We start from the raw sequence: 72,089 nt of genomic DNA, 5'->3' as shown, positions 1-72,089 counted from the left end.
TAGTTATCTAATATACCCTTGAAAACGTTTATTTCCTCCATGTTACGTGAGCTGACCTCATTGAAAACCTGTGGAAATCACGGAGCCGATTTTGTAAGGTAGATCATGGACTCGAAAAAGTGTATTTATAACAAAATATGGAGGAGCCCATAATAAAAGGTTACCTGACAGAAGACGAATGAATTGAAAATAATTGTGTTCAAGGTCAAGTCGGAATCAGGGCCGTCAAGACTAAACATTGCTCTTCCTTTCACCTGAAGGTACCATATAATCATAAACTGATAAAAGGATTGCCCTAAGATATTCCTCCACATCACATTACTGATAAATTTTCCTTTCTTTCCAACCGGTGAACGCTTCATTAGTTCATCAGTTGGAGGCTCGGTTGCAAGTGCAAGTGCTCCCAGAGTATCCATAATCATATTGACCCACAATAGCTGAACGGCTGTGAGAGGAGCGCTCCCTGCAAAATGGTTAGGTGCAAAAAGCATAAGCAAATACGACAACATTATACTCATTTGCAACGAAAGCTAGAATATAAGTTCAAAATAGATGTAGACAAAACATATCCCTCTTACCAGTCAAACATGCTGAGGAGAAGTTAACAATCAGTGCAACAATGTTGACTGTCAGTTGAAACTGTACAAATTTTTGAATATTTATGTATACTGAACGACCCCATTTGGCTACTGTCACAATTGTTGAGAAATTGTCATCCAGAATTATGACATCAGCACTCTCCTTGGCCACCTGAAATTGAGAATTGAGATTAGTTGAATTTCGGTACTGCTAGTATCAGACATTTCTTCATATATTTAAGCAAAATATTTTACTAGCATGTGTTGTTACAACACTCTAGTATCAGGTGCATGAAAGGTGGTGGTAATCAAAAGTAAGCAGCGTATATTGAATCAAAATTAATCATAATGGATTCCCTCCTATACTTATGGGGCCTTATCTAGATCCCTTCTTCTCAAAACTACTCAAGTCTATGTCCCTTGTTTTATATACCATGCTACATCTAGCACTCCATCGAGAACATGCATCACTATCTGACTAAATCTCATAGTAGTGAATCAGTACTTATTTGAGCATAATACTACTTTTTCATAAAAAAAATCATTTGATTGCTACAAGATGCATGCAGAGTATGAAAATATTAATGCATTGAATACCTCAGTTCCAGCAATGCCCATTGCTAGCCCAATATCTGCTTCATGCAGAGCTGGAGCATCATTTGTTCCATCACCAGTCACAGCAACAACTTCATCAAATGTACTTCGCAATTGTCTTACAAGAGTATGTTTGTCCATAGGAGAGGATCGAGCCATCACCTGCAATAGAAAGGAAAATCGAGGTGTGACTACATAATTCATCCTTGTTAAAAGTACCTAACTGGGTAAGATTTTGAAGCAAAGAATAAAAATGCGGAGGGTACCTGAATCTTTGGAATTAAAGTAAGCATTTCCTCTTGGCTCTTCTCTCTGAAATCTGGGCCTTCAATGGCTATACCATCATCTGTAAGAATTCCACATTCCCTGGCTATAGCCTTTGCAGTGTTTATATTGTCTCCTGTGACCATTCGTACAGTAATCCCAGCAGAACGGCAAATAGCAACAGATTCTTTGACACCAGGGCGAACTGGATCTTTAATACCCACAATTCCTATACAAGTATACCCAGAAAGTGGAATGGCATTTTCAGGGGAGAAACCATTTTCCAGTTCCATATATGCAAGACACAGGGTTCGAAGAGCTTCATTAGCGAACTGGTTAATTGTAGCATTGAGGTGATTGATGGATTCTTCATCCAGAGGAACAACTTTCCCATTTGAATTAATAACCTTGTCACATCCAGCCAGAACTATCTCTGAAGCACCTTTAGTGTGCGCTCGTAGCCCTCCTTCAGGAAGCTCCAGGATTACTCCCATTCGTTTCTTTGTAGAGTTGAATGGCTCAACTTTCACAAGTTTTGATGCCAGTCGTTCTGCTTGGGAATCTCCACCCAGAGACAAGCCAAACTCTAACAAAGCAGTCTCCGTGGGTGTTCCCAATATCTCACGTTTTCCATCTTTGTTAATAACAATTTCACCCCCAGTGTTGGTAAAAATAGATTGTAGCAGGAGTTTCACAGCAGACTCTGGAATCTCAGAGTAGAGAGAAGCTTTATTGTTGTTACCTACTTCCCTGACACCCGTGCAAATGCATGATTTCACCACCGTCATGTGATTAGTGGTTAGTGTCCCAGTTTTATCGCTACAAATACTTGTTGCTGACCCCATAGTCTCGCAAGCTGCAAGGTGCCGAACTAGTGCTTTATCATTCATCATCTTCTTCATGGCAAAAGCAAGGCTTAGCGTCACAGCCAACGGTAGACCCTCAGGAACTGCAACAACAACAATTGTAACTGCAACAGAAAAGAACTCCAGCATTTTCAATGCCTCATTGCCAGACCAACTCCAAATTGTCCCTTCTTGCAGTTTATTCATGAACAGTCCTTGCACCAATACAGAAAAAGTTATGACCGCAAAAAACAGGCCTACCTTCCCAATAATGGTTGCTACTCCATTCAATTTCACTTGCAGTGGGGTCTCATCATCTCCCCCTTCGCTAATGGTTGCCATCAATTTACCCCATTGTGTTCTCATCCCAACAGAAGTAACCATCATCTTGCATGATCCATCTTGAAGCTTAGTACCAGAAAGCATAAAAGGGTTGTCAGCATTCACCATAACAGGCTCGCTCTCCCCTGTTAAACTTGATTCATCAATTAGCACAGAGAATCCCGAGACAAAAAGGCCGTCAGCAGGGACTTGGTCACCAATATTGAGGTGTACAATATCACCAGGAAGCAAATCGTATATAGACATTTTCTGCCTACATGCATTTCTTGTTACCTGAATTGTGATTTTCTTTTTCTCCTTGTCCAAATCCTTGAACTGTAAAGATTGGCGATAATCACTTGTAGCTGTGACAAACACAACCAATAAGATACTTGTAACAATCCCAAGTCCATCATGAGCTCCCTTTGGCCATCCTTCCATTGCTATCCCGACTATCAATGACACAAAAGCACACACCCCAAGGATCATAAGGGTCATGTCCTGAAGAGCTTCCCAAACAAATACCAAGAACCCCTTAGCTTCAGCCTCAGCGAACTTATTGATTCCATAGATCTGTTGTCTTTTATTCAACAGATCGGCATCAGAAGGTAGCCCATTGGTGGTTGACGTGGAGAGTTTCTCAGCGATGGTATCCACTCCACCATGAATCTTTAGTTTCTTCAAATCATGGCCTTCCACAATGGATCCTAACTCATCAGCACAAAGTTGAAAACCAGCGGCTTTGACTTCTTTAGGAACAACATAATCACTTTCACTTGTTTCTACACCTGAAAAAAGAATATTCAGTTAAGTTGAAAGGCAGCTTTCCTTCAAAATAAAATGTAATAAACTTGATTTTGCTACAAAAATCTCACCTGAGATAAATTGGAAGGCAGCTTTCGAAACCAGTACAGCGATTCTCAGTTTTTCCTGCAATTTTACAGATACAAAATAAATAAGCTAAAAAATGCTAAATTTCAAATTTACAATCATATTATTAAAAGGAGCTTAGCATACAGGGGACAATTTTTTTCTTTTCAATTTTCAACCGCGGAAAAAGAAACAAACAATTAACTTTGAGAAAATAGATTTGTATTTCAACGCTTGAAAAGCTTTAGCATCCTTAAACTCTCCGAAAAATTTCAGCTAATTTATAGACAAGTAAACATAATCTCGTAAGTCTAGAAAAATAGAAAGTATCACTTTGCTGCATTTTATTAAAAGAATAGAAAAAAAATTAGGCCAAGACATTTTTAGCAGTTTAATCTTAAATCAGAAACTAGATTTAAAAATTCAACGCACCTGATTGGATCGTCGCATAGCAGCAGCTTCGTGGCGTTTGGAGAGGTTGGCAGTGAATCGAAACCGGCGTTTCGGATTCTTGACGAATCCACAAACTTTCCTCCATCTTTCCAACGCTTCCTCCGACGAGTGCTTCGGCTTCAAATCGAAGCTCTCATTCAAAAAATTCTCCATTCCCTTTCTGTTTTCAAAACGTTTCAAATCGCTTTCGTTCCTAAAGTTGACCCCTCTGCTTCATTCAAATATATAGAAAGCAGAGAGAAACTACGAGGAAAAGAGAAAAGTTGAACCGAGTAAAAAACAAGTCTTCGTCAAATAAAGTCTCCGGAAATGCTTTCACCAATAACGGGGAAGTTTCCGACACTGTTTCTATAAAGAGTAAACTACTCCATGGTACTCAACTTTTTAACAATCATTTCAATTAGCCACTGAACTCTTTTAGACCTGATATTTAGGCCATCAAAGGTGTAAAATTACTCATATTTATATCACATCTATTTCAGCTGTAATTTATTTTTCTCAAATCATTTAGTATTTCTTGAGTGACCAAATAAAAATAAATTACAGTTGGAATGGATATGGCTTGCACCGTCTGTCTCCGTTAGTGAATTGATGCTTGGATGGTCAAAATATTAGTGCCCAAAACATGAGTGACTAAATTGGAAGGGTTTAGGGTTACGAGGAGCAAATAGTTGATATAGATGGAGCTTTGAATTATTTTGGTTCTAATATTTTGGAAATAAATAGTCAAAGGAATTTCAATTGATTATGTTTTGTTTTTTCATTACAGGTTACGCGCCTCAAACATATAATTTCTGCCAAATGTGGGGTTGAACTTTCTTCTTTTTTATATAACTGAATTAAGATCAAATTGATTATGTAGCTTTTGTTTAAATGCTGGAAAATAGGACCCCCCCACTGGCCACTCCTTTATTTTGATATTCTTACGCGGTGGTCATAAATATTCGTAAGAATTACTTTACGTGGAAGATAACACCCGCATCATATTTGGCAAAGCCAGTATTCTTTTTATTACTCTGCATTTATTACATGTGACGGTGGACGATTGCATTCAAAAAGTTTTTAAAAATAAATATATAGTTTTATAATTTTTAAAAGAGGTTTTCGAACATCTAATTTAATAAGTTAACAAAGAGATCAAAGAGAATCTTTAAGATGAAATTTAAGATTCGTTGATCAGTATATGTGAAGACAATCAGATTCATCCATTAACAAATGTAAAATGTGACGTCACTTGATCCTAAAATTTAAAGACTCCATACTTTGAAAAAAAAATACTTACTTAGAACAAATTAGTATATGTCCCAAAATTTAGAGCCCTGTACTTAAGAAAAATGTTAACTTGGAAAAAAATTTAGGGGCCTCATATTTTAGGAGCCTCATTCTAATAAAATAGCACATGACCCACATATTTTATGAGACGAGCATGGCGACAATCGGCACAATAACACGTAATATGGTTGTTACGATTAATTACTTGAATATAGTTATCTGAAATCTAATGTTTTTCAATAAATAAAATATCCCTCGTAAGAAGAAGTCGTATGATAATTAACAATATAGTGACATATTTCTTACAATTGATTAATTAAATGATTCATTTGTGATTTTCTGAAATTGAATGATTCATTTATAATCTTACTTATAATTGATGTGTAGTGTAATTGAGCCTATTAAGTATATATTATATCCATAATCCAGCTTCAAACTTGATCAATCGAATTCAGCTAAAGCCGCCCTTTGAGACGTTTCCTTTGTATGGATCATTCAAAGATGCCAGCCATAAAATAAAATTGAAGCAACAGCTTTGTTTGATCAATTCTCGACTTGTTCTGTTAGCAGGTAAAATGAGAAGGGAGGGTTCTCCACACCATTTTTTAGGCCATTTTGCCCACATAATGCTTTGTAATGATAGGCCTCAGTTTTTGTAGTTGAATTGCCCCATCTGCTGTGCATGCTACACAGTGGCGGCCAAGTGAGAATCGGCATTAAAATTTGAATTTTCTTTTATATAATTAACTATTTTATTTATTATATTTGTTTAAAATTTATTTTTGCTCACTCTATATAATTTTTTTTTAGATCTACCACCAAGTTGAATGAATCTTTATAATTTTTAGAGGTCATGGACACCAACAACTATAAGGGTGATTGAGTGAAACAAATCATACTTTGTAATTTGAAAATACTTAAAACATACCCTACTTTGTAATCAATTTTAGCTTAATAAAAAAAATAATCAATAAAATTTGGAAATAACCATCCCTAATCACTGGTTTGGTAAAATTATTATTCTTATCCCCTCATAATTATAAAATCTCAGTAAATAACATGATGAAATTCTTCTTTGGCCCCTTTAGTTTTAAAAAAGGGTAAAGTACACAAATAGTCCCCCGACTATAGGGTGTTATTTTATTGAGTTCTTTGAATATTAAAAGTTACAAAATAATCCACTGACTATAGGATGCAGCTTTATTGAGTCCATTGACTATTAAAAGTTATAAAATGATCACACGACTATTCATATTATCTAAACTCATCCTTTTCTATTAAAAAAAAATAGGCGGTCATCTGAGCTAGACAATAATATGCTGACTGAGATATGATAAAATATAATTTTAGAACTGTCGTAACCAGTTTTCGTCCGGGCACGAAATATTATACTTGGCTGGAAAATTTATGTGAATAAATGGTTTTAAAAATAAATAATTTGGGAGTCGCCATCGGCCTTTTGGGTCAGGTAGGTCGAATACCTAAAAAAAAATCTTTTAAAAGAGTTTTAAGAAAACATCAGTTAAAAGATGAACTGATATGCGTTTTAACCAAAAAAAATTTCTTTTTAATAATAAAAAGGGATCCGTGGTCGGTTACGTTTAGGGAAGGATTAGCACCCCTACAACGCCCAAAATTGGTACTTTTTAATTATAAATTGTCTCTATTATTAAAAATTTGAAAATTCAAAATATATTTAATTTATAATCCTATTATTTCAAAATTATAAAAAATATTTAAAAATATCGGAAAAGGACTTCTAGGTGCCTTAAGACAGCTCTTTTCTTTGATATTGATAAATATTAATTTAAATTAAATAATATTTTTTTAATTTTTAATTTTAAAATACCATAATAGGACATCCAGTTGTATTAAGACTGTCCTTTTCTTCGATATTGAAAAATAAATATTAGAATAATTTATTTATTTTATTATATATATATTTATGAATACATAATAATAAAAATATTTAAAAATATAAACAAGTAAAATTAAAACAATAAAAATACAACTAGAACGATATATTTAAAAGCAGTAAAATAAATGAAAACATTTAAAATAAATGACTAAATTATAGTAAAAGTAAAATTAAAAACCTAATTCATAATTAATCAAAATTATAGGGATTAAACATGTTATTTCTTTATTTTATTTATTTAGTGACTAAAATAAAATTATCTAAAATTCGGATATTAGAATAAAATAAATTAAAAATATAAACTAGGGATTAAAATATTATTTATTAAAATTAAGGGATTAAATCTGTTATTTATCCTAAATATATTATTTTAATATAAAGGACTAAAATAAATAAAATTAAAATTAAAGATCTGAATTAAAAAAATTATAAACTTGATTTAGTGACTAAAATGTAAAGTTTACAAATCTTGATGGCTGCGGACGGAATTTAACAATTTAAATTTGCACAAATAATCCTTCCCGAAACGACGTCGTTCGGGAAGGCCTATTTAAGGTCCAAAACGGCTGGCCCGAAGGGCCAGTCTTCATTTCTCAGCTTCTCCTCTCTCTCTCTTCTCTGAGAAAAATTTTTTTTCTCTCGCTTCTCTCTAAACAGAGAGAAGCCATCCGGCCGGCAGCCGTCAGTCGACGTTCTTCCGCCGCCGCCCACCGTCGCCGGCCACCGCCTTCGGTGGTCGAAAATTTTTTTTATACTAAAACATAGATCGGATCGTCCTAATGACGGTTCCGAGGACTTTTTCTTTTAAACGGCTCCCGATCGGAGCAAATCTAAGAAATATACCTTCGGTTTTTCGAAGGTTTTGGTGAGATCCGGTGGTCGGGGCTTCCTCGGTAAGTTTCTCTTCTTTCTTTTTCTTTTCTTTCTTTTCTATTTCTTTGCTGCGTTGTTGTTGAGATCGTTGGTATTTTTTAGTATCTTGTTTCTTTGTATCTCTCTCGGTCTCTATTGTTCTCCGTATCTCTCTGTTCTTCTTTTTTTGCTCGCAGATGGGGTGATGGCTTTATAGCCATCACCGGTGTGGCCATCGGACCGGTCCGAAGAGCGGATTTCGGTGAGTCACCGGACTCCCAGTGGTGACTCACCCCATAGCCATGGCGTGGACGGCTGGCGTTAGAGCTTCTGGAGCCTTCGGTTGGGACGTGGCAGCGGTGGAGATGGCGAGAGCAGCTGCGGCGGCCGCGTGGCCCTAGGGTATCATACCCTAGGGTTTGCATCTGGAGGTTCTTGGACCGTTGGATCATGCCAGATCCAACGGTGGATGGATGATGGCGGCTAGGGTTTAGGGTTACACATTTAGGTTAAATGGTTGAGCCATTGTAATTGGGCCGGTCGATTGGGCTTGTATATATTTTTTATTATTATTTATATATGTATTTAATATATTTAATAATAATAATAATAATAATGACAATAATAATAATTATAATTATAATAATTATAATAATAATAATAATAATAATAATAATAATAATTATAATAATAATAATAATAATAAATCAATATGGGTAAAAAATGTGTATCTTCAGCTGCCCCTCTTTGCTCATTCTTGTATTAACAGGAATAGGGCAAAGATGAAAAGATAATAAAATTTTTTATCCATTTGGCTTCACTTGATCATAATGGAGATGTTGAATAAATTCTTCTCTTTCTTCAGATGAGTTCTTCTTATTATGAACTTTCCACTGTGATGTTATCCAAAAGGTTGATCCATTAAGTGATGAATTTGAACAAAAAGGTTAAACAAGTTCTTCAGATGAGTTCTTCTCATTATGAACTCTCTTCTTCCTTATTAAGATAAATTATTCTCATTATGAACTTTCTCTGGAAAAGTTAATCCATCAAGTGATGGATTTAAGCAAAAGGTTGAACAAATTCTTCTCGTTATGAACTTCTTCATCCTTCTTCAGATGAGTTCTTCTCAATATGAACTCGAACTGGAAAAGCTAGTCCATCAAGTGATAGATTTGAGCAAAAGGTTGAACAAATTCTTCTCATTATGAACTTCTTCATCCTTCTTCAGATGAGTTCTTCTCATTATGAACTCTACCTGGAAAAGCTAATCCATCAAGTTATGGATTTAAGCAAAATTTTGAACAAATTCTTCTCATTATGAACTTCTTCTTCCTTCTTCAGATGAGTTATTCTCATTATGAACTCGAACTGGAAAAGCTAATCCATCAAGTGATGGATTTAAACATAAGGTTGAATAAATTCTTCTCATTATGAATTTCTTCTTCCTTCTTCAGATGAGCTCTTCTCATTATGAACTCGAACTGGAAAAGTCTAATCCATTAAGTAATGGATTTAAGCAAAAGGTTGAACAAATTCTTCTCATTATGAACTTCTTCTTCCTTCTTCAAATGAGTTCTTCTCATTATGAACTTTCTCTGGAAAAGCTAATCCATCAAGTGATGGATTTAAACATAAGGTTGAATAAATTCTTCTCATTATGAATTTCTTCTTCCTTCTTCAGATGAGTTCTTCTCATTATGAACTCGAACTGGAAAAGCTAATCCATCAAGTGATGGATTTAAACATAAGGTTGAATAAATTCTTCTCATTATGAATTTCTTCTTCCTTCTTCAGATGAGTTCTTCTCATTATGAACTCGAACTGGAAAAGTCTAATCCATTAAGTAATGGATTTAAGCAAAAGGTTGAACAAATTCTTCTCATTATGAACTTCTTCTTCCTTCTTCAAATGAGTTCTTATCATTATGAACTTTCTCTGGAAAAGCTAATCCATCAAGTGATGGATTTAAACATAAGGTTGAATAAATTCTTCTCATTATGAATTTCTTCTTCCTCCTTCAGATGAGTTCTTCTTATTATGAACTTTTTTGGAAAAGCCGATCCATTGAATGATGGATTTAAATCTTTGCTAAAATCTTTGAAATTCCTGTTAAAAATTCAGTATGGATGAAAATGAATGAAAATGCACATATTTTTGCAAATGCCTAAATATGATGCATGAATGTTAAGTTATTTGATTTCAGATTGGTGAACTGAGTATTTCTTCAGTTGTAGAAACCTAATAAATCTTTCTTCTTCAAATCAGAGAATCTATCATCTTTGACAAATGTAGATGTAGATATAATGTCACAAAACCTATTGAGAATAAAACTCAATAGTATAGGCTCTTGAAAAGCTTGCCTTATGTGATATGTTGATTTTGATAACAACTCATCTGATTATGAAATGTCCTTTCAAGATGATTTCACATATATCGATAGTTCTTTTAATACCAAGAAATCTTGAATTCTGATTCTGATGAGGAGAATAAACTGTTATACTTGACAAAAATGGGATTCTCAGAGGCTGAAGCTTCAATAGCCATGGAGATATATGGTCCAGATTCATTAATTGCAAATTTTATATGTGCTGCTCAAATGGCTAAGGCTGCCGACACATTTCTTCCAGTAAAAGATGGGAAGCCATTATGCAATGATCCCAATTACAAGCAAAGGCGAAACTTGGGCTATGATTTGTGGAAAAGGAAGAAACAGAGGAAGCTTGAAAAGAAGCTTATTAATGAAGATGATCATGCAGTTCATCTTTCAATTCCAACGATCGGTTCTGGGGTTCCTACTGAATCAGATCAGATAACTCAAAGAACACTTCCAGAAGATGCTATTGGGTCTCCTTATTTCTACTATGAGCAAATTCATCTTTTAAATCCAAATGATTGGTTTTGGGGTTCATACCAAACCAGATCAGATATCTCAAAGAACACTTCCAGAAGATGCTATTGGGCACATTCATCTTTCAAATTCAATAACTGGTTCTGCCAAACCATATCAGATAACTCAAAGAACACTTCCAGAAGATGCTATGAGCACATTCATCTTTCAAATTCAATAACTGGTTCTGCCAAACCAGATCAGATAACTCAAAGAACACTTCCAGAAGATGCTATGAGCACATTCATCTTTCAAATTCAATAACTGGTTCTGCCAAACCAGATCAGATAACTCAAAGAACACTTCCAGAAGATGCTATGAGCACATTCATCTTTCAAATTCAATAACTGGTTCTGCCAAACCAGATCAGATAACTCAAAGAACACTTCCAGAAGATGCTATGAGCACATTCATCTTTCAAATTCAATAACTGGTTCTGCCAAACCAGATCAGATAACTCAAAGAACACTTCCAGAAGATGCTATGAGCACATTCATCTTTCAAATTCAATAACTGGTTCTGCCAAACCAGATCAGATAACTCAAAGAACACTTCCAGAAGATGCTATGAGCACATTCATTTGTTCCAGTTAATGTTTGGACTGAGATATCACAGTACTTATTAGATGTAGAGCCAGATTTTGTAGATTCGAAGCATTTTCATGCTACTACACTAAAAAAGGCTATATTCATAATTCTGCCAATTAAGAACAGATCTTCTCTTATTCTGCTTCCTCCATGTGCTGATACTTTTCCATTGACAAAGAAATGATGGCTTTCCTGAGATCCAAGAACAAAGTTGAACTGTTTATAAACATGTACAGGAAGTGCCAAATTGACAGAAAGGATCTGTAAGGCTCTTGAAGCTTATGACAAAGAGCCACATTCGAGTGTTCAGAAGTATGTTCTTGATGAGTGCTGAAAATGGAATCTAGTATGGGTTGGAAGGGATAAAGTTGCTCCACTTGAACCTGATGGGGTGGAAATGCTTTTAGGTTTCCTTAAAAACCATATACGAGGATCTGTATAGAGACATGTTTCCCAGTGATATCAATGTCTTGTTTCTTTTTACTGGAATCAGTACTGCAAAGGTCATCTTCTACTGTCTTAGTATATCTTTGAAAACAGATGTGCAAGAACTGAATGGTGATCTGTTGGAGCAATTGATGAGTAGATTTGGCGGATTCAACCTTGTTGTCGGTAGCATCCCGTGTAACAATCTTGATGTTCATGGCTTTAAGATGGTGATGATTTGCTTACTTTATTCCATGCTTTTAAAAGGTATTAACATAAAGTGATATTCAGAAATCTTTAACTTATTTCAAAATTATGTTAATTCAATAAAAGAGTAAATTAAATTTTCGAAAATAAATTGAATCTCAAATAAATTGAACTTGAAATAGATAGAATTGTATTCAAAGTTATGGCAAGCATAAGAATGATAAAAATTCAAATGTCTCAACAAATTATTAGCATAAGTATTTCTAAATTAATCAAGTTGACACAATTTAGAGAAATGATGTAAGCTTTTGTCTGGAAGATCTCAAACGTTGTCAAAATGCTTGTAGATGTGAAGTTTCTCCCAAACTGTCAAAATCTTGAAAGGATTCAATTGCCAGATGCCTAATATCAACATGCATTTGAGCCGCCTTTTCAGGTTTTCAACTCAAATCCTTCCTTTGGTTACAAGATGCCCTTTGCGGGTTTTCACCTTGACCCCTCCCTTTTTCTTCTTTTTTCTCTTCTTTTTTTTCTTTTCTTTCTTTTTCTCTTTTTTTTTTCTTCAAGCATAATATTTCTTGACAGAATCCGAGTTTATTGGGTTTCTCAGAATTTTTCCATCCATTTCTGCCAAGATCAATGCTCCTCCGGAAAAGGCCTTTTTTACAACGTATGGCCCTTCCCAATTAGGCATCCATTTCCCACGGAAATCTTTATGTATAGGCAAGATCTTTTTTAGTACTAGATCACCCTCTTGGAATTCTCTTGGATGTACTTTTTTATCATGAGACTTCATCATCCGTTTTTGATACATCTGTCCATGGCAAATAGCTTTCAATCTTTTCTCCTCAACAAGGTTCAATTGATCAACTCTAGCTTGGATCCATTCAGATTCATCCAATTTTGTTTCTCTCAATATTCGAAGCGATGGAATCTCAACTTCAATTGGTAAGACTGCTTCCATCCCGTAGACTAAAGAAAACGGTGTTGCCCCAGTAGATGTTCGAACAGTAGTTCGGTATGCATATAGAGCAAAAGGTAACTTCTCGTGCCAATCTTTATAAGTTTCAGTGGTCTTTGTAATGATTCTCTTGATGTTCTTGTTTGCTGCTTCAACTGCCCCATTCATCTTTGGACGATACGCCACTGAGTTTGCATGTTTGATTTTAAACTGTGCACAAAGTTCGGTCATCATTTTGTTGTTCAGGTTCAGAGCATTATCTGTAATGATCCTTTCTGGTAGACCATATCGGCAAACTATCTCTTTCTTTATGAATTTACAGACTGTGGACCTCTTAATATTGGCATATGAAGCAGCTTCAACCCATTTGGTAAAATAATCAATTGCCACAAGAATGAAACAATGTCCATTCGATGCTTTTGGTGTGATTGCACCAATGACATCTATTCCCCACATAGAAAATGGCCAGGGTGCTGTCATTACATGTAAAGGAGATGGGGGTACATGAATCTTGTCTGCATATATCTGGCATTTATGATATTTCCTTGCATAATCAATGCAATATGTGTGCATGGTAGCCCAATAATATCCATATCTCATTATTTTTCTGGCCATGGAAAGACCATTTGCATGTGTTCCACATATTCCACTGTGTACTTCTTCTATGATGCTTTTAGCTTCGCTGGTATTTAAACATCTCAATAGCATTTGATCATTGCTTCTTCTATACATAATCTCTCCATCAAGAAAATATCCAGTGGTTCTTTTATCAATTTCTGATGCATTTGGTGGATAACTTTGATTTTTGATATATTGCAGAATATCATGATACCATAGTTTACCATCTACTTCTTCTTCTACACTATAACAATGTGCAGGAATTTCATATACTTGCATTTTGATTGGCATCATATCAACTTTCTTAGTTGCTTGAAACATAGCAGCTAATGTAGCCAAAGCATCTGCCATTTGATTTTCTTCTCGAGGGAGATAATTGAAGGTAACTCTTTCAAATTCTTTCACTAATTCGAGGGTAAAATTTCGGTATTCCAACAATTTGGGGTCTTTTGTTTCCCATTTTCCTCGCAATTGATATACCACTAAAGATGAATCTCCATATATTTTGAGACATTTGATTTTTCTTTCTATAGCTGCTTTCAATCCCATGACACAAGCTTCATATTCTGCCATGTTATTGGTGCAAAAGAACTCCAGTCTACTTGTAAAGGGATAATAAATATTTTCTGGAGAAATTAACACTGCCCCGATTCCTCGTCCCAAAGCATTAGATGCTCCGTCAAAGTAAAGCTTCCAAGTTGCAAATGCATCATTTATTCTGACTTCTTCATTCATGGATATGCACAACAAATCTTCATCGGGAAAATTGAAATTCAAAGGCTGATAATCATTTGATACACGACTGGCCAGAAAATCAGCTATGACACTTCCTTTTATCGCTTTTTGGTTGACATATACAATATCAAACTCAGATAATAACATCTGCCATCTAGCCATTCTGCCTGTCAAAGCTGGTGATTCCATTAAGAATTTCAAAGGATCAAGTTTGGATATCAACCAAGTAGTATGGTATAACATATATTGTCTGAGTCTTCGAGTAGCCCACACCAAAGCACAACATAATTTTTGTATTGGTGGATATCGAATTTCACAATCAGTAAATTTCTTACTCAGATAATAAATAGCTTTTTCTTTTCTTCCAGATTCATCATGCTGTCCTAGTACACATCCCATCGAATTTTCGAAGACCGTCAAGTAGAGAATTAATGGTCTATCAGGCATTGGTGATACTAAAATTGGGGCATTGGATAAATATTTCTTAATAATATCGAAAGTTTCTTGACATTCTTCATTCCAGACTTCAGGATTGTTCTTTCGAAGTAATTTGAACACTGGATCACATTTGTCAGTTAATTGAGAAATGAACCGAGATATATAATTTAATCTTCCCAAAAAGCCTCGAACCTCTTTTTTTGTATTGGGTGGTGGAAGATCTTGAATTGCTTTTACTTTATCTGGATCAATCTCGATTCCTTTTTTGCTGACCACAAATCCCAAAAGTTTCCCGGAAGTTACCCCAAAAGTACATTTTGCGGGGTTGAGCTTTAATTGATACTTCCTCAATCTCTGGAAAAGCTTTCTCAGATTTTGAATATGTTCTTCTTCAGTTCGGGATTTGGCAATCATGTCATCTACATATACTTCAATCTCTTGGTGCATCATGTCATGAAACAAAGTTACCATGGCTCTTTGATATGTTGCCCCTGCATTTTTCAATCCAAATGGCATCACTTTATAACAGAATGTGCCCCACATGGTTACAAATGTTGTTTTTTTCCATATCTTCAGGATTCATTTTTATCTGATTATATCCTGAAAAACCATCCATGAATGAAAACCATGCGTGTCCTGCAGTATTGTCTACCAATGTGTCTATGTGGGGTAATGGAAAGCTATCTTTTGGACTAGCTTTGTTGAGATCTCTGTAATCCACACACATTCGAACTTTCCCATTTTTCTTTGGTACGGGAACAATGTTGGCTACCCATTCTGGGTATTTAGATGCCTGTAGGAAACCTGCATTGATCTGTTTCATCACTTCTTCTTTGATCTGCAACAACATTTCTGGTCTCATTCGTCTGAGCTTTTGTTGGACCGGTTTATATTCTGGATTGATTGGAAGCTTGTGTATCACTATATCTGTGCTTAAACCAGGCATATCTTGATAAGACCAGGCAAAGATATCTTTGAACTCTTGAAGGGGATTTATCAATTCTTGTTTTATCTGGATTGTCAGAGTAGTACCAATTTTCACCTCTTTTATTTCTTCATCTGTTCCCAAATTCACAGTCTCCATCTCTTCTTTGTGGGTTAGAATTTGTTTGTCTTCTTTTTCTACCAATCTTAATAGTTCGGTAGGAACATCACATTCCGGTTCATCCTCACACCCATTGATTTCTTCCAGACATATAGGCTGCTCTAAATTTATCACTTGATTAAATTTAGGAATAAACATGCTATTAACATGGTGACACCTGTAAATTTAAGTCGGACATATTTCCGAAAGAATATAGTAAATTTATGAAATAAATAAATGTAAAAATGTAAGAAAATGTAAAGAATGATTGCCATCTGAAAATTTTAAAGAAAATTTCTTATATTTAACACAATTTCTACAAGATAACAAAAAGTTTTCATATTTTTGAGCTAAACATAAAGATTAGTTCTGAATATTACTCTGCGTTAATATTAAAAACTATAGGAAGATCTTCAGTGGTCCAATTGTTAAGTGTTTCTCCAGGAAAACATGGGCGAATCCTATCCAAGTACTTGCCAGTCTTGTTGTCATTCATGATCATGTTGATAAATAATCCATTCATAGCTTCTTCAACTATGTCTTGATCTTTCGTCAACTTTTCTTCTTTAAAGGCTTCAACAAGCTGCTGTTCTACATTAATTGTTCCCCCTGATCTGAATATGGTCTTCAACTGTGGGAAAGACATGTGTTTCCAAAGGATTTCTCCCCCTTTCAATTTTGCCTTTCTGTCTTCACATCTTCTTTTCATCTCTTTGTTCTTTTGCTGAAAATTGGGCTTAAATCCAAGCCCAAAACGATCTTTCTTCATCTTTATACTGACATGTACTGAAATCCCTTGAAGATTCTTTCCTAAACCTTTCCCAGCTTTAGCTTCGATGCCTAAGGTTTGTTGTACCGTTATCTTGGTGCAATCAGATAATCTGGGATATGGAATTTTGCTTCCTTCTGCAATAAAGGTTGCATTGATAAATTCAAGAGCTCGGAAAGAGCATTCAAGAGCATCATCATTGGTTTCGATATATGGAACATCGCTTGTTACAGACGCAATGATTTCTTCTTCAGCTCCGACGCATATTAGTTGTCCATCAACAACAAATTTCAATTTCTGATGTAATGAAGAAGGAACGGCTCCTGCTGAATGAATCCATGGCCTCCCTAATAAACAATTATATGTAGGGTGGATGTCCATCACCACAAAGTCAATATTGTACACGACTGGGCCGATTAACAACGGTATTTCCATTTTCCCAAGCACCTCTTTTTGAGTACCATCAAAGGCTCGTACCACATTCTGATAGCTCTTCATGTGTGATTGATCCATAGGCATTCTTTGAAGTGTGACTAGAGGCATCAAATTGAGAGCGGATCCATTGTCAATCAATACTCCTGGCAACACATGACCATGACAATGTGTCGTGATGTTCAAAGCTTTTACTGACCCCATTCCGCCTTCTGGTATTTCATCATCCGTGAACGTTATGTAATTGTCAGCGGCTATATGTCCCACAATTCTGTCAAGTTTATTGAGGGATATATCTTCAGGGATAAATGTTTGATTAAGAATTTTCATCAAAGCATTTCTATGTGCTTCCGAATTCATCAATAGATCAAGAATAGAAATTCTCGCTTGTTGTTTGTGTAGTTGTTCAACTACACTATACTCACTATGTTTCAAGAATTTCAAAAATTCTTGAGCTTGTTTTTCTGTCACAGGCTCATTGAATGCTGGAGGGGATTCATCATCAAATACCTTCTGAGGTATTGCCATGGCTTTTCCTTTTGCTTTCACTTGTTCTGAAGCATTGGATGCTTCGGGAGAGTAACATCTCCCACTTCTTGTAAAGAAACCGACTTCGCTCACTGCTTCAGACTTCGATGTTGTACCCAAACTCTGTATTTTCTCTTCTGTTTTTTCTAGAGAAACAGATCCTCCTACCATTGAAACATTGGTAGTATAATTCCAAGGTACCCTGCGGGTATCTTTGTATGGAAATGGTAGAGGAGTGGTGATAACTACTTTTGGCTTTATTGGTGCAGGAATCGCCGTAGATGATTTCACATTAATGATCACAGGATCATTTATTCTTTGATTAGGTTTAGAATCCTCTGATGAGCAAACATCATCATCTTTTTTCCTTGGTTCTTCTTCAAAGAATTCTATTTCTCTGTTGTTCATCAATTTTTGCACCAAATCCCTAAACTCAGGACATAGTTGAATTTTATGCCCTTTCTCCTGATGATATTCACAATAATTCTTGCCTTCATTCTGCTTTGGCCTGAATTGTTGTGGAATTATACCGGCTAAAGAGAGTTGTTGGAATACCCAAACAAAAGGAGATTTAATTTCAGAAATATCAGTTTTTGCTTTCTTTCTGTTCTCTTCCTGAATTGCATTCACGTTTTTATCTCCATGATTTGGCAATGGATGATTTGATGCAGATGGTGTATTGAATTCCAACTTTCTAGTGTTGATCAAATTTTGAACCAACCTTTTGAATGCCAAACAGTTTTCAATAGAATGACCCGTAATTCCTTCATGGTAAACACAGTGTGCCTTTGTATCATACCAAGGAGGGAATGGTGGTTGCATGGGAACCAAAGGATAGGGCCGTATGACATCTGCTTTTAACAACGAATCATAGATCTCCGCATATGGTAATGGTAAAGGTGTAAAAGACAACCTTTCATTTTCCTTTCGAGATCCTCTGGACTCTGTTCGATTAGTGTTTGTTTCCTCTTTCTTAACCCTTGGCTGGGTTATTGTAACACTTTTCGATGAATCCTTGTTGTAAGAATTTGCATTGTTGACTTCGTTCTCTTTTTTCCGGTACATAGGTCTTTTGGAATTAGACCCTTCATTTGATTCAATTTTGCCACTTTTCAAGACATTTTCTATGAGTTCTCCAGAAATGACCAAATCTGCAAAATTTCTGGTTGCATTCCCCATTAGATGATTTAAATAAGGAGCCTTCAATGTATGGACAAATATTACTGTGGCCTCTTTTTCTGACAAAGGTGGTTGAACTTGGGCTGCTGTATCACGCCATCTCTGGGCATACTGTCTGAATGTTTCATTATTCTTTTTCTCCAAATTTTGGAGAGTCCATCTATCAGGAACCATGTCTGTTACGTGGCGGTACTGCTCTAAGAATGCTTTAGCCAGATCTTTCCAAGATCTAATGTTGGCTTTGGTCAATTGAGTATACCATTTTAAAGCCGGTCCTGTCAAACTATCCTGAAAGCAGTGAATTAACAATTTCTCGTCCTTCACATATCCTGCCATTCTTCGACAAAACATAGTAATGTGGGATGAAGGGCATGTAGTACCGTCATATTTATCAAATTCAGGAGCTTTGAACTTGATGGGGAGGATTAAGTCTGGAACCAAACTCAACTCACTAGCGTCAAATCCATAGAATGATTCAGTTATTTCCACGGATTTCATTCGTTCTTCTAAGCTCTTGATCTGTCTGGTCAATTCTTCATTTACTTTTTGTTTCTCATTCAGCTCATTCAAATCTGGGATTAAATGCTCAGTATTAAAATCCCCTATTTTCACATCTGATATAAGCGGATTTTTGCTTGAAGATGCAGGATCCACTTGTTGATTTTCATGTGGTTTGGCTTCTTGTAATGCAGATGTACGAGCATTGATTTGTATAGGTGTAGTACCAGAATGATAAATTGGTTCTGGTGGAAAACCTAGAGGATACATAGATTCTTGGTCGAAAGATACAGGATTTTCATGCATTTTTCCAATGATAGCCTGTCTTTTAAACATGTCCTCTATTTTCTGCATCATGTTGTCTTGTAAATTTGCAATATTGGCTTCAATTTTCTCCAGTTTCATTCTCATTTCTGCTTGTTCTTTATTATGTTGTTCCTCAATACGTTGTATTTTATCCTCCATAATTCTCTTAGTAGCTTGTCTAGTACCGTAGTGATGTTGTATTTCTCTTTTGGCCAGAATAACTTCGATTGAAAAATCTTTTAATATTATTTTTTCCAAATTTTAATTAATGAATTTTATCCTAATAAATAAAATAATAAAATTATTCATAAAGAAAATTATGAAATGAATGATGAATGTATGCAAAATGTATGTATGCAAAAAGGTATTGATCCCAAAAAGTTAACTGTCATAGAACAACTTTCATCGGCATACAAAAGTTTCTTTATAATAGTTCATAACTACAGATAAGGCATAGCTTTCCTATTAAGCTCTATAATTTCTTTCATTAACCATGACACCTTCTTTCCGCACTTAGAAACTGGATCAACGTGATGCTCAATTATTTTGGCCTCAACAGCTAGTTCCCCAACATATCTAGCAACTTCGCTCATTTGTACCATGGCCTCGAACACCATATTACTTCTTTCTTCACTTCTTTCAACATAGAAATCAGTTGACTTTTGCCATTGTTCATTCGTTCCTTCAAGAATTTGCTCTAACTCAGTGATTCTGACTTGACAATTGTGCAGAATTTTTTCAAGATCTCTAATGCGTCTTCGCAGTGAAGCACTTTCCTCATTACTTTCTTTGAGATCATTAGGTCCTAGACGAACCTTTTCTTGAAACAACGATTCTTCAAGTTGTAAAATGTAAGCATTAAACTCTGAGTTTTTATTTCTAGATTGATCCAGATCTTCTTCAAGTTTTGTTCGTGCTTCTTACGTTCTTTGATTAAGCTTCTGGATTTGAACATCCTTGTTTCTGCATCTTTGCATCCAATTACTAGCCACTTCTTGCTCCACCTCAAGTTTGGTGTTGAAATTCTTTCTTTCCAGCTCCCATTTTTCTTTTTCAACATTGAATTCTTCAATCTTTTGGCCTCTGACTTCAAGTTCAACAATCAGCTGGTTCATTTCAGATTCAAATCCCTGGAACATGATATTTTTCTCACCTTCAAATTTATCAAAGATGTCATTCTTCATTTCTTCTAAATCTTTGGCCCGATCCCTTTCTCTTTGCATTTCATTCATGATCTCGCGATGTTCAGCCTTGTGTTTTATAATTCGCTCTCTTCTGTCGACCTCAAAATCTTCCATTTTTTGCTTTCCTTTCTCAAGGCTTTTGAGTAGATGGCTATTCTTTCCTTTCAGATGTTCAACTCGACTTTTCTCGATGTTCAATTCTCTGGTCATTTGTATCGTCGATTGGCTTGGTCCTGATGCTTTCCGGGATTTATATAACTCCTGGTAATTTTTCTGTAATGCTCTGAATTCATCATCAATTTTTTCTTTATCTTTTCTCAACGTTGCACATTGTGATGAATGAAAGTCAATGTCAACACCCAACATAGCTTTATCTTGTCTCATTTGCTCTAATTCTTTCGACCAGCCTTCTCTTTCTGCTTCAAACTCAGCTCTCAGGATTTCAATCTCTGATGGAACCACCTTAATGCGATCTTCCATAGAGATATCCTCATTTTGATCTGGTAGAGGAATATTTTCATTTTTCCTGGCTGATCTCCATTCTTCATAATCAGGAGTTAGCATTTCTTTTGCTGCTTTAGCTCGTATACAAAAAGTTGTTTTCCAAGCTATAACGGCTTCCATGATATTTCTTTTATAATTTTTGCTTTGGAATGCGAACTCAGATGACTGTAATCCAGCAGTGACAGGTACAAATTGACGACCTTCATACTCTTATGACCAGAAGTGGTGCATATCCAATTCCTCCCCATAATCCGAGCAGCATTATCTAGTTGTAATCTCCACATTTGTAAAAGAATTCCCTTTGTATTTGCCACGGGGCTCGCCAAACAATGTCATTGCTTTGCAGATTTCGAAAAGCATTAATCCACATATCTTTCTTAATTTATTTCGGCCATTCCTGCTCCAGAAATTCTTTTAATGGTGAATAATCCGTATTAAAGCGTCGGTATGAAACATTTTCTGTCCTCCAGAAATGACTACGGATCCAAACATATAACAACTGGGTACACCCTGAGAATCGTCCACCTCCTATCTTTCTACAAGCATTTAACGATCTGAAGGTTTCTGCTAGGATTGCAGAAGCAGGATTAATCTTTTTCGGTAGCTGTTCAAACAAATCTACCACTGCAGCTTCAACATATCCCAATACTTTTGGGAAGATGACCATACCATACATACCCAGAGCAAATAAATCGAATCGTACTTTAATATCTGGATGGCTCTGAATAAGTTCTTTAATGTTGGTCCAAGCAATGCCTTCGCTTTCGCCTTTTTGTTTTGTACGGGATGCCACCCATTCTTCTCGTACCCCGGCAATCTTTGCTAATTTAACTCGAAAGGGTTGAGTTTTAATTGACTTTGAATAGATTCGATTCTCCAAAGCCCCTTCGATATGTAGCAAAGTTGTGTACTCTTCAATAGTAGGGACCAAATCCTCTTTATTGAGAGTGAAGCAATTGTACCCTGGATTCCAGAATTGAACTAGGGCTCTGAGTAATTCATCATCAACGTCGACATAGAGCAAATATGGGATGTCTCCGTAAGTCTGATAAAATTGCAATTTTTTGTTTGAATCCCAACTTTCCCAAATACTTCGCAAATCCTGCATATCATTTCTTTTTAGCGAAACTGGAGCATAACTGGCCAAGTCAGATACATAATCATCCCGCAGACTGTCTCCTTCTTGTCTTTGTAAGTTCTCAGCCCACTGTCTTACTTCTGAGTTTAGAATTACTTGATTTGAACACTTTTTATCCATGGATGAAGGCTTTCCAATGAGACAATTAACACAAGGATCAATGCCTTTTATCCTGTATGATGCTATGCAAACAGAAAAATAAAGAACACACAAAAAGAAAATAAATTAGTTTACATAATAAAGAAATTTAATAATAACATTTACATAAATATTTTTATTTAAACATGCTTTTTCTAAATTTAAATAATTTAAATATACATGTAATTTAATCAGTAAAGAAAATAAATAAATTAACAGGAAAGTTAAAATTCATTTCTCCTGTGTGTATACCTACTTTGGACAAAATTTCGGCATGACTTCGGATCGGAAGAGTTTCTAGGGTTTATTATATGCAGGGTTTCAGATCTAAGAATAAAGGTACCCGAATTGTCCTTGTTAGTACCCCCTTGGGTTGCTAACCCTCAATCCTAGTCCATCACAGACTAAAGTGGATCGAGTTCAATTCGAGGGGATACATTTCTCTATGTCTGACACGGAGAATAAATTCTCACGAAGACATAGAGCATATGAACCCCGAAAGTTACTTGCTAGGTCTGACACGGAGAATAAATTCTCACGAAGACGTCGCTTTCACTCCCACTTAAAAAGGACAACTCAATTATAGAGCTTTATGTTATGCAATGCAAGTGTAGTGTGTGAGGAGAAATATTCAAACCTTTGACAGAAAAATAAATAATGAAATAAAATACTTGCAAATAAAATAAAACATATAAATATTATGAAAATAATAAGTAAATATAAAAATTTTGAAAAGAAAGAATTAAAAATTAAATATATGAACTTTTAATTTTTAATTAATAGAGACAATTTATAATTAATTTTAAAGTTTGACCAGTCCCCAGCGGAGTCGCCAAGCTGTCGTAACCAGTTTTCGTCTGGGCACGAAATATTATACTTGGCTGGAAAATTTATGTGAATAAATGGTTTTAAAAATAAATAATTTGGGAGTCGCCATCAGCCTTTTGGGTCAGGTAGGTCGAATACCTAAAAAAATCTTTTAAAAGAGTTTTAAGAAAACATCAGTTAAAAGATGAACTGATCTGCGTTTTAACCAAAAAAAATTTCTTTTTAATAATAAAAAGGGATCCGTGGTCGGTTACGTTTAGGGAAGGATTAGCACCCCTACAACGCCCAAAATTGGTACTTTTTAATTATAAATTGTCTCTATTATTAAAAATTTGAAAATTCAAAATATATTTAATTTATAATCCTATTATTTCAAAATTATAAAAAATATTTAAAAATATCGGAAAAGGACTTCTAGGTGCCTTAAGACAGCTCTTTTCTTTGATATTGATAAATATTAATTTAAATTAAATAATATTTTTTTAATTTTTAATTTTAAAATACCAGAATAGGACATCCAGTTGTATTAAGACTGTCCTTTTCTTCGATATTGAAAAATAAATATTAGAATAATTTATTATAAATTATTATTTATTATATATATATTTATGAATACATAATAATAAAAATATTTAAAAATATAAACAAGTAAAATTAAAACAATAAAAATACAACTAGAACGATATATTTAAAAGCAGTAAAATAAATGAAAACATTTAAAATAAATGACTAAATTATAGTAAAAGTAAAATTAAAAACCTAATTCATAATTAATCAAAATTATAGGGATTAAACATGTTATTTCTTTATTTTATTTATTTAGTGACTAAAATAAAATTATCTAAAATTCGGATATTAGAATAAAATAAATTAAAAATATAAACTAGGGATTAAAATATTATTTATTAAAATTAAGGGATTAAATCTGTTATTTATCCTAAATATATTATTTTAATATAAAGGACTAAAATAAATAAAATTAAAATTAAAGATCTGAATTAAAAAAATTATAAACTTGATTTAGTGACTAAAATGTAAAGTTTACAAATTTTGATGGCTGCGGACGGAATTTAACAATTTAAATTTGCACAAATAGTCCTTCCCGAAACGACGTCGTTCGGGAAGGCCTATTTAAGGTCCAAAACGGCTGGCCCGAAGGGCCAGCCTTCATTTCTCAGCTTCTCCTCTCTCTCTCTTCTCTGAGAAAAAAAATTTTTCTCTCGCTTCTCTCTAAACAGAGAGAAGCCATCCGGCCGGCAGCCGTCAGTCGGCGTTCTTCCGCCGCCGCCCACCGTCGCCGGCCACCGCATTCGGTGGCCGAAAAATTTTTTTTTATACCAAAACATAGATCGGCCACCGCCCACGGTTCCGAGGACTTTTTCTTTTAAACGGCTCCCGATCGGAGCAAATCTAAGAAATATACCTTCGGTTTTTCGAAGGTTTTGGTGAGATCCGGTGGTCGGGGCTTCCTCGGTAAGTTTCTCTTCTTTCTTTTTCTTTTCTTTCTTTTCTATTTCTTTGCTGCGTTGTTGTTGAGATCGTTGGTATTTTTTAGTATCTTGTTTCTCTGTATCTCTCTCGGTCTCTATTGTTCTCCGTATCTCTCCGTTCTTCTTTTTTTGCTCGCAGATGGGGTGATGGCTTTATAGCCATCACCGGTGTGGCCATCGGACCGGTCCGAAGAGCGGATTTCGGTGAGTCACCGGACTCCCAGTGGTGACTCACCCCATAGCCATGGCGTGGACGGCTGGCGTTAGAGCTTCTGGAGCCTTCGGTTGGGACGTGGTAGCGGTGGAGATGGCGAGAGCAGCTGCGGCGGCCGCGTGGCCCTAGGGTATCATACCTTAGGGTTTGCATATGGAGGTTCTTGGACCGTTGGATCATGCCAGATCCAACGGTGGATGGATGATGGCGGCTAGGGTTTAGGGTTACACATTTGGGTTAAATGGTTGGGCCATTGTAATTGGGCTGGTCGATTGGGCTTGTATATATTTTTTATTATTATTTATATATGTATTTAATATATTTAATAATAATAATAATAATAATAATAATGATAATAATAATAATTATAATAATTATAATAATAATAATAATAATAATAATAATAATTAATAATAATAATAATAATAAATCTATATGGGTAAAAAATGTGTATCTTCAAGAACCTTCAGTTATATTTTGTGGATCAATTCTATGTTTATATTATGTCGTTGAGTCAAATGCTTGAAACATTATATTGTCGAGTCAGTGCTTGAAAACAACGATAGTGCCAATATACATCATTAAAATATGATTTAATCATATCTCAATCAACATGATAACATCCAATTCAAATAATCGTCAATATTTTAATGAAAAAGGACGAGATCGAAACATATAAATACTAAGATGATCACTTTGTAACTTTTGATAATTAGGGGACTCAGCAAAACAATACCATATAGTCAAGAGATCATTTTGTAATTTTTAATAGTTAGAGCACTAAACAAAACAAAACCCTATAACCAATGGAACATTTTTATACTTTACCCTTAAAAGGATTCACTCAGCTCCAAAAATGTAAATGTTTTCGGTTAATAAAATGATTTAGGGGTGAAAAACAATGGAACCAATATAATTTTACTTCTAATTCTATTTTCCCAAAAAAGAATATAATTAAAATTTATTAACTATTAGCAAAAGGTTAACCTTTCGATTAAATTCATAATCATAATCGTTTACCATTATTTTTAATAGTTTGATTAAACAAAATCATTTAGTCTTAACGGTTCAACTAATTAACTTGTAAAATATAACGATTACACCGATTAATGATTACGATTAACTGTTATAGGTTAATATAAACACCCCTAGTGTAACACCATGAATTTTGATGCTCAAATTTGGTTAATCAATTTTTATGAAATTCGATTTTCAAATATGATATCAGATGTTTTATGAAACTATAACCTTTTTCAATAATCGGAAAACAAAAGAACCAAATTAAAGTTTACCCCGAAATATTTATCATGGTCATGATTTTTTATGTTTAAGAGTTCATTCTGCTATTTGTTTTGCACTTGGAGATTCAGTATTTCCTTGACCATGCAACATTTACAACCACAATTGGTTTGAACAAGACACCGAGGGTTGGTATCAGAGTAACCATTGGCACAACACAACCGATATTGCTTTTGGGGCAGAGGCTGGCAAATTTACAAAGTACACCACTGATAATAGTGTGACAAAACCAGATTCATGTGCTTCCATAATTCTGTAAGCTCTACTACACTACCATATTTACTTCGTTGAATTCAGCAAGAACTTTATCATCTGTGTGTGCTAATTATGTATTTTCATTTGTAAATAACCAAATGATAATCTTAATGAGTCATAGTTTCTGAATTAAGTGATCAGTAAATAACCCACAAGAACAAAGGCAACATAGCAAGAATTGCAACATATAGCACTAAGTCTAAAAAAATACCAGATTCATCATCTCATTCCAGATTGATAACATGGCAGAAATAGAGGCATAAAACTAAAGTTCGAAAGCTGCAAATTTCCTAAATAATAACATAACAAAACATGAAAAAGAAAAAGAAGAAAGGATAACCTTAATCGACACTCTGCATGATATCCTCAGCAGAAAACTTTTCACCCTTATCCTAATCAGCAGCGGCACGTCCCTTAGCCTTACGATCCAGCAACGACTTCCTATCCTTGCCCAGTCTCAGCTTGGTGATAACACACTTCGATGGGTTGATCCCAACGTTGACGGTGTAACCGTTCACTTTCTCACGCGTTATACGCTTGATGTGAATAGGGATGTAAAATCAGGTAATCGTTCAGGTTTCAGTCGGATCCTGTCAGGTCGGGTAAAATCGGATACAGGTCAAGTCAGGTAAATTTGATGCTTCGACTCGAATCAGGTTGGGTCCAAGTCAAATCAGGTCGGGTTATTTTCAGATTGATTTGACACATGGTACAGTTCGGGTTTAGGTCGGGTTACTTTTAGTTCGGATCGATGGCAGTTTAGGTCCTGAGCAGTTAAAAAGCAGGTTAATTCATGTTCGGATGGACTTCAGGCGGATCTCGTTCAGATCGGGTCACATCATTGGCAGATAAAATTTAGGTCGGATCTCTATCAGATACGAATTGAGTTCAAATAGGGTTAATTTTTATTTTTGGATTAATTATTTTTGTATTTCGTGAACGTTGAATTGCAATTTGTAATTGTATATGATTTAGAGTAAATTACTAAGAATATAAATAATTATGGTTCAATTTTATGAAAAATATAAATTTAAGAACTAAATTGAATAAATATGAAATTACAAATTTAAATTTAAATAAATTAAACAACACACATTGATGAGGGATCAAATCGAAATAATTTTAAATTGTGAGGTTGAAATTAATACAAAAAAGTACTAAATTATACCCATTTAAAAAGTTATGGGCCAATTAAAAAATATAAATAAGTAATAAGTATGAGCCAATTTCAGATGTAAATATAATTTTAAGGACTAAATTGAACAAATATGAAATTATAAATAAAAATTTAAATAAATTAAACAACACACATTGATGAGGGATTAAATCGAAATAATTTTAAATTGTAAGATTTAAATTAATACAAAAAAAAGTACTAACTTATATCCATTTAAAAAGTTATGGACCAATTAAAAAATATAAATAAGTAATAAGTATGGGCCAATTTCAGATGAAAATATAATTTTAAGGACTAAATTGAATAAATATGAAATTACAAACAAAAATTTAAATAAATTAAACAACACACAATAATTTTAAATTGTGAGGTTTGAATTAATACAAAAAAGTAATGAGTTATACCCATTTAAAAAGTTACGGGCCAATTAAAAAATATAAATAAGTAATAAGTATGGGCCAATTTCAGATGCAAAAATAATTTTAAGGACTAAATTGAACAAATATGAAATTACAAATAAAAATTTAAATAAATTAAACAACACAAATGAATCAAGTCGAAATGATTGTAAAATGTGAAAAAAAATCTGTAAAATGGACTAAATTGCATTCATTTCAAAAGTTTAGAAAAAAAAATTGAAACAACTATAATATATATATAATATAAACTATATAGTTTATATATATATATATATATATATTATATACTATATATAAACTATATATTATATATATTATGAATAAACTATATATACCATGTATAAAATATAATACTATATAGTTTATATATGAACTATTGAACTATATATGAACTACATAGTTTATTAATATAAATTATAAAGTTTATATATAAATTATATATGAATTATATATAAACTATATAATTTATATTTATATATTATGTATAATTATAAATAATATTTATTGTATAAATTATATAGTTTATTAATATAAACTATATAGTTTATATATATATAGTATATATGGTTTAAGGTTTAGGGTTTATGATTTAGGGTTAATTTATGGAATTATATATAAATTATATAGTTTATAAATAGTAGTATTTAAATTATATATAAAGAATATATACTAACTTATATTATATGTAAACTATATATACTATATAATTTACATATGAACTATATGTATAAACTGTATAAACTATATATATAAATTATATAAACTATATAGTTTACATATAACCTATATATACAGTTTATTAGTGAACTACATAAACTATTTATATAGTAAATACTATATATATAAACTATAGTTTATATTTATATACTACATACTATAGTTGATATTTATATACTCTATATTATATATATAAACTATATGGTATATATAGTATAATTTACATATGAACTATATATAAAAACTATATAAACTATATACTATAGTTGAATTTATATATAAACTATATAAATTATATAGTTGATATATGAACTATAGTATACATATGATATGAACTATACATAAACTATAGTTGATATTTACATATGAACTATATATATAGTTTATTAGTGAACTATATAAACTATTTATATAGTATATACTATATATATATAAACTATAGTTTATATTTATATATTACATACTAGTTTATATTTATATACTATATATTATATATATAGACTATATAGTATAATTTACTTATGAACTATATATAAAAACCATATAAACTATATACTATAGTTGATATTTATATACTATATAATATAATTTATACTATATAAATTCAAAGTATATATTATATGTATGAATACTATATAGTTGAATACATTAATTAATAAACGATTTATATAGTATATACTACATATATAGTTTATATATACTATATAGTTTACATATGAACTATATATATAAAGTATATGGTATATACAAACTATATATTATATAGTTATTAGTATATATAAACTATATATTATATAATTCATTAGTATATATAACCTATATATTAATTTATTAATATAAACATATATATTAATTGAAAGAATTGGAAAATTTATAAGGATCAAATTGAACAAATTTTAAATATGAAGCTTAAATTAATAAATTGTAACATTCAATTTGGACTAAATTGAAGAAATTTGAAATATGAAGCTTAAATTAATATATTGCATCATTAAATTTGGACTAAATTGAACAAATTTAAAATTAGGAGACAACGCTACAATGTCAAATAAAGATAAAAAAACACGCGGGTCAAAACCCAAACACAAAACCCAAACGAACTCGTATAAAAGGCAAATTTTTTCATTTTTCGGCCATTTTCCTTTCTTTTTCTTAGTTTGTTATTTTGCTCTCTTTTTCTCTAAGTCTCTGATTATCTCAAAATCCTCTGTCTTCTCTCCAGAAATTCATCCGTGTCCATAACTTGTTTATCCCAAAAACCCTCTTTTGATCTTCAGAAACACCCAAACGCAACAATCTCACGTTTATTCGTGTTGCGATTTTCGGTTTGCGATTTCGAGTTTCGAATTTGACTTTCGTATCAATCACAACAAAAAATACAACATGAATTTGACTTCGCATTGCGAATTCAAGGAAAACACCTTCAAAAAGATAACAGACAACAATCTGATAAGTGATAACAACTGAACATATCATAGCAATATTCAAACTCAAGTTACTAATGAATGTCTAACTGAAAATGTATGTATTCACACATAAAATACACATAATACAACGTTTGCATTTAAAAATCACCTAAGTTAATAAGTCCCAAAAGGTGAAGCCGGTTGTGATTGAGATTTTGATTTTGATTTTGATTTTGATTGCGATTTTGATTTTCTTTTGCTTTACACCATATGAGCTTTGGATTTTGATGAGGATCCATATTTTGGTAGAGGAAAAGATGATTGTGATGGCACTGGTGATCCACTAGTCAACCTTGTATGATCATTTTCCTTGCACCGACTACATGTCGATTTCCTCTTCTCTTCACCCTTAGACGGTATACGATCGTGATTTTTTGGTCGGCCAGGTAGCCTGCTGTCAATGACTGGTGGCAAAACTGTTTGTAAGTCATATGGTATGCCCCACTTAGAAGGATGTGGAATAGGGTAGACAATCTCGGCATAAGTCTGTCGATATACTTCTGTAGTGTAGCAATCCATAGCGTATGCGCTTGAATCATCTTGGTTTAAATGAAGAGCAACTTTTATAACATGGCCACACGGATAACCAGATGTTTTTCATTTCATACAACTACACGTCTTTGCATTTAGATCGACAAGCCCATTTAAGTTATTATCCAATACTTCAAACAAAGTGTTTGAACATGGTTCAACTCTCCATGACGTTGACTTCACAACACGTTTCGTTATCTTTTTTTCAGTCCATGGTGTAACACGACGTTCCAATGTTCCTGTAAATTTAAATAAATAATACTTAGTAAAATATATGATAAGTTACGAATTTAAAGAAATAATACCTGCATGGTTTCTTTTCTTGTAGTACCACTGTTGAATATAGACTCGAAAAAACTTCATTAACATAGTAATGAGTAATTTCCGGGAATGACGACTTAGAGCGTTGATTGATTCTGCACTATTACACGTCATGAAACCATATCTTGCTCCAAGTTGATGTACTCTTGACCATATTTTAAACCCGACATCTTCTAGTGTTTGAGCACATTGAGGCAAAACACGTCTTAAACAATTTATATGCTTATTAAAATCCACTTCTCGATAAGCTTTTACAGCCTTCCAGTATGTCCATTTGTGATTTTTTATACCAGCATACCTTGATTTTAGATTTCTGTACAAATAAACACCACAAAGTCCATGAAAAGCATCTGGGAAACACCTTCTAACAGCATTGTCAATTGAGTTTGCCCTATCGGATATGATTGTCAGATTGCTAATAGGACCTATGTGATCCCTAAGATGCCCCATAAACCATATCCATGAATCAGAGGTTTCAGATTTGACAACCCCGTAAGCTATTGACAGTATCCCATTGTTAGCATCCATGGCTACTGCTAATAAGTTTACTCCAAGGTATCGACCTTTCAAATGTGCTCCGTCAACTATAATAACTGGACGCATGCAAGTAATAAACGAACGAATCTACAAAATAATATACACAAGACATATAATCATTTAAATGTGAAATGCATGTAACTAACAAAAATGAGTCAACAAAATTATATTAATTTACTAACCGCAACACCAATGGCGATAAACAGCAACTCAAAGCGTCCATCTCTATATGTTTTGATATGAGTTACCGACCCAAGATTTTTCAGCTTTAAATTGTGACAATAAGCCGTCAGTTGGGCAAACGATTCTTCTGGAGACCCCCTCAACAATTCCAAGGCATAACATTTGGCTCTCCAAGCTTGAGAATATGAGATACTAATTTTGAACCGAGTATTCATGTCAGTCATAATTTCATGTCCCCGATATACTCTGCCATTCAAAAACATTAACTCAGCCAGAAAACCACCCAACACCTTTTTGTTTGCCTGTCCATGGTGAGGAAAAACTTGGGTTCTTGAACATGTATGTTTATCAATAAAAGTCCTAACTTGAAACATTTCGCAATCTTTTATCCTTTTTGTAATCATACGCCACGTACAGTTTTTGTCAATCATACACTTTGTTTCGAAACGATATTTGCTTGATTTGTTAACTTTTAGTTGATAGCCATCTTCCACACATTTCATATACAAAGCTATCTTCAAGTCTTCCTTTGTATCAAAACAATCATATTTCTTGATATGAATAACTTTTGTGTAACAATCAACTGCTATCTTTATCAACTCTTCTTCCGGTATCTGAAGTAATTCTGGCATATTACAGTTATACTCCCGTGGCATTTTCTTCTTTTTATTTTCTTCGGGGACTTCTTCTTCTTCTTTTTTTTCTTCAGGGTTATATGAATTACATAATGGATGTTCATCATGTTCATTCACAGTCGTAACTTCCTCCTCATTATCATCAACAATATCTTCCTCGGCAACGGCTATTTCATCATCAAAATTTGGGTATTGACTAATATCAAAATCATTACACGCATGGTCTGTTTCTTCTTCTGAAACATCATCAAAATTCGAGTATTGACCAAGATTAAAGTCTGAGTATTGACCAAGATCAAATTTTGAATACTGACTAGTACTCACAATTTTTTCTGTTGGCTCATAATCGTCTAACTGGTCAATACGAAAACCAGAATTTGGTGCTTAAAGTTGATTGAGATTTGGATTAGAAAAAGGTTGTGGGTTTTGATATTGTGTTTGGTATTGGAAATATGGTGAAACAAAATTTTCTTGGTGATGAAATTGTGGTGGAACCATTAAATTTTGAGGTTGATAACAACATTGTACATTGTGAGCACCATAAACTGGGGTTGAAGAACTTAGTTGATTACTACCAGCTACTGACTCAACTTCACTACTTTTATGTTCAAAAATATACAATGTAACATCATCTTCTTGCGAAACACTAATGTAAGCAATGAATCGTTCAACATCTTCATTGTGGGTTAACAAATAAACTTTACCTTTTCTCTGATAAGATAGCCTAAATCCATTTAGAGGCTCTAAATTCAATTTCTTTGCAACACATAACATTAGAGTTTCATAAGTTAACTTTTTAATGACAGTTTTAGTTGAAGATTCATGGGTAAAGGCACATATTGTAAAACACCATGAACATTCTCCTATGACCCTCCAAAACACAAATTTATCCAAACATAATCAACATTAGATGATTTCATTCTACAAATTGTAAATTAATTTACTAAACAAACGAGCTATAAACTACATATCATCACTAACTTAGAGAAAAATATACCTTTATTAAGTTGATAGTTGATAATTTGGGAGAGAAATCATTGAAAAATTATAAAGAAATAAAATTATGTAAAAAAAATTAGAGATGGGGAAGGATGTCGTTGGATATAAGAACGAATGTCGCCGGAGAGAGTGATAGATGGAGATGGAATGAGTTGCGATTTAGGGATTTATGTTATGAGTTGATGCTGTTGCGTAGTTATATACCCAAAAGATTTATGTTGCGAAACTAAAACCTGTTGCGAAATTAAATTCGTGTTGCGAATTCGAAAATCGAGTTGCGAATTTGAAATTCAGTTACGAATTTGAAATTCAGTTGCGAATTTGAAATTCAGTTGCGAATTTGAAATTCAGTGTTGCGAATTTGGCAAACGCGTTGCGAATTTGACTTCTTTGTTGCGATTCACATATTCGCTTTGCAAATTTGGAAACTGGGTTGTGAAATTGGAGTTCGCGTTGCGAATTTGTTGGTCATTTTCGCAAATCCAAAAATAGTTGGTTAAAATCGTATATTATAAGGCATTTTCGGTCACTGAGGTTATTTTCTTCATGGATAATTTATCTTACGAGTTGAATTATACAGGTATTTCTCATTCTCTTTTTTTCATTTTTATTTTAATATTCGAATTAATATGTTCTTTATTTGTTTTATAGGAGAAAACCCAACAGATCATAATGAAGAAAATTCTGAAAGAGGTAAACTGCCTATTCCTTTTTTTGTATATTCTTTATATATATATATATATACACACACACACTGGTATAAAGTTGTTGATGTAAATGATATATTGTCATAAGTAGTTAATATAAACTAACCCTGATTTTCTTGCAAGGTGATGTAAATGATATACTGTCAGAAGTAGTTGATATCAATAAATCATCTAAGAGGAAGGCTAAATGTTCAGCCGAGTTCGAGAGAATAACTTCTCCTGTTTGGGAGCATTACACCTTCATCAAATCTGTCGATGGTTCTATTTATGCCGAGTGTAAGTATTGCAAAAAAAAGGTATAAAACTTATTCTTATATTGATACATCTCTAGAAGACATATTGAGAAATGCCAATCTTATAAGGAATATCTTGCCGAAAGTCCTACTTTGGTAAGTTCTTTTGATCAAAACAAGTACTGTGAATTGTTTGATGAGGTTATTTTGTTTCATAGTTATGCATATAGTATTGTTGAGCATGAAAAACTTAGGGATTTGCATCATTACCTTAATTCCTCTATTAAGGATATATCTAGGTATATTGTTACTAAGTATTGTATGTTTGAGCATGAAAAGCATAAGAAATTGCTACTTGATTCAATGCATATTGTTTCAAGTCATGTTTGTTTTACATGTGATGGTTGGTGTGCCTGCACTTCACGTTCTTATTTTGCTCTTACTACTCATTATGTTGATAATAACTAGAAACTTCAGTCTAAAATACTTAATTTTCGTCGATTTCCTCCTCCTTATGATGGTGAGTCAATATTTAAGTTTGTTAAAAAGATGATATGTGAGTGGGATCTTGAAAAAAACATTTACCATTACACTTTATAATGCTTCTGCAAATGATAAAATGGTCAGGAGATTGAAAGGTGATTTGAATGCCATTTCTCTTCTTCCCTGCAATGGTAAGTACTTCTATTTAAGGTGTGATGCCTACATTTTGAACTTGATAGTTCAAAAAGGTTTGAAGGTAATTGATTCTTCTGTTATTAAACTGTGTGAGATTATTAAGTTTATTGATTCTTCTGATTCTCGACTTTGTGCATTTGAATTAGCTGTTAAAGATTGTGATTCTTCTTTCTTTGGTAAGTTAGTATTGGATGTTCCTACTAGATGGAATTCTACTTACTTGATAGTTCTTAGGGCACTTGAGGCTAGATTAACAATTAACTTGTTTGTTAATAGGGAAAATGAGTTGGATTTCATTATTGATCATAAGTGGGAAATTGTTCAAACAATCTGTGATTTTCTTGAGCCTTTTTATGAAATTACTTCTTTGTTCTCTGGTTCTAAGTATGCCACTTCTAGCTTGTATTGTACCCCCAACTCGTATCCGACCCAGATCCGAGTCCAAGGTGTCACATTGACTTTTCAAAACTTATATTTGTATACCAATATGAAAATTTCCACTTTTATTCAATAAAAATTCATATCATTAAAATAAAAGTATCTTCAAAACTAATCAGAGCGTATATAATTCAAAACAATAATTACATGCCAACTATTTCCAATAACCAAATACATATAATTACAAACTCTTTTCTGATCTAATCATATGAAAGGGGAGGCTAACCTGTCTTGCCTTGACTATCGCTACTTCGCTTCTCTATTTGCTTCCAGAAACCTACGTGTGAAACACTCACACGCTAAGTCGATGACTTAGTGAGGCATATAAAATGTATAAGGTAACTATAACTCTTAACAATTAATGCATACTTTATACTATCAAATCATAAAACCTCATATACACATTCATGTAACAAATATATATACATACACCTATATCATCATATCATATAGTATTGTGTATTGTTTCATGTTCATATAATCATTTATTTTACCTTACTCATCTTATATCACATTCTCTTGTTATCCTTTGACTCATTCTTTTTTTCATATTTCTTAATCATATAATATCTATACCATAGTCATCTATATTATCTCTTATTTCCATATACTTCTATTTATCATATAACCCATAGACTCTTGTTACATATTCTATATCATATCCTTGTGTACTAATTCTTTATATTCTATTAGTTCATTTTTCACATAATTTACCAAATAAATATATTATCATAACTTATCATAACTTAATTCATTTGATATTCTCATATGACTTCATTTCCTAGATCTTTATACTGTGTTTTATATCACCTAAGACTTTAACAAGTTTTAGATCACCATTTCATTGAAACTTGTAGAATTTCCTATACAACTTATTTATGTACATATTTCCTATTTGATGTACTATTTATTTATCTCAAATATTTTATTTAAATTCTCATTTTCTAATATAATTCCATTATACTAGTTCACCTACAAAGTATATTCTAACCATACAATCATAATTATTCTATTCACATAATCCTATAGTTCACCACTATATTCCATATACATATACTTATGAAGTTCACATCATTTCTCATGTAATTACTTGTAACATATCATATAAGTTCATTTTATTCTCTTATATTCAAATATATCATACAAACATATTTCACATAGAAACTATAACATATACAACATATGCAATCATATTCAACTACTAAGTCATACACAACAATCATATCAACACATGCCTCTGTTCATGAATTCATGCATCATAATATAGAAAATAGACTCATCTAAAGTCTTATTTCCCTTAAAATCATATATAAACTAATATGCACTCACCTGGCCTCACTAGTAAATACCAATTCCCTATCTCTTCTTGATGGCTATTAATTGACACATTGTCCGGACATTGCTCTCGTTTGATATCTACACAATCATACGTATAATATACATATCACCATTCCACTTGGCATACTCTAATTTTCATTTCTTAAACTAAAAGAAAGATCTATTTTCATTCCCCCTATTAAGTGTATCGGTACACACTATAGGGTATCGATATATCCCTTCACGGTGTATCGGTACACTGCCTATGTATCGGTACACAAATTACATTCGAAATTCTTCATTTCAAGGGGGTATCGATACATTCCTTAATGTATCGATACACCATGAAGATGTTCTTCAAAATTGGTCTTAGTGTATTGGTACTTGTTCATAGTGTACCGATACACCCTGCCCAGAACATACTGTTTTCACCCGAAAATTCACTCAAACTTACTTAATTCTTCTTACTTAACTTTCTTTTAACCCTTGAAACTTAACTATACTTAAAAAAATCAACTTATTTCACTTTAACTAATCATAACATCCCATATCCCACAAACATGCTTAGATTCAATAATTAAACCAATAAATCAATATGTTCCAAATTCATTTCTATCATTCCGAATTTCTTATTTTGACTGATGAAAAGTCAAATTCAACTTTAAAATCTATTAACTCCTTCTATTTCAATAATTCACTTAAAAACTCATTTTTCTTAATTTCTCATAACTTGTTCATCTTTGAGTTTTAAGTCACTTAAAGCTTCCTTTAAGCTTTCTTAATACGCCAAGAATCAAAACTAAGCTTAGAACTCAAGAAATAATCATTTAACCAAAACTCACCTTAGAAAATGGAGCTCACGGTAGAGAGGAGGAAGAAGAAGCTCATCTCCATATTTTTTCCTCTTTTCTCTCTCATTCCCACGTGTATTACCCCTTTAAAGAGAAAAATAAAAATATTCTCTTAGAAAAGACCATAATACCCTTATTACTCTCAAACTTTACAATTAAATTCAACATCAAAATTCTCCAATAAGGTCCCTAAACTTTTAACTTGTTTCAAAATTGAGCACCAAGTTTTCAGAATTTGCATTTTAGTCACTGACTCGGCTTTTGGGATGTTACATGTATTTGGCTAACGTTGTTGCAAATGAAAAATTATTGTGTTATGCACATAATGATCCATATGAAGGTATTTCTGCAATGGCTAAACCCATGCTTGAACTATATGAGAAATATTGGTCTGATCACTCAATGATTCTGTCTTTTGCTGTTTTACTTGATCCTTGATATAAATTACAATTTTTGAAAGAGTTGTACAATGTTTTTTATGTTGAGGATGATGTTCAAAGGAGGGTAAGTCTCATTTATAATGAGTTTCTTGAGTTATATGTATTTTATTCAAAAAATGCACCTTGTGGTTCTTCCTCTTCTTCTTCTATCCAAAGTAATACATCCTTAGGCAGAAGTGACTCAAGTTCCAATCGACCTCAAAAATTTAGAAAATCAAATATATTTCAGGTTATTTATTACAATTTTAAGTTGAATTTTATCTTATTTATTTCCTGTTTGCATTTACTAATTTTTGTCTTTTATTTTTTCAGAATTTTGATGTCAATTTAGCTGCTTCAAGGAGTGGACGATATGATGTTGATTCTTACATCAGTTTGCCTCTTGTCCCTCATACTGGAGAAACTGACTTTGATATTTTGGATTATTGGAAAAATCAAAGTATTTCATATCCGATACTTTCTCGCATGACTAGAGATATATTGGCTATTCCAATTACTTCTGTTGCATCTGAATCATCCTTTAGTATGGGGGGTCGAATTTTGAACAAATTAAGAGCTAAACTCTTATCTAAAAATATTGAGATTTTTGTAACAACCTGTAATTGGTTGTATGGTTTTGAGTTGGAGGATAAGGATGAAGAATATCTTATTGTGGTTAACGAGTCTTCTATGTAAAGGTAATCCAAATTTTTTTATGTTAATGTCATTAATATTTTAAATTGTTTATTAATTATTTTAATTTATCTTTTAAATATTTAGGGTGTTTTATGGTCTTTGAAACCATTGGAATTGGAGATTCTGTCTTCTTTATTCCCTTCAAAGGTAACTTAATATTTTATATTTATTATGTTTATTTAATAAAAGTTTCAAATAGTTAATTAATAATTCTTTTTTTTTTGTAGGGTGCCTTACAAGAAGCAATACTTGGTGCTTGATTCTGTTTTTGCTTCTGTTTGATATTGCTTGCTTCTACTTGATATTTGTAAGGGTTTGGTAAAGTCGGAAATGTTTGGCACTGTTGGCCATCGAATTCCCTTTGGCTTTACCATTGATTGTATGCTTTCTTAATGCAGGACACTTGCTAAATTGATGCAATGATGCTTGCTGAATTGGTACATTGATATTGCTTCTATTTGATATTGCTTGCTTCTACTTGATATTTGTAAGGGTTTGGTAAAGTCGAAAATGTTTGGCACTGTTGGCCATCGAATTCCCTTTGGCTTTACCACTGATTGTATACTTTCTTAATGCAGGACGCTTGCTAAATTGATGCAATGATGCTTGCTGAATTGGTACATTGATGCTTGTCGGTTGCTACTATCTATTACTCACTGATGCCTTGTAAATTATTGTTGTTGGTCTGACTGAAATCAATTTTTGAACCTTATAAATTCTTATCTAAATAGTTACTCATGTGGAATTATGTTGGTGGCATTTTGGCTTTTAAAGCTAGAAAGTTGCCCATAATTAAATATGTTGGCAACATTTAGGTATAAAGGCTCGATGATGATATTTCTGGTAGTATAGTTAGACTTTTAGCCTTGTAAAACCTTAGCTATAAGATCTGAGAGCATTTATTTCAACATAAATGTATTTTATTTAGTTGATTTTATTGTAATTTTACTGTATTCAAGTGTAATAAAATTTACTTCATTTATAAATTTTTTGTTTTAGTATTTGTAATGTTATTCCAGTTTCAAATATTTAATAAGTTCATCATTTCAACTAATATATTTTAATTTTAAAATTTCAAGTTAAGTTATACTTAAATTATTAATCAATTTTCACATTAAAAGTAAATTAGATTTATGAATATTTTAATTCAATTTATATAATTTAATAAAATTATGTTTAATAAGACAATATTTAAATTTAATTTAGTGATTATAAATAAAATTTATAATATAAGAATTATAAATAATATAAAGAATTGGAATTAATATAAAAACCAAATTTATAGTATTCAAATTATAATTAATCTAAAAACTAAATTTCAAAAAGTAATCATATTAATTTAATTATCTTAAGTTTATTATAAATTTAAATTAACATAATTATATTAATTGTAACTTATTACTTATAAGTCAGGATAATATCATATCACTTTAACAACATGTCAGATCATTTACAGATTGAGTCAATTACAGGTCAGATTCATAACAGGTCAGGTTGAAAACAGCTCGGGTAATACCAATTATTTACCAGGTCAATCTCGAGTTCGGGTTCACATCAGTCGGATGCAGTTTGGGTTCAGGTATCATATTTTAGGTTCAATTCAGGTTCAAATCGTTCTTAGGTCGGGTTCAGATCCACAATTTTCAGGTCCAACTCGGGTTTAGGTTAGCACCAGTTCCGATTTGAGTCAGTTTTGGATCACCACAGCGTAGGTCAAAACAGTTTTGACTCGAGTCGGTTTCAGTCAGTTTTACTGGTCGGGTCAACTTTTTACACCCCTGGATGTGAATCACCCATTTTTTACGGTACACTTGTACAACTTTCCCTTCGCGGCCTTTATAGGTACTGCGAACCGCTTGGACCTCATCGTCCTTGCGGACCGGCATGGACCTGACAATGTACTTGGACCTCAGATCGGATGAGAGTGGTGCGCTCATCAAAACGCGGCGACCGGACGATGGTGCCGTGAAATGGGCCTTGCGGCTCTTACGGCGAGACGAGGAGACTCGAGGGTTGTACTTCATTTGTTTGGAGGTTCCTCTTCAACTCGGCGACGACCAATGGAGAAAGCGGAAAAGTAGGGTTTGGTGAAAATATATGGTGTTAAGAGTGGCTTACAGAACTAGGGTTAATTTGATATTGTTGTCATTTAGGCTTTTCATGGGTCTAAATAGTTTATTTTAAGTGGGTGTCAGTCTTTGTGACCCAACTTTATTTTAGATTTAAGATTATTATTAACATTTAAATATAACAAAAGTTACTATTCAAATATATATATATATATAATAAAAGTTACAAATCATATATTGGTTCATATTTATATCTTGGGAAAACTACATATTTAGCCACCCAACTATTCAAAAAATATTTTAATGATTTTAAGATATTATATGTTTTTAGATTTCTTTAATTTTTTTGCGTGGAATTATTGCTTAAAAATTATTAAAAAAATATCAAAATTAGTTTTTTGATTAGTCTGGATTATAGTGATTACAAGGTAATATATGTTCGAAAGACTCTCAAACATTTGACAATGAAAGCTAAAACACCCCCACAAATGTCGTGTTTGAACCCGAGACCTCTAAGGATAGCAATCATCCTTTTAACCACTATAATAGCTCGATTCGTGTTCATTTTTTAATTATAATTGAAGGGCCACGTGAGCTGTTATCCATTGAGTTAATGTTTCATACCATTCGCCTAAATGGTAGGTAATTTCGTGGTGAACATTTTTAATAATTTGATAAAAATAATTATTTTGAAAGTTTAGTGACTAAAACAAATACAAAAATTATATTTTAGGGACTACTAATGTATTTTATCATAACATTTAATTCAATTTTAAATACTTATCTGGTCGTAACTTCTCAAATAAAGACTCATTTGAATTGGTATTTCAAACATGGGCTTACTTGATTTTTTTATATTTCATGAGGGCCTATTTGGTGTATAAGCAAAAAAGAAAATATTAACGAAAGAGATAAAAACAAATTTCAATTGGTTGTCTAATCTATAAACAACATTTATGATTGACCTATTGGATAAATGATTATTTTAGAAAAAAAATTAGACCATTTAAATTTTATGAGTTTAAAAAATAAATATTATTAAGTTTATAAAATTATATAAATAATTTTAATAATATAAAAATATATTAAAACTAACTAAAATAATATTTTAAAATTTATTCTTTATTTTAATAGGACCGTAAGCATTAAATATAATTTGATTAGAAAAATTTGAGTTAATGGCATTATATGTCCCCAAATTATGATCCTCATTTTGAATTGGTCCTTAAACTTTTAAATATTATAATTTCACCCCTAAACTATGAATTTTATTATAAACTTTTGAACATTCTCATTTCATCCACAAACTAATTTTTTTTAACATTCTAATTTTTTTTTGAAAAGGCATTTTGTATGATTTTATTACTTACGCATACAAAACACAGAGACGATCACTATGGTTCTCGTTAAGAAACCTCTCTAATCCTACATAGAGGAAAAAGTGTGCACCATAGTGAAGTCGATACAATGATCGCAGTAACATAAGCTAGACTCGATTAAATCTTTTTGCTTTAAAAAAACCAAAATTGTATCTACATAAGTCAGACTCGATACAATGACCCTAATTCTAATTGGTCCTCAAACTTTTGAATCTTTCAATTTCATCACCACAATCATCCAAATATGTAATTAATTTCAAGCATAGTTTAACCTATTTTTTTTCAAATATATAATAATATAACTTGGTCTAACGATTTTATTAACAAAATATGTGATTAATATATACGTATAGTTTGGGATGAAATTCAAGTGTTCAAAAAGTTTGGGGATCAATTTAGAATGAATGTCATAGTTTGAGGATGAAAATGAAATATTCAAAAGTTTGATGACTAATTTAGAATGATAGTCATAGTTTAAGGATGAAATTGAAATATTTAAAACTTTAGGGACTAACTTAGAATAAGAGTCATAATTTGAAGATGCATAATACAATTAACTAAAAAAAATTTAAAAATCTATTTAAGTAAAATTCAAATAAAAAAATTTGATCAATCAAAATCCACCTAAAAGTTACAATTTTTAATATGAGTAAACTACGTGATTGATAATTTTTGTTTAAGTTTCGTACATTTTTTCTTACTAAATTAAAAAAAAACATAATATTAAAAACATAATATTTGGTCACTTTCCTTTTTATTTATTTAAGATTTGATCACTTTCATTTTTATTTAATTAAGATGTTGTCATTAAGGGTTAATTGACGTTAGACCTCTACGGATTGCTGACATGACACAATGAATTTATAAAATTAAAAAAGGTAAACTATACAAATAAGCCATTGAACAATGATTTTATATCTATTTTATTCCAAAAGCTTTGTAATTTTTTGTTTATCATTCGAAATATTCAATTGTTTCATGTAAAAAAAATTCTAATTTTTATCTTTAAAAATTTTAAAAGTACATATATATATATATATATATATTGGAAAACTTAGAAAGCTTTTGGGATAAATTAGATAAAAAAATCATTGTTCAAGGACCTATTTGATGTTTTAGTGACCAAAATGTTACTTTTAAAACTTTTGTGGGAAAACAAAAACTTACTCAAATATTATTGATTATTTGTGTAATTTACCCTTTTAATTTTATAAATTCACACATCAACCATTTGTTAAAGGTCTAACGACAGTTAACATTCGATGAACACATCTTAATTAAATAAAAACAAAAGTTATCAAATTTTATATTGAATTTAACGAAGAAAATTATATAAAATTTAAATAAAAAGCATCATTAGTTTATCTTTTTAATATTTTATAAACCTAAAGGGGAAAAAGGATGAAGTGCGGGGGAGACCCGAATGGAATGTCTATGTGGAAGATAAGGAAAGGCTGAAAAAGGCTAAACACCAAATTTAAATGAGTAGGTTGAGTAGGCAAAGATCAGCAAGCCTACGTACCACGCATATTACCTACCCACACCATAATCCACTAAATTAGTTGTAAAACGCCTCATCCCAAGAGATACATTAATCAACGAGCAGTTAAAAATATTTATATTACCTTATCTTATATAAATTCGAATTTTAATTTTTATCTTAAATATAATATCTTTATTTAATAAAAAAAAGACTCATCCCAAGATGACATTATTATTGAAGTATTACTTCCAGATAAGTGTACAAGATATTCTAAAACTAAGACATTTATTTTTAAATTTTAAAATATTATGTACCCAATTCTAAATTAATTCATAAATTTTAAGATTTTTTATTTCAATCCTTAAATTATAATTATCATTTATTTTAATCCTTCTATTAATGTAGCGTTAATTCTAATGGTTAAAAAGATTTAATTTGTTTTTTAAGATCATGAGAATTGAACCTGTGAACTTCTAAAAAAATTAAGAGCTTTAGAAATAGATTATTTTTTTCCAAGAAGATCAAAAGTTCAATTCTCAAGATCTTAAACATATTAAATTATTTATAGAATGTCACATGTTCAATTCTCAAGACCTTAAAACATATTAAATTTTTTAATCATTTGAATTAACGACATGTTAACACAATAATCAAAATGAAACAATATTAATAGTAAGAAAACTGATTGCAGGAGTAATTTAAAATATTATCAAAATTTAAAGATTGATATAAAATATTTTAAATTTTAAAGATCAATTTATAGTAATCATAATTTGAGAATATCATGTGAAATTTACTCTATTACTTTTCAAATATTAAATCCCTCTCTTTTTTATTATTATTATCTTAATATTTATTATGACTTTTGTATTATAATAAAACTCTTATGTAATCTTTTTATTATTGTTTTAGTTAATTTTATCTTGTAAATTTATTTATCTTTTTAATCTTTAATAATTAATTATACATCACACGAGTATAAATAAGTTTAATCTCTTTAAAATATATTTGGTTTGTTGCTATTCCGGTTCCAAAGCTTTGCCTTGACTAATTTGGATCGAATCGCATCGCACATCTGGTTTTGGTGGGTAAGTCTACCAACAGAGATTTTCTGCATATACAAGGTCTCAAACTCGAGATATTACTTAAGCGATATCAAGTTACTTAATACTTGAATCAATCTTGTTGGTATTTAAAATATTATTAATATAAGAGAATAAGACTTTTCTTTAATTTTAAAATTTTATTAAAAATTAATCCCACTTTTCTTTATTTTAAATTTCAATAGAACTTTTTTACACATGACATGAATTTTTATTAGAATTTTAAAGTTTTAATAGAAAAATTATTTTTATCCAATTTTTCTTTAATTTTAAATTTCAAGACAACTTTTTTACACAGTACACGATTTTTTATTAGAATTTTAAAGTTTAAATAGAAAAAATGTTTTTATTTAACTACTGGTATTCAATCTATTAGTCACTAATTCAGATCTAGTATGCATATGTTCATTATGATGACAATTTTCACAACCCAGTTTGCTTCATTTACAATGTCATGATTCAAATATTAAATTTTACTTAAAGAATCTAATATCTCATTTCACTACACAAAAATATAACGCGTAAGAAGAATGTAATACCCCAAATATTAGGTTAGAAACTAAATTGAAAATAATTAAAATTTGAAGATTTATTTGAATAATTGGTAAAAGATGAGAAAATGATTTGGATTAGTGAATTAGACTAAATTGTAACAAGGGATGGTTTAGAGGGCATTTTAGTCCTTTAAAGAAAAATGAATTTAAAATTCTTAATTATAAGATATAAAAGGTAAGGGGAAAATGGGGGAAAAAAGGGGGAAAGTAAATATCAACAAAAAGCTCTTTCTTCTTCTTCCTTCACGTCATAAGCTTCCTCCATGTCATAAGCTTCCTCCATAGCTCCCAAAGGTAAGCTTCAATTGATTAGTTTTTCTGGTTGATTATGAGTTTCTTTTACAACCTTAGGTGGTATGGAGGCTTAAGAAAACATTAAATGAGATTAAAAATAAGGAATGAAAGAAATAGAGGGGATTTTATAAAATGGGGTTTTAAATGAGATATTAATATATGAGTGTTTATGGATGTTTTATGGTAGATTTGACTTATCATAGAGGCAAATGAGAGATTAGAAGTATTAGATAGGGTAAAGAACAAATTAGAAAAAGAGGTTTGATTCTTAGAATTGAATGTTCTTGAATGATTTTAGACGTTCTAAGAGGCTAAATGAAGGAATGTTAGTATAAATAGTTAATGAAGAGTTTAATGGTATTGTATGAGGTAAATATAACGAGAATTGACCACATTGGGATGAAAAATTAAGTTGAAAACTGAAAATTCTAGACAAGGGTATCGATACCTCTAAGAACAGTACCGATACTATAGGTTAAAATGAGATAAATAGATGAGTAGTATTCATATTGATTCAATCAATATCGATACCTACGAGGTGGATCGATACCATGATAAGGGGTATCGATACCAAGCAACATCGAACCTAAAATTGGTATCAATGCCAAAAAGGGGTATCAATACCATAATATAGAAGTATCGATACCAGGGTAGTGGTATCGATACTATTGAGCTTGAAACCGCATATTAGGTTGAAATTGTTATAAAAATTGAGATAATGATATTTTGAATATTCTTAAAGTACAAGGTTAAAGAGTATACTAACATTTGGGTATGATACATATTTTAAATGGATGCATGAGTAGATCGGAACCAAGCTCCGGAGATGAACAAAACTAAGGGTAAAGACAAAATATTGGAGTAAACAATATTTACGTTTTGGATACATAGCAAGGAAAGTCAGGTGAGTGCATTTATGTTATATATTAAGGGTTATAAAGATATATTGTTAAAAATACGTATATATATATATATTGCATCGATATATCAGTACTATTTGTACTATAGGCACTTCGTGTACATAATCACGGAATTCATCATAAGTTGATGAGTCACCGTATAGGCACTTCGTGTGCATAATCATGGAATTCATCATAAGTTGATGAATCACCGTACAGACACTTCGTGTGCATAATCACAGAATTCATCATAAGTTGATGAATCATTGTACATGCACTTCGTGTGCATAATTACGGAATTCATCATAAGTTGATGAATCACCATACAGGCACTTCGTGTGCATAATCACAGAATTCATCATAAGTTGATGAATCACCGTACATGCACTTCATGTGCATAATCACAGAATTCATCATAAGTTGATGAATCACCGTACAGGCACTTCGTGTGCATAATAACGAAATTCATGATAAGTTGATGAATCACCGTACATGCACTTCGTGTACATATTCATAGAATTCACCGTGAGTTGATGAATTTCCCTATAGGGCACTTTGTGTGCTAACATGTTAATGAACATAAATAGAAAGGGGTAAAAGAACCATAATAGCACCAATGGTGCAAAGTTATAAGTTTTTACAATAAATTGTAAAGAGTTATTTGACATTAGAATTATTACCCTATATTATGTTTATAAGTCGATTATGATTATGTTTACCTCACTAAGTAATACTTAACATGTGTTTATTCCACGCGTAGGTTGAATACCAGCTGAGTAAGGAGATCATCGGACATCCAGTCAGAGTCGCCTAATCAGTAACAGTATGACATACTTGTCTACTTTTGATATGTTTTAGTTGACATGTAATAGGTGTTGTAAAAATGCTCTGTAAAACCTTTGAATTGAACTACTGTAAAACGATAAAATGTGGAACATATCTTTTGTTTATATATATAAGCTAGTACATGTTTTAATTATAAATACATTTTAATGGTTTTATAAAATGAAACAAATTTATACGGATTTTTATATGGGAAAACTGTTTTAAAAGTAATGTAACATATGTAGCTCGTATATGTAAAGGTATACAAGAGATGGGTGTTACATTTATTGGTATCAGAGCTATAGGTTTAGCCGATTCTCGACCGAATCAAGTGTAAATTTTAATGTAAACAGAGTCTACATGCCACTAAGATGTCAAGGTTACTGATAGGGTATAAAATGAATATGAAAGATGTCTCTCATTTCTTATGTAATTACTATTTTATGAATATTATAATAGATTTTGAAAACAAAGGATAAAAGTAGATAATATTGAAAAGAAGGTCGAGATTAAAATCGATCCAAGAGAATCCAACATGACTCCAATATCTTGTTTTAGAAGGGTAAAAGTTGCTAGGGATTTTCCTCCATTCCGTGGAAGGATGCCCCAGCGTTTAACGACGTTTATGCAATTGAGAAATACTTAAGTGAAGCATTAAAGTGTTTAAGGTATGGTTAATTTGAGTACGAGAAAATGAATAAGCGGTAAGTACATTGACCGCTAGAAGTTTTTAGAAAGAGGAGTTGTTAATGGATCAACTGAGTATGAGTTGTTTAAGAATAAATGTTAAGTTTTATGAATCTAATAGAGTTCTTTTTAGAAAGTAAATGGTGAAAATGGATTATTATTTAAAATTGAGATTTAATTCTCAAGAACTTGGAAAAATGTCAAGTTCAGAATGATAGGAAAAAGAGTAAATTGGTTACTAGTGTAATTTTAGCATTAATTGCTATAAGGTTATTGCTATAAAGTTGTCAAGTCTTCTTATTAAATGATGTGGATAATTAGATTTTTATAGTTGAAATAGAATATGTTTCAACTACTCGATAATATTTTAAAGGAATCCAGAAAAGTTATACGTATTACTTTAAGAAGGAAATGAAAGATTTTAGAATAAGAGTATTCTATTTAACTTAATCTCAAGTGAGATGATAGCAGTAAACCCTAGTGGGTCATGGTGCAAAGATGAGTTGGATAGGTAGTAAATAATTGATAAAGATTCTAGGGGCTATGTTTCCGGTGAACCATATGAAATTATCATTTGATGAGTTAAAATCATATTGGAAATAAATTGTTTGTCTTTAGAGATGATTATTCCAGAAAGATGCAGAGATTATGCAAATTATAGTTTTTAGTGAGAAAGTAAAATCATCACTCAAGGTGATATCGATAATGATGGTGAAGAAAATGATGTCATAAAGATATATATATATATATATATATATATAGCTTTTATGGTTAATGATATAGATATTCAAATAATTAAAGTAGAATTGTTTGATAATCTCACAAAAATTTGGGAATTTATAGATGTCTTTGCAGGTAAATTTATTGAGTTACCTCTATATCAAAAGGTAGAGTTCAAGGTTAATAGTTATTAAGGTATTGAACATGCTTCTATGATTTAGTATTAAATGACTTAAGTGAGTCAAGAGAATTAGAGACTCAATTATAAGAGTTGATTGAGCAAAGTTTTATCAACTCGAGTATTTCATCATGGGAAGTATGTGTGTTATTAGCAAAACAAAGATAAATCTATGTGGTTATACATAGATTTTGACATTTAAATAAGACCCTTCGAGAGAAGAACTTGTTTGCAAAAATATTCAAATGTGAAATTCTGGTACAGAGATGGTTTTCATTGGCCAGGTTGTTTAAGTATAAGGTATAAGAGTATATTCTAAGAGAAACTCATGTCGTAGTAAATTAGAAATTCCCCAAAGAATGATCCTGAAGTTGGATTTATTCGGGGCTTGTTGGTTACTATCTAAGGTTAGTGAAGAACTTTTCGATGTTAGCTTTACTACTAACCAAGTTTTAAGGAAAGATATGTCTTTTGGGAGCATGAAAAAGGGTCAAGAGAGTTTTGAAATAATAAAGAGGATTGAAATAGGAATACCAACGTTTATACAACTTAAGTTAGGTAAAGATTATGTAGTTTTTACTAATGCGTATATCAACGATTTAGGAAGTGCGCTTATGTACAAAGGTAAAGTTGTGACATATGCCTCAATAAAGTTAAAGAATCAAAATAGGAATTATCTACACATGATTTAGAGTAGGTTGTAGTCGAGTACTTTAAAAGATTTGATGTCATTAATGGTATAGTGAGCGATGTTATAGTGATGCTAATCACAAAAGTCTTATCTTATGTAAAGAGAAAAGTAGTTGAGTGGCAAGAAAGTGATAAAGTTTTCCTAAAAGTATTATTTTGAAAGGAAATATTATGGTTTGGACTGAGTTCGAGAATTAGTGAACCTTAATAGATTTTATCAGTTAGCTTTTGTGTCCCGAAATGGACAAGACATATAATGTTTTCATGTATCATTGCTTATTAATGACCAATCAAATCCATTGCATGTTCTTACTTTGGGAAATGAGGATTCGATTAAAGTTGAATTATGAAAAAGAACCAACATAGATTTGGATTAGAGAAATTCAGAAAACGCGTAACAAAACAATTTCTCTAGTTGAAGTACTGTGGTAAGAGCATAAAGTTTTAAAATTCGATGACGAATTTTTCTTAAGAGGGGGAGAATTGTAATACCCCAAATATTAGGTTAGGGACTAAATTGAAAATAATTAAAATTTGAAGCTTTATTTGAATAATTGGTAAAAGATGAGAAAATGATTTGGATTAGTGAATTAGACTAAATTGTAACAAGGGATGGTTTAGAGGGCATTTTAGTCCTTTAAAGAAAAATGAATTTAAATTCTTAATTATAAGATATAAAAGGTAAGGGGAAAAAGGGGGAAAGTAAATATCAACAAAAAGCTCTTTATTCTTATTCTTTCACGTGATAAGCTTCCTCCATAGCTCCCAAAGGTAAGCTTCAATTGATTAGTTTTTCTGGTTGATTATGAGTTTCTTTTACAACCTTAGGTGGTATAGAAGCTTAAGGAAACATTAAATGAGATTAAAACTAAATGGAAGAAATAAAGGGGATTTTACAAAATGGGGTTTTAAATGAGATGTTAATATAGGAGTTTTTATGGATGTTTTATGGTAGATTTGACTTGTCATAGAGGCAAATGAGAGATTAGAAGTATTAGATGGGATAAAGAACATATTAGAAAAAGAGATTTGATTATTAGAATTGAATGTTCTTGAATGATTTTAGATGTTTTAAGAGGCTAAATGAAGTAATGTTAGTATAAATAGTTAAGAAAGAGTTTAATGGTATTGTATGAGGTAAATATAACGAGAATTGATCACATTGGGATTAAAAATCGAGTTGAAAACTAAAAATTCTGGGCAAGGGTATCGATACCTCTAAGAACAGTACCGATACTATAGGTTAAAATGAGGTAAATTAGATGAGTAGTACCGATACTGATTCAATCAGCATCGATACCTACGAGGTGGTATTGATACCATGATAAGGGGTATCGGTACCAAGCAAGATCGAACCTAAAATTGGTATCGATACCAAAAAGGGGTCTCGATACCATAGTATAGAAGATCGATACCAAGGTAGTGGTATCAATACTATTGAGCTTGAAATCACATATTAAGTTGAAATTGTTAGAAAATTTGAGATAATGATATTTTGAATATTCTTAAAGTACAAGGTTAAGGAGTATACTAACATTTGGGTATGGTACATGTTTTAAACGGATGCTTGAGTAGATCGAAACCAAGCTCCGAAGACGAACAAAACTATTTACGTTTTGGATACATAGCAAGGAAAGTCAGGTGAGTGCATTTATGTTGTACATTAAGGGTTCTAAAGATATCTTGTTAAATATATATATATATATATAATGCATCAATATATTAATACTATGTGTACTACAGGTACTTCGAGTGCATAATCACAGAATTCATCATAAGTTAATGAATCACCGTTCAGGCACTTCGTGTGCATAATCATAGAATTCATCATAAGTTGATGAATCATCGTATATGCACTTCAAGTGCATAATCAAGGAACTCATCATAGGTTGATGAATCACCGTACAGGCACTTCGTGTGCATAATCACGGAATTCATCATAAGTTAATGAATCACCGTACAGGCACTGTAGCATCCTCCATACTGGGTTAGTGATCAAATTATGAAATTTTAAAATTTAGTGACCAAAGTAGATAAATTGAATAGTTGAAAGATTTAATGGGAATATTTCATGTAGGATGGATAAGCAAAGAAGGGAAATTAAGAGGGCAAATGAGTCTTTTAGCAAGAGAAATAATTAAATATTACTTAAGGTTATTTAATAAACCACGTGGAAGTTAGTAGAGAAGGCAAAAGTTTCCAAATTTTTCTTTTTCTTCTTCTTCTTCTTCTATCTTCTTCTTCCCCGTGAGACCAAGCTAAAGGTGAGTTTTCTTGTTAATCAAATTCTTGATGAATTTAAGGTTGCTTATTGATCCTTAGATGATAACTAAGCTTAAGGAAAGCTTAGATTATCTTAAAATAATAAGATGAGGAGTACATGAAGGATTAAAGAAAATAAGTAGAAAAGTGAAATCTTGTAATAAAGTTCATAATAAGAATTAGAAGTAGGATTTGACTTGTCATCAAGCTAATTAAGGAATAGGAAGTGTTAGAATTAAAATTTTAACATGTTAGAATTTGAGTGAGATTCTTAGATTCCATATAGAAGATTGGATTTCTAAATTTTAGAAGTATGGAATGAATAATAATTAGTTTAAATAAGAGTATGCAAGTTAGGGATATAAAATGAGGTAAAATATAAAGTGTAGAGAAGATTATAAAAAGATTTTCGTGCTTAAAATGACAGTTTTGGGCTATATGCATCGATGCACATTCAATGTGCACCGATGCATCAAGGATAAATCCCAGAAATTGTTCAAGGTGTATCGATGCACTCTTTTAAAATACAAATATCAAATGCCATCAGTGCATCGATGCATAAGGAGTGCATCGATGCACCCCCTTAAATATAAACATCGAATAGGATTTATGCATCGATGCATGGTGTGGTGCATCGATGCATACCTTCATTAAAAGATGAAAATGGCTTTTCTTTTAGCCCAAGAAATGATAGTTTGGAATACATTAATTAGTATACTGATTAGCATCAATGAATTACTCTGTAGATACCGAGCCTAAACAAGTTCCAGAACAATTGCCTCGTAATTTCGATCGAGGAAAAAACAAGGAAATATAGGTGAGTGCATATGCATAGCATGAATATAGTATTATATTCAGTTCTAGACTTATGATAAGTCTAGATTCAATATTTTGATACATGATCGCATTTCATATTATGATACATGACATGAATTCATATTATATGCATTAAGTGACATGAATGTGTAGGAAATGTTATATAAGCTATGTGATAAAGTGATGGAACATGATATGTTCATGTGATAAAGGTATGGAAATTATATGTCTATACAATATAAATTATGGGAATGGTGAAAGCCCATGTTATGTAGATAAGAACTATAGGTATAGTTGGCATGCCAAGAGTAGATGGTCTACGCGGTCCTTCGGGACATATATGTATTCTTTGGAACATGTGTGAGGTCTTTTAAGACACATACTTGATCCTAGGCATATGTATATGATTCTTAAGGAAATTTTCTACGTGGTCCTTAGGGTCAATCTTATATGGCACTACGGTGCAATTCTACGGCACTTCGGTGCAATTCTAAGTGGCACTTCAGTGCATTTATACGAGCTATGGTGACAGCATAATGCACAACCTCACAGTACTCACATACCTTAGGTTCTCAGTATGATATCATGGGCCAATAATCTTATTAATATGAATTCATGAATGTCAATATATTATGCTTACAGGTAAAGAACATGGTGATATAAACTGCATGGTTAAGCATTTGATTTTATCTCATTCCATTAAATTATGGCAATTCCATTACATTTCTTTGTTATTATTATTATTATATTACCTCACTAAGTCGATGACTTAGCGTGTGAGTGTTTTACACGTAGGATCCAAGAAAGTAGACGAGACAGGTTAAGCAGCTGGACAATATTACTCCTGCAACTATCAGATCAGAGGCAACTTGAGTAGTAGGTCCTTTTGTTATGTAAATGAATGTTGGCATGTAATCAAAGTGTCAAGTGATGTATGCTCTGATTATTTTGATAAACTTGTATTAATATATGTATAGTATTGTATTTTAATAAAATAAGTTCGAATGTTTTATCAGTTTTTTTAAAGTATTATTTTGTATAGTCAATGTGACAGCCTGGACTCGTATCCGGGTCGGGTATGGGTTGAGGGTGTTACAGGCACTTCGTGTGCATAATCACGAAATTCATCATAAGTTGATGAATCACCGTACATACACTTCATGTGCATAATAATGGAATTCATCATAAGTTGATGAATCACCGTACAGACACTTCGTGTGCATATTCACGAAATTCATCATGAGTTGATGAATTTCCGTATAGGGTACTTTGTGTGCTAACATGTTAATGAACATAAATATAATGGAGTAAAAGAACCATAATAGCACCAATGGTGCAAAGTTATAAGTCTTTACAATAAATTGTAAAGAGTTACTTGACATTAGAATTGTTACCCTATATTATGTTTATAAGTTGATTATGATTATGTTTACCTCACTAAGTAATACTTAACGTGTGTTCATTCCACATGTAGGTTGAATACCAGCTGGGTAAGGAGATCATCGGACATCCAGTCAGAGTCGCCTAATCAGTAACAATATGACATACATGTCTACTTTTGATATGTTTTAGTTGGCATGTAATAGGTGTAGTAAAAACGCTCTGTAAAACCTTTGAATTGAACTACCGTAAAACGGTAAAATTTGGAACATCTCTTTTGTGTGTATATATAAGCTAGTACATGTTTTAATTATAAATACATTTTAATGGTTTTATAAAATGAAACAAATTTATACATATTTTTATATGGGAAAACTGTTTTAAAAGTGATGTAACATCTGTAGCTCTTATACGTAAAGGTATACGGGAGATGAGTGTTACAAAGAATCTACATAAATTAGATATAACGCCATGTTTTAGTGACTAATTTGTTACTTTTAGGGTAAATTATGTGTTTAGTACCTAAACTATAAGTTTTGATCTGTTTAGTACTTAAACTTTCAAAATTTTCAAAAGCATACCTAATATTTAATTTTTGTTTTATTTTAGCACTCATTCGTTAACAACTTAATGCGTTTAGTACTTAAACTATTAGTTTTGGCCCGTTTTATTACCCAAACTTTCATATTTTTTCAAAACTTAAGTATGGTTTAGGTACTAACGTGTTTTGGTACCTAAACTTTCAATTTTTTCAACACTTAAATTTTGGTACTAAAAATAAAATAAAAACTGAACTTTAGGTATGATTTTGAAAAAAAAAATAAAAGTTTAGGTACTAAAATGGATCAAAACTAATAATTTAGATACTTAGTACGTAGTTTACCCATTTTTCTATGCTAAAAACGATGTATGCATTTGTGTTCAACATTTTTTTGAAAAATAATAAACATCATAGGTATTAGAATTACTTAATTGATGCAAAAACAATTATGCATATTAATTCAAAGATCTTAGAATATTATAATTTTCACAATTAGAATAAGTAATTAAAAAACATATCTTGATTTATCGAATTGATTTTAGAGATAATTTGATTGAAAAAAAAATGATTAGGAAAAGCTTGGTTTCTTTCACTTTACCTCTTAGTATTTAACAATATTTTGATGGAGAGAAAAAAGGTACTTTTTTGTTCTAAAAAATATAAACTATTCTCATTTTCTTAAAAAATAGAAAATGTCGAATAAAATGTATTTGATTGTAAAATTAAACAATAATTTTTAAAAAATAAAAACGAAAATAAGTAAAAATATGAAAAAATGTTTTAATATTATCATTAAAATTATTCTAGAAATTTGAAAAATAAGAAAAACATGAGATCTAGTTTTTTAACTTAACTTGCACGAGTTCAAATTCTTCTAACAACAATTTTTTTCCTTAATAGTATCTAAAACCCTCAAACTTTTGCAGAAAAACTAATGTGGCCCCTAAACTAGTTTTACACTCATTATAGTCCTTAAACTGGTTTTTTAATAATTTAATAATTTAATTTTTTTAGTATTTTTATATTTAATCTATTTTAAATATAATTAGGACATATTACTATAAAAATTGACACAAGAAACTAACCATTTGAGATCATACAGAATCATATAAGGAAAATGTTAAAAACTAATTCAAAGAACTCGAATAAAAATTACAAACAAATCTGACTGCATCTGTGAACGAAACGCAAAGAAAATTAAACTATTTAAAGACCACCAACAGATCACAAATCAGACTCGAGTGTCATGAGAAAACTATATTCGAATGTAAATCATGTATCCAAATACAATCCGATAGTTTAAAAGCAGGGAAGATCAACATGATAACAAATAGACACCATTTTGATCAGTCCAGAAACAATGAATACCGACAATCGGTAACCAGCATCAAGACTAGTGTCATCGTCAATTACAAAAATAAAGAAAAAAAGAGATTAACAACGGTAAAAGGAAAAGAAAAAATTTAGGGTAAACTAAATATATATATCTCTATTTAAAATAATTATATATTGGATTACAGATGGAATACAATAAAATTGTAAAATAAAATAATTAAAGTTCAACACAAAAATAAAAATATTATAAATATTTCAATTTAAATAAATTATTTTATCAGATTATTTGTAAAATATCAGATTTGATACAACTTCTCTATGGTAAAAAGAAAAATCCACATGAAAGATAAGAATCTATTATTGTAATTGTAATTGAAAATGATTCGAATAGTTTTAAGAATATTTTAATTAAAAATGATAAAATATGTAAATACTTTAATAAATGGAATAACTTTTCTTTTATCAAATTAACGCCACTAACTTAATTATCAATTGAAATATAATTATTGGAAAAACATACAACCATGCCCTTTATTTATAGTAAATAGCTAGCTATGCGTCAACTTACATCAATCTTTTTTTTAAAATGAAAAATAAAGAAATTCAACCATTTTGGAGGTTTCACTTACTTAACGCTCCCCTTTTCTTTCAATCAATTTCCTTTTCGAAATTTTAAACAAAAATGATTACACTCAAGCCGGCTAATCCTCCGATTTATTGTTCTTCTTCCGGTTCCAAGAGTGGACAGTTTTTTCTTGTTCCAAAGATTGGTTTCATGAAGTTGCCGTCGCTTTCTTTAGGGTTGAATGGTGGTAACCATGCCAGGTTGAGCTTGATTCTGGCGACGGAGGAATCCACTGTCGCGATGACGAATGGCCGTGCCGCCGCTGTCGTTTCCGGTATTGTTTTTAACATATTTTTTCTTAATTTTCATTGGTGACAAATGTTTAAATTTCTTTTTTGTGGCCAAGAATTTAGTTCAAACTTCAAGGTGTTATTTTTTCCCGCGTCGGTGGAATCAGATTGAATCTTGTTTTTAATTAAAAGAAAATGAAATCTAGTTTCTTCCACCTTAATCTCGTCGGTGGTATTAGATACTGCCAGAAGTGGTATCTTTAGCTGGCTTGGGTTCTGAAGCAATTTATTATGGTGGGAAAAGGTTTAATTAGTTGGGTAGTTTTGATATGCTATAGTTTAATTTAAGGTTAATTTAGTCAGTTTTTAATTTAAAATATTATTATATTTAACTTATATATAAATTTATAACATTTCGGTTGTTACGGACTAGGTTTAGGACTTACAAATGAAAATATGATTAAAAATAGTAATATTTTCTGTTTCAATATAAAATATTATTTTATCAAACTTAAAAAAATAGTCAATTTTTATTTTTAATCTTATATTAACAAATTATATTTTAGAATTTAGGTAATTATGGTGATTTTCTCAAAAAATCACTGATTTTTTTTAATTATTTACGTGTCAGACACCGTTAGATAAAATATTACGGATCTAGCACCCTTTGTAGAAAGATGCGTCCCATGCACCACGACACGTGTTGAAAGATGCAACCCATTAATCGTGCTTTTCTAGGATGGGTGTTAGATTTGTAAAATTTTCAAAAACGATGTCTAACAGGTAATTAATTTCTGTTAGGTGATATTTGTGTAAAAACGTAATAGCTAATCAATTATTATATAATAAAATTAAGTAATATGACCATAAATTATCAAAATAATGATGACTCAATTATTAAAATAAAATGAATTAAAAATAAAATAATAATAAATAAATTTTTAAAAAATCAGATAAAAATAAAATATATTAAAATATTTGATATAATTATAACTCATGTATTTTCAATTATTATATTAAAAATCAATTATAAATTATGATACATCGACCAATTAATGGAGTATATATATTCGTTATAATTTAAATTAATCATTTATTCTGCTATTATTCAAATTAATTAAGAAAACTAATGGTAAAATATTTCTAAAAGAAAAGTATAAACACATACATGAAAATCTAAAGATTTCTCTTTGTTTTGTGTTACTCTCTAAATTTGTAACAAAATTCAATAAATAAAGTAAAATTAAAAAATATCACTTATATATTTAAAATATTCTTTCTAAAATTAATTTTAAAAAATATAAAATAAATATAAAATTCTAGTTTTATTAAAAATGAATACACATTATTAACTGTTGTTAAAAATAATAATTAATGAATAATAATTCATTTGATCACTTAATTGTAATTAAAATTTTATTTTAATATTTTTAAACAATTAATTTTAAAAGTTAAGAATTTTTTCAAAAATATGAAATTTATAATTTTTAAATTATAAAATATTTATTATTATTATTATTATTATTATCATCATCATCATCATCTTGGAAAAAAATAATGGTTATAAAAGTTTTATAAAATTATTCATATTTTAAATTATTTTTCCTCAAAGTTTTTCTAAATTAGACTATACATATATAATTTTGAAAGGGTCAAAAAGGTATCAGAAAGTGTAAAATGGTAATTGGTAGACAACTGTATGCAAAAACAAAAAAATTTCGAGTTATAAAATAATTTGAAAAAGCATATTTAAAGATTTTAAAGCAAAAAGTTTTTTGCAAACGAAAAAAAGTTGACGTTTTTACATAAATATCATCCTAACAGAAATTAATTACATATTACGTACCATTTCAGAAAATTTTATGAATCTAACACCCATCCCAAAAAGGTTCGGTTCATGGGCCGCGCTTCTCAACACGTAGCGCCACATCAACGTAAGGCGCGGTGCATGAGATGCGTCTTTCTGCAAAGAGTGTTAGATCCGTAATATTTTCTCTTACGGATACGAAAATTGCCCGTAATTATCGTATTTTTTAACTTATTTTCAAACTTAATTGGGGTATACACTTGTAAGCATTGCAATTATTTTTGTACTTTGCTCTGATTGGTTCTTGTACTTCTCTTTCTATACCGTGGCTGCATCTGGAATCCCTTATTTAAAATGGTGATTATCCATGAATATTCGGCTGGAATTGATAGGTTACTCCAAAGTCCAACCCCATTTTCTTGTCATAGATATATAGTTTCCCAAACTACCTTGAGTCCTTGACAAGGGTCTACATTCTAGATAGCCTCATGAGGGTCATTTCTGGTTAAATCTGAGACAACTTATCATGGAAAATTGGAAGCAGACCAGTTAACCCTCTCTAACTATCCATTATATACTGTTGTACATCTTATTAAGGTGTAAAAAAAAAAATCTGACATTTGATTTCCGAATAATTCAAATCTGCAATTCAAGGAAAAACGGATAATCAGGTGGAATACAGATACAAATTGTTTAAATTCTACAAAATTAATCCTTTAGAGTTTGGACACCTTTTAACTTAATAAATGAGTGACCCACTAATCCATTAAGCCTCTAGTACAAATATATATATATATATATATAAATAAAAGATGTTGAATAAAGTTAAATATAAAATTTAAATGTGAATTTTTTATCAAAATAAGTTTTATGTTCGGATCTAAATATCCAATTCAAAAATTTGTATATTTGAAAAATCTAATATCCAACCTTTTCAGATTGAATACATATTACAATTCTAGTAATACAAATTTTCAGATTGAATAATATCCGATAGCCAAAAATATACACCCCTACCTATCAGATATCCAAAAATATACACCCCTATCTCCTATGATTGTCAGAATCCGTTTGTAGTACATCCATGAAATAAGTTAGTGGACTCCTCGTTATTGGACACATATGTTGTACATACTTTACAGTATGTTGAGCATGCTCATGTGCCACACATAGCCTCTTGACTTCCAAATTCGGGTAACATAGTTTCAAACTCATGATATCTTTGGATATGGTTTCCTTCCGGTTGGGTTTACTAATTTCAAAGGTTTAACTAGGTGAATATCCACCACAAATGGTTACTAATGGAAAGCCAGGAAACATTGTATGGCACAGAAGTTCAGTTGGTAAAGTTCATCGGCAAGAGTTACTTCAGCAAAAGGGTTGTGTCATATGGATTACGGGTCTCAGTGGCTCAGGTTTGTTCAAGTAGTATTTTATACTACTTTTCACATTAGTGCTCATCTGTAGTTGCTATGAGCTTATTTGTTGTTTTCTGCTACCTAAGAATATATAAGATGGTTTCATGGGCTTATGGTGTGCTTTTGTAGTCTCTTTTATGTGCTAAAACAGTAAATAAAACGTTTCTAAAAACTGAACCACTGGTGTATGAATTTAGGAAAGAGCACTTTGGCATGTGCTCTCTGCCAAGCCTTGTATTCTACCGGGAAGTTGACGTACATCCTTGATGGTGATAATGTTCGTCATGGGTTAAACCGTGACCTTACTTTTAAAGCCGAAGATCGTGCAGAAAACATTCGAAGGATTGGTAAATGCTGATTGATTTCTCATCATAGTCCTTTCCTTTATCCTTTCACTCTCTTCTTGTGGTTTCAAGTTGCAACTTTGCATGATTCACAAACAGGAGAGGTAGCAAAGCTCTTCGTTGACGCCGGCATCATCTGCATTGTCAGCGTGATATCTCCCTATCAAAGAGACAGGGATGCATGCCGTGCACTGTTGCCAGAAGGAGATTTCATTGAGGTAATCCATAGGTGAAATAAAATTTAAATCAGATAGGGCTTCTTTACTGCTTTATAAACCTGCTATGACAGGTGTTCCTGGATGTGCCAATCGAAATATGCGAGGGAAGGGACCCAAAGGGCCTGTATAAACTTGCAAGAGCTGGAAAAATTAAAGGTTTCTGCCCTTAATTTTGTGCCTTGAAGATTGGTATAAGCTAACATTTAAAGAGTTGCTTACCTAATATTTTCTTTGTAGGTTTTACCGGTGTCGATGACCCGTATGAACCACCTCTGAATTGTGAGGTATGTGTATTGGAGTAACATTCTTGTATAATTGGTCACAAGTACATGAAAATTTTCAGCTGACATGTATCTTGAAATGGTCATTTCTATTTTACAGTTAACATTGCCACCAAAGGGATACAGCTGTGCTTCCCCATCCGAAATGGCCGAAACTGTGATATCTTACCTGGAGGAGAAGGGGTACCTGCAGGCCTAAGAAGGTACAAATCGAGTGATTACCGGTTTCCATAATCGACTGTAATTCCACCAATGAAAATCGATTATTTTCTAAATCAAGGAAATTTCTCATTTCCTGCATTAGAAGAACTTATGGTTTCATATATCCATGTAATCCTGTTTTTGGCATCAAGGAAACTTCTTGTTTCCTGTATATGTAGTTTATGTTATGTATTAGATAATTAGAATGCGTGTCCTTTGTTAGGCCTCATTAAAGCCTTGCTATGGGGGAGTAATTGGTGCATCGATTTGTATCATATGGCGTTGTAATGGTTTTGCTTACTAATAAACTCAGATTTTCTCTTAAGGATACCCTTTTAAGTTCGTATTTTTTTTCAATAATATTTTAAAGAACCTTTTTAGTTAATTTTAAAATAAAATATTTTTCAGTTTAAATCTAATAATTATAATCATTTAACTCAGAGATAAAAATTGAACCGAATCGAAACAAACATATTAATTATATCCAATAACTCTTGCTAGGGTATTTAGGTTCATTTTACCTTGTTTTATTATCTCTCAAACATATCCACTCTTATTAAAGTACATCAAATCATCAAATGCATACCAAACATATCACTTAGCCACTCTACCATATTCATGTGTAGGGGTGCTTAATGAGTTGGGCAACTCATGAGCACCTCGAACTCGACTCGTTAAAATTCGATAAAAACTCGACTCGAGTTGACTCGACTTGAACAGAACTCGAGACCTTAACAAGTTGAGTTGAATAAAGTGCAACTCTACTCGATAAGTTCATAAACAACTCGTTAATTTTTTGTATAATTTTTTAGTAGTTATCTTAAAAACTTATTTTATTCAAAAAAATTATTAATTTACTAATAGATAATAAAAAAGATGATAAATTGCTAATCTATTAATTTTCTTATAAATAACAAAAATATTAAATTATTAATTAATATTTTATTATAATAAAAATTAAACCATATTCATCATTTTAATGTATTTGAGGAGTGTTATTTTGGAATTTAGACTTTGAAATTGCTTCATACTCTTTTGATAATTTTTTTGGTTAAATTTATTAATTTATGTTTATGTGAAGCTCTACATAGTATTAGTAGATTTTACCTTAGTTACGAAAGTAAAGTAAAAATTTCAATGAGTTTAACGAGCAACGAGTAACAAGTCAAGCAACAAGTTTTTTTAATGAGCACGAGTCGAGCAAAATTTTAACGAGCGACGAATCAAGTCGAACAACAAAATTTTTTAACGAAGCACGAATCGAGCACTGTCAAACTCGCAATCGACTCACTCGATAAGCACCCCTATTCATGTGTCAAATACCATTCACTAATATGAATCAATGATCATTTCATAAGTAGCATGTTATTATTACATTAAGTCATCATTATTGTCGACACCATTTTTTCGCCTGGGTAGGGAAAAAACTAGTACGACTTGGGGTTTTTCTTTGATTTTTTTTTGAAAAGTGAAGAGTCACCACCAATCATTTTAAGGTGCAATCGAGACACCATAAAAATCGGGCGATTTTAATAAAACATTTTATTTTTGATCAAAACACCAAGTTTAGGATCTACGAAAACAAAAAAATAGGTTTAGGAGTCAGGTATGCGTGAGGAATGATTAGCACCCCTATAGCGTCTAAAAATCGGTACCTAGTTGATTGCCCTATATTTAAAATTGGAAAATTTGGGTTCAAACTTTATTTAATAAAAAATTCATTATGGATGCACAGTTGAAGAATGTATTCGCTTATTAAAGTCAATAACATTTGCCCCTTAGCATGAATGCGGAAGATCAACTATTGTGCTCAATAACCAGACATTGTCTTGAGATTTTTGAAAATCATGATGCAATTTTGAAAATGTTGTCAACCTATTTCAGGAATCACCAGTAGTTACCCCCTAAGCATACTTGCGGGAGATATACTATTAACTCCCTAATAAGTGAACATTACCTTGTGTTTGAAAATATATGCAATCAATCAGTCACTCTATTTATAATCCTAATTTTACTAGGTGAGTTTATTAAAGGATTTATAGCCTAAAAAATTGTCAAACTATGTAATTAAAGAATCTAAAGGACTAAACCTAAAAATATAGGTTCTAATATTAATCATATTCAATTTTAACTTGTTATTAAATCGAATAATCGAGATGGTCCCTTGAGCATTTAGGTGAGGGCCAACTCAGATTACCCCCTAAATTACAAGGACTAGATTGAAATCTAACCTAAAGTGGAGGATCTAATTATCCAAATTGATTATGTTAATTTAAAGTTCTACTTAAAAGTTTAAAGACTAAAATGCAAGGAAACTAAAGTTCAGAGACCTAAATGTAAAAATCTAAAGTAGAAGGTCTAAATCTATAATACCTAAAGTTTAAGGACTAACCAATAAATCAAGACTCTAATAATTGAACTAATTAACTATTAAAAATTAAGGGATTAGTCTAGGTAAGCTTTAAAATTATTTAATGATTAACAATTTGGGGATTTGGACAATTGACTCGAGTAATCGAGCATTTTATGCGAAAACTTGAATCAAATTGCTCCTTAATTAAACACAAGGTAAAACCTTAATTACTAAATCATATTTCATGTAAGAGGATTTGATCTAAGAACAATTTCTAAAAGATAATTAAATTTTAAAAAACTAGAAATATCATTTAATCGTACCCATTAAAATGAACGTAAGTAATGCGACAAGTTAAATGTAAACAAAAAAATAAAATGAACCAACTAATTAAATTAAATGACAAAAAGGAACGCATTAATAATACCTATTCAAGTAAAACAAATTAAATAATTTAAATTTAAAGAAAAAAAATTAAAAATTAACATTATAATACAGGGTTAAATGTAATAAAAATCATAAAGACTACAATGTAATGAACAATCACATATTATGGGTCCAAATTAAATTACAGCATAAGTACTATAATCAATGACTAAATTAAACAGAACAAAAAATGAATAACTAAATCAAAACAAAATAAAACAACATATTAGTGACCTAAATATAAAAACGCGCTAAAACTAGAGGGACTAAAATGAAAATATACCAACAATACATAACATGCATTAAAAAGGAGAAATAATAGAATTGGTACGATATAAAATGGGTAAATAACAAATTTGGTCATCGTAGGTGACCAAAACGCAAAAAAATGATAATTTTAGGGGGACTTAAGCATGATTCCCCCTAAACTTCTAATATAAAACACATTTCCTTTTCTTTATTTCATTTTAACCTATTTCCAAAAAAAAAAAAAAAAACTCTCCTAACTCTCTCTCTCGACCGACTTTGCCGGACCCACTGCCTCCGTCTCAACCGCTGCTCTGGCAACCACCCACGGTGGCCGGAGTACCCTAGACCTATCCCAAAACCACCCAAAATGTCTGATCTCCCTCTCTAAACCCTAAAACCAATAACTAAAGACATAAAAACAGATCTAAAATGCCCCAAAGGAAACTTGACCTCTCGACTTCTCCACTTCGGCGAAGACCTAACTGCAACAAGGTAAATAAACTAACCCTTTTTTTACTTTTTGTTTAGTTTCAAAAAGAAATAAAATGAAAAAATGGTTCTGAAAAAAACATTTTACCTCTGGAAACATTTTTTTGTATTGCTTCAAAAATTAGTGGGAAAAAGATCCCTTTACATCTTCGTTTTCTGGTTCTTATACCCAATTACAGAGATTATTTTTCAATAAAAATGTTTTATTGAGAATGTTGATGATTCAGTTCGATTTGAGTTAGGTTTTTTGTTTGGGCCCATGTTTGGGTTTTGGTTTGGGCCCGAGTTTGGGTTTGGATATTGGGTATTGGGTTTGTAATTAATAAAAAAAATAATATTTTATAATAATAATAATAATAATAATATTAATAATAATAGTAGTAATATTATAGGTTGAAAAATGGTGACTGCAACTGCCCCTCTTTGCTCTATTTTTGCTCATTTCAATGGAACTGGAATAGAGCAAAGACACAAAACACCATTTTTCAACATGATCATTGCTTGTCGAGTTACGAGTTCTTCTCGTGACAAACTCTTTAATGGGGATGTCAATCCACCTCCTTCTACGATGGCTAAGACCTTATTGAACAAGTTCTTCTCGTTATGAACTTCTTCTTTCGAAACTGATGACCCAACTCTTTTGTGATAGTTGATCCAAGGTGATGTTGATCCAACTCCTTATGTGATGGACAAGCAAAGTATTGAACAATTTCTTCTAATTAGGAGCTTATTCTCTCGGAAATGTTGACCTAACTCCTTATGTGATAGAATCAATCATAGTGTTGATGCTGATCCAACTCCTTATATGATGGATGAGCCAAGGTCGTTGCTGTTCCAACTCCTTATGTGATGTAATCGAGCTAAGTTTGAATAAGTTCTTCTCATTTTGAACTTCTTCTCCCTCATCGGATGAGTTATTCTCATTACGAACCCTTCCATTTGGCAATGTTGTTCCACCTCATTCTATGATGGATGAAATCCGGTTGAAAAAGTTCTTCTCGTTATGAACTTCTTCTCATTATGAACCATTCCATTGGAAATGTTAACTGATTTATCCTCTATTTGAAAAGTTTTAAATCTAAAAAAGATTATCTTATGTCAGTGATTTGTTTTTAAAGTACCCAAAGGTAATGACCCGATGGTCCTTCATTTTACTGAGATCTATTTCTTTCAATTATGAAAGTTATGGACTGATTCTTTACTGAAGTCGTGACATAAAATCTTTGAATTCCTGTCAAATGTTCAAAACTTGATGACAAATGAATGTGTATGCTCCTACTTTTGCAAATGCCTAAATATGCATGAATGATGTGATTTTTGTGTTTCGAGCTATATGGTCTTATAAATATTTGTTTTTCTATCTTTGTCGAGTCCTCGTCTTTGATGGTCCTTTTCTGGTATGTGATCCTGGCTTTCTTCACTCAAAATCAAGATTGATCTTTAATGTTTTATGCATGCTTCTCTTCAAAAGTGGTCGGAGATATGCCTTGGAACAAACTTTTATTGTCATTTAATTATTCATTTTGTCATTCAGGTTATTGACATCTCTTGTGTCACCTTCTATTAACCACTTTCTTTATTGAGTGTGAATATCGACATGGTGGCTTGTCTTGGATTCCCTGTATTTTATAGGTTAATTCAAAGTAATACCAAGAAATTACTTGTTTGAAACTGGGTTATGTTAATCTATTTGTGACATGAAGAAATGAATGATCTAAAGCTCGAAGTGATAATCATGAAATTTATTGATAAAATATAAGTTTTTACACAAAGTCATGGCAATCTAAAGACTTGAGTAAATACTCTAGAAACAAAAGACATATGGCCCAATGAATTATAACACAAGTATTCCTAAATCAGTCAGTTTAACACCTCAAGGTGATCATCTGTCTAAGAGATTTCAATGTCACGAAGCTGTATGTAGATGTGAAGTCTCTCACGAACTACAAGACTTTCGAGAGGGTTTATTTTCCAGATTCCCCAATATCAAAATGCATTTGAGTCACCTTTTCAGGTTTTCAACTTAAACCATTCATTTGTTTTCAAGATGACATTTGCGGATTTTCATATTGAACCATCATTTTCATTTTTCATTTTCCCCTTTCTTTTTCATTTTTTTTTATTTTTTTTCATAAGCATAATATGTCTTGACAGAGTCTGAATTTATCGGGTTCCTCAGCACTTTTTCATCCATTTCAGCCAAAATCAACGCTCCTCCAGAAAATGCATTTTTGACAATGTATGACCCCTCCCAATTAGGCATCCATTTCCCACAGAAATCCTTATAAATAGGCAAGATCTTTTTAAGCACTAGCTCACCCTCTAAAAACTCTCTTGGGCAAACTTTCTTATCGTGTACTCACATCATCCTTTTTTGGTACATCTGTCTATGACATATAGCTTTCAGTCTATTTTCTTTAATAAGATTAAGTTAATCAACCCGAGATTGAACACATTTTGCTTTATCTAACTCTACTTCTCTCAAGACTCAAAGTGATGGAATTTCAACCTCAACAGGTACGACTGCCTCTATTCCATAGACCAAAGAGAAAAGGGTTGTCCCTGTTGATGTTCGTACAATTATCTGATATCTATATAGGGAAAAGGGTAATTTCTCATGCCAATCTCTGTAGGTTTCAGTAGTCTTCGTAATAATCCTTTTGATTTTTTGTTTGCCGTTTCCACTGCCCATTCATTTTCAGGCGGTAGGTTACAGAGTTGGCATGCTTTATCTTAAACTGCGTACAAAGTTCATCTATCATCCTGTTATTCAGATATTAGCATTATCTGTGATGATCCTCTCCGGCAACCCATACCTAGAAATTATCTCTCTTTTTATGAACTTGCAAATTGTTGATCTTGTGATACTGGAATAAGAAGTAACCTCTACCCACTTAGTGAAATAATCGATTGCCACTAAGATGAAGAGATGCCCATTTTATGCCTTTGGTGTTATTTCCCCAATGACGTCTATACCCCACATGGAAAACGACCACGGTGAAATCATAACATGTAAATGCAAATGTGGTGCCTGAATTTTATCTGCATATATCTGACATTTGTTTCATCTTCTTACATAGTCGACACAATATGTATGTATCGTTTTCCAATAGTACACATATCTCATGATTTTCCTGGCTATAGATAAATTATTTGCTTATGTTCCACATGTTCCACCATGAACCTCTTCCATAATGCTCTTTACTTCTTTGGCAGCCACACACCTTAACAAGACTTGATCGTTAGCCCTTATGTATAAGATCTCTCAATCGAGAAAGTATCTAGCTGTCATTCCCCTAATTATTTTCTTGTCATTTTCAGATGTACCTAGAGGGTATATCATAGTACCATGGATGGCCATCCGCTTCATCTTCTTGGAGATAGTAATATTCTAGGGTTTCATACTTTTACATCTTGATTGGCATCATGTTTGCTTTCCTATTTGCCTTAAACATCGCAGCTAACGTAGCCAGAGTATCGACTATTTGATTATCTTCTCGAGGAAGATAGCTGAATGTAACATCTTCAAATTATTTCAATAGTTTAAGGACCAAAATTTGATATTCAATTAATTTTGAGTCCTTTGTCTCCCATTCTTCCTTTAGATGATACACTACTAATGAGGAATCTCCATATACTTTAAGCATTTTAACTTTTCTTTCGATGGTTACTTTTAACCCCATAACACATGCTTTATATTCTGACATATTTTTGGTGCAAAAGAATTCCAATTTACTTGTGAAAGGATAATAAACATCTTCTAGGGAAATCAACACTACCCCAATTTCTTTCCCCAAAGTGTTAGAGGCTCCATCAAAGTATAATTTCTAGGATTTGTTATCCGTGACACTTTCTTCTTCAGTGGAGATGTACATTAAATCCTCATCTGGGAAGTTAAAGTTTAGAGGATCGTAATCTTCTTAGGTACGCTTCATAAGAAAGTCGGCTATAAAACTCCCTTTTATCACCTTTTGACTCACATACACAATATCGAACTCAAATAACAACATCTTCCACCTAGTCAGTCTACCAGTCAATGTAGGAGATTCCATCATGAATTTTAATGGATCCATCCTTGATTAACCACATAGTATGGTATAATATTCCAGAGCCTTCAGTTTTCCCAAACTAAAGTATAACATAACTTTTGAATCGGTGGGTATGGAGTCTTGCAATCGGTGAATTTCTTGCTCATGTAATAAATGGCTCTCTCCTTTTTTCCTGACTCATCATGTTGCCCAACACGCATCCCATTGAATTCTCGAAAACTGTTAAGTAGAGAATTAACGGCATAGAAGGCACTGGTACTACTAGGTTTGGAGCATTAAACATGTATTTCTTGATAATCTCTAAAGTCTCTTGGTATTCATCATTTCTAACCTCAATGTTATTCTTTCTAAGCAATCTGAACATTGTATCACACTTATTGGTCAACTGGGAAATGAACTGAAATATATAGTTAAGTTTTCCAAGGAACCCTTAAACTTCTTTCTACATACGAGGTATGGGAAGATCTTGAATCACCTTGACTTTATCTGGATTGATCTCTCCTTTATGATTCACCATGAAGCCTATTAATTTCCATGATTTTCTCCCAAATGTGCATTTGGTTGGATTGAGCTTTAATTGGTACTTTCTCATCCTTTGGAAGAGTTTTCTTAGGTTCTGTATATATTCTTCTTCGGTTCAAGATTTGACAATCATGTCATCCACGTATTCTTCAATTTCCTTATGCATTATATCATGGAAGAGAGTCACCAACATTTTTCAACCCAAACAGCATCACTTTATAGCATAAAGTGCCCCACATGGTTATAAATGTAGTTTTCTCCATGTCTTCAGGATTCATTTTGATCTGATTATATCTCGAGAAGCCATCCATGAAGAAAAACCATGAATGCCCTGCAGTGTTTTCCACCAAAGTATCTATATGAGGCAAGGGAAATTGTCTTTTGGACTAGCCTATTAAGGTCTCGATAATCTACGCACATGCAAACCTTCCCATCTTTCTTAGGTATAGGGACGATATTGGCTACCCATTCAAGATACTTTGCCTCCTGAAGAAACCCACATCAATCTGTTTTGTCACTTCCTCTTTGATCTATAATAGTATATATGACCTCATTCTTCTTAGTTTCTACTGAACTGGCTTGCATTCTAGTCTAATTGGCAGTTTATGGACTACTATATCATTGCTTAACCTATACATATCCTAGTATGACCATACAAAGACATCCTTGAATTCTTGGAGTAAACTTATCAATTATTTCCTTATTCCTGTAGACAAAATAGTGCTAATTTTTATCTCTCTCATTTCTTCTGTTGTTCCCAAATTTACCAGCTTGGTTTTTTCCATGTGGGGTAGAATCTGTTTCATTTCATTTTCCTTAATAACTAGTTAGAAACATCACAATCTGCATCATTTTTGCACTCATTGACTTTTTCCAGAAAAAGGTCACTCAAAATCTATCTTGTGGCTGAATTGAGGAACATTAATGCTAGTATCATCATGACATCTACATAAAATATGGTCGGATGTATTTGAAATGAATGTAAAGAATAAAGAATATAGAGCAAAGGTTATGGCGCAAAGAACATGGTACAAAAAAGTGAAAAATAAAATTGATTGTCATTTGATAAATAAAAAATATCTTTCATTGATCAGTCCTGATAACAGTAATTCTTACAAAATGTTTCTTTTAATACTTTTAAGTATGAACAAAAGTTATCCTTGAGCATTACTTTGAATTAGACCTAAAAACTACAAGGAGGTCATTTGTTTTTCACTAGGAAAGCAAAGACAGATTCCAACTAAAAAAATTCAGGCTGGTTGCCCCCGGTAATCATGTTGACAGACAGTTCTTCTAAAGCCTCACTCATTATATTATGCTCTTTCATCAGCTCCCCGATCTTGATAGCATTGGTCAGTTGCTGCTCCATATCATACACCCCTCCAAATTTGAAAGAACTCTCTATAGGAGGGAATGACATACGTTCCTCATAGATATCTTCACTTTTCATTCTGGCCTTTCTTGCTTCAGGCATCTTTTTTAGTTCCTGGCCACATTGTTGGAATATTGGCTTGAATCCAAGCCTAAAGCGGTCTTTCTTCTATTCAATGGCAACGGGTCATACCCTTCATTGTAGATTCATACCTAGTCATTTTTTGACCTTTGCCCCTCTTCCCAAAGTTTGTCTTACTTCCATCTTGGTACAATCAAATAGCTTGGGGCATGGAAATTTACTTTCTTCGATAATATATGCAACATTGATGAACTCTAAGGCCCTGAAGGAGCATTCCAAGGCGTCCTCTTTAACGTCGATGTATGGGGGGCATCAGCGTTACTGAAGTGATGATTTCTTCTTCAGCCCCAATAAACAATTGTATGTCGGGTGGATGTCAATCACAATAAAGTCAATTTTGTAGATAGTAGGTGTAACAACCCAGAAAATTGAAAAAGAAAAAAATATTTTTAATTAAGCAATTTGGAGAAATTTGGGGATTAAATTAAAAGTTTTCAAAACTTGTAGCCTGTTTTAGAAGTGAAGGAAATTCAGGGACAAAACCCTGAATTTTTCCAAATAATTTCGGCAGAAGTGCATTATATGCATGATATTCATTTATGAAATCAGAAATGAAACTCAAAATTTCCTCTTCTAACACCCAACTTCGAAACTCGATTTCGACGTCGTCCCACATTCGATCGTTGATTTGAAACCACCATCGCATTTTTTATCGACCGATGAACAAACCCCTTAAATCAATTAAAGTGAAACGCTATTAAACGCTGTGAATTTCGAGTTAAAATTTTGACTTTTTTAGCACCACTGTCGAGAAAATCTTAAATTCATCGCCGATCATTGCTCCGTTTTCGACACCTCCCGCATTATTGTGTTCCTTGTGCTGTTCCGAGTTCGTCGGTGTCCTCATTGTTTCCGTCAGCGGCGGCGCGTGAGGGAGGTGAAGCAGTCAAAATTGTCTCAAAATGTCTCCACCATAATCGATCTCTCCACCATTCAAAATTGTGAACCGAGCTTGGTAAGTGTCTCAAAATGTCTTAACATAATTTTTAGGATTTTTTCCGGGAATTTTCGGACACTCAACAGCGTTGCACGTGCCCCTCGCGCCACCCCTTGCGCATGGGGAAATCCTCGCCGCAGATAAAAAAACTCAGGTGCTAGTTTTGTAAATATTTTTAGAATGGTTCCTAATATGTAATTAATTTCTGTTAGG

At 31.9% G+C, this 72,089-nt stretch overlaps 3 protein-coding genes across 3 annotated transcripts in view; 1 reads left to right on the top strand and 2 right to left on the bottom strand.

Moving 5' to 3' along the window:
• LOC120122455 (calcium-transporting ATPase 2, plasma membrane-type-like) overlaps positions 1-4,229 on the bottom strand; it is a 4,560-nt gene extending 331 nt beyond the window's left edge. The window contains exons 1-7 of the mRNA XM_039141591.1: positions 3,905-4,229; positions 3,478-3,532; positions 1,439-3,390; positions 1,176-1,334; positions 579-750; positions 165-463; positions 1-68 (exon numbers count right to left, since the gene is read on the bottom strand). The exon at positions 1-68 is cut by the window's left edge and continues 331 nt beyond it. Of these exons, the coding sequence (XP_038997522.1) occupies positions 1-68; positions 165-463; positions 579-750; positions 1,176-1,334; positions 1,439-3,390; positions 3,478-3,532; positions 3,905-4,078 (2,879 nt within the window). The 5' untranslated portion in view covers positions 4,079-4,229. The remainder of the gene's footprint in view (positions 69-164; positions 464-578; positions 751-1,175; positions 1,335-1,438; positions 3,391-3,477; positions 3,533-3,904) is intronic.
• Positions 4,230-40,642: 36,413 nt separating this feature from the next.
• Positions 40,643-41,023, bottom strand: LOC120122733 (60S ribosomal protein L26-1-like). Its single transcript, XM_039141844.1, has one exon. It carries the CDS (start codon positions 41,021-41,023, stop codon positions 40,643-40,645), a length of 381 nt encoding a protein of 126 aa, XP_038997775.1.
• A 15,791-nt stretch (positions 41,024-56,814) lies between these two features.
• On the top strand, positions 56,815-61,680 carry LOC120122717 (adenylyl-sulfate kinase 3-like). Its single transcript, XM_039141830.1, has 7 exons — positions 56,815-57,113; positions 60,151-60,291; positions 60,492-60,641; positions 60,738-60,856; positions 60,928-61,012; positions 61,094-61,140; positions 61,238-61,680. The coding sequence occupies exons 1-7, from the start codon at positions 56,897-56,899 to the stop codon at positions 61,334-61,336; spliced, it is 858 nt and encodes a 285-aa protein (XP_038997761.1). The 5' UTR covers positions 56,815-56,896; the 3' UTR covers positions 61,337-61,680.
• The last annotated feature ends 10,409 nt before the right edge of the window (positions 61,681-72,089 follow it).

The sequence above is a fragment of the Hibiscus syriacus genome, unplaced genomic scaffold (assembly GCF_006381635.1).
Source record: "Hibiscus syriacus cultivar Baekdansim isolate YM2019G1 unplaced genomic scaffold, ASM638163v2 tig00110387_pilon, whole genome shotgun sequence".
Lineage (NCBI taxonomy): Eukaryota > Viridiplantae > Streptophyta > Magnoliopsida > Malvales > Malvaceae > Hibiscus > Hibiscus syriacus.
The sequence above is the reverse complement of the archived record's forward strand: the minus strand, read 5'-3'. Positions and strand labels throughout refer to the sequence as shown.

Bases quoted from the DNA above. Each gene is read 5' to 3' on its own strand.
- LOC120122733 (XM_039141844.1), bottom strand. From the start codon at position 41,023: ATGAAGTACAACCCTCGAGTCTCCTCGTCTCGCCGTAAGAGCCGCAAG.
- LOC120122717 (XM_039141830.1), top strand. From the start codon at position 56,897: ATGATTACACTCAAGCCGGCTAATCCTCCGATTTATTGTTCTTCTTCC. The intron at 60,857-60,927 runs GTAATCCATAGG...CTGCTATGACAG, and splicing joins CAGAAGGAGATTTCATTGAG to GTGTTCCTGGATGTGCCAAT. The intron at 61,141-61,237 runs GTATGTGTATTG...TCTATTTTACAG, and splicing joins AACCACCTCTGAATTGTGAG to TTAACATTGCCACCAAAGGG.